Source organism: Lissotriton helveticus, chromosome 4_1, assembly GCF_964261635.1.
Source record: "Lissotriton helveticus chromosome 4_1, aLisHel1.1, whole genome shotgun sequence".
NCBI lineage: Eukaryota > Metazoa > Chordata > Amphibia > Caudata > Salamandridae > Lissotriton > Lissotriton helveticus.
Genome location: NC_136063.1, coordinates 1,405,932,891 through 1,406,004,979, shown reverse-complemented (window position 1 = coordinate 1,406,004,979; position 72,089 = coordinate 1,405,932,891).

Here is a 72,089-nt window from a genome sequence, read left to right as displayed (position 1 = left end):
CACAAAAGATTGGGCAGTGCTTGGAGCCCGGTGTCGGCGCTTGAGTGCTTCTCAAGTACACGAAATCAAGCAGGAGCCTCATACATTGGCGGTGTTCGTTCCGCCGAGGAGCACCACCCCGGGAACCTGGGGGCCACAGGAGCCTGTATCCAACATGCTCCTATTAGTGGTACATCGGCACTGATAGAGGACTGTGGGTTCGTCGGGGCTCATCTGCGAGCCTTTAATAAACCAGCAGTATTTTAATAACACTTCCAGGACTACAACTCCCATGATGCTAAGCGTAGTATCATAGAGATCAGCCAGAGAGGAGGCGCGCTATATTGCATAAATGGGGATACCACCTGGTTCGTGTTTCTTCTGCCATCATCAGCCCATGAAGAAGAATGTTAATTCGAAACGCGTCGGCAGAGTAATGATGCCAGAACTGTGAAAGGGATTGACTCACCCACCTTCCTGCACAAAAGATTGGGCAGTGCTTGGAGCCCGGTGTCGGCGCTTGAGTGCTTCTCAAGTACACGAAATCAAGCAGGAGCCTCATACATTGGCGGTGTTCGTTCCGCCGAGGAGCACCACCCCGGGAACCTGGGGGCCACAGGAGCCTGTATCCAACATGCTCCTATTAGTGGTACATCGGCACTGATAGAGGACTGTGGGTTCGTCGGGGCTCATCTGCGAGCCTTTAATAAACCAGCAGTATTTTAATAACACTTCCAGGACTACAACTCCCATGATGCTAAGCGTAGTATCATAGAGATCAGCCAGAGAGGAGGCGCGCTATATTGCATAAATGGGGATACCACCTGGTTCGTGTTTCTTCTGCCATCATCAGCCCATGAAGAAGAATGTTAATTCGAAACGCGTCGGCAGAGTAATGATGCCAGAACTGTGAAAGGGATTGACTCACCCACCTTCCTGCACAAAAGATTGGGCAGTGCTTGGAGCCCGGTGTCGGCGCTTGAGTGCTTCTCAAGTACACGAAATCAAGCAGGAGCCTCATACATTGGCGGTGTTCGTTCCGCCGAGGAGCACCACCCCGGGAACCTGGGGGCCACAGGAGCCTGTATCCAACATGCTCCTATTAGTGGTACATCGGCACTGATAGAGGACTGTGGGTTCGTCGGGGCTCATCTGCGAGCCTTTAATAAACCAGCAGTATTTTAATAACACTTCCAGGACTACAACTCCCATGATGCTAAGCGTAGTATCATAGAGATCAGCCAGAGAGGAGGCGCGCTATATTGCATAAATGGGGATACCACCTGGTTCGTGTTTCTTCTGCCATCATCAGCCCATGAAGAAGAATGTTAATTCGAAACGCGTCGGCAGAGTAATGATGCCAGAACTGTGAAAGGGATTGACTCACCCACCTTCCTGCACAAAAGATTGGGCAGTGCTTGGAGCCCGGTGTCGGCGCTTGAGTGCTTCTCAAGTACACGAAATCAAGCAGGAGCCTCATATATATATATATATATATATGTATATTACCTACTGGCAGTTGCCAGTAGATAGCTATAGTTAGGACCTACTTTCCATAGGGAAAGTGTTTTTTGATTTGCCAATATCTTTTGGGCCGTTTGACGAATCTTCGCAAAATTTTCCAAGAAGATGGTGCGCTTGGGTCAGCTCCTGTCTTGAAAGTTTCAGGTCGTGAAGCAGGGGCCGAGAAAAAAGGGGGTCCCAAAACGCATTTCCCCATGTTAATTCCATAGGAAGCTATAGAAAAAGCTACAACCCAAACTGCTGAATGGAATTACACCAAATTTGGCAAAAAGGTAGGTCTGGGTTCAGAAAGAGCCCTTTTTAAAAAAAAAAATGGTTTAAATCCGTTCAGTAGTTCCTGAGAAATTAGAAAAAAAAAAGAGTTTTGATATCTGTGCACCAAGGAGGAGTCACGACCCCTCCGGACCCCCAGGCCCAAAAAAAGCATTTTTTTAAACGCCCGATTTCACGCTGGGTGCGTGAATCCGGACCAAAACCCCCCCCAAAAACCGAAGCACGGGCTCCCCCGCTTTGTTTTTTATGAGCCCTGGGTGGGCCAGGTCCCGGGGGCAATCCCAAACATAAATAGCGGGACCCATGGGGCACCCAGAGCTTGATTGATGATTTGCGGGAGGCACGCAGCATCTCCACAGTCCCGGGGACCACCACCTCCCCAGGGCTGTCTTATTTAATATAAAATAATGTGTGTGCGGGGGCCCACGGGGTCTCCTGTAGCCCCGGGGACCGCCACCTCCCCAGGGCTTGAATGATAAGTTGCAGGGGGCACTCTGCCCCCTGCAGCCCCGGGGACCACCACCTCCCGGGGCTCTGTTTTTTTAAAAACAATATGTGTCTGGGGGGCTTGAGCCCCCCATATGCCCCAGGGACCACCCCTTCCCCAGGGCACTCTATATTTGAATTTGGGGGTCCGTCACGGACCCCGGGCCCGAGGTCCACCATCTCTCAGGGGCTATAAATAGTTGGGAGGGGGGCCACGCAGCCCCCTTCCAGGAGCCCTCAATGGCACGGGGGACTGCCACCCTCCAGGGCCGGCTACTGCAGTGTCCCTGGGTGCCCACCCCCGGGGTGCTGCTGTTTACTTCATTGAAGCGAGAGCAGGGAAACCTGCTCTCACTTCAATGAAGCAAAGCAGGATTGCTTTTCCACAAGGGGAGCTGCATGTCAACATTTAAAAAACCTGTGAAATTTACTGAAAAAGCCAGAGGTTGCAGAGATGTTTTAGTTTGAAATTAGCATTTAAAAAACCTATGCATTTTCAGAAAAAAACATAGGTTTCAGGCACGTTTTAGTAAGAAATTTGCATTTAAAAAAGCTTTGAAATTCACTGAAAAAAGCCATAGGTTTCAGGGACGCTACAGTTAGTTGGACATTTCACTCTTAGAAAACCAGAGAAATTCCACCATTATAGTTAGTACAGCTAAGTATTCCTTGCGCCCCCGCAATGCACTGCTGATGACGTCACATATTACATTGTTCATGACATGGTCAGTGATATCACTGATGACATCACTGATGACATCTCAAATGACATCACTGATTACATCATCCAGTGACTCTATAAAGTTAACGCTGTAAAATGGTTCATGGACACCCTTGATATTGACTGTCCCAGTGCATTTATAATAGACTGTGTAAAGTTGGTTCTTCAAGAAAATACTTTTGAGTTCAATGGGGCCCTATATAAAAAAAACAAAGGGAGTCAGTATGGGGGCCTCTTGTGCCCCCACAGTGACTAGTATCTATATGGCTCTTTTCAAATCTAAATACATTGCTAATGAGATTGCTCCCTTCAGTGAATCAGTTAATATGTGGTCTAGATATATAGACAATGTATTTTTTATCTGTACAGGAGATTCAGAAGAGATCTCAGAATTTGTGTAATGGATAAATCTGTGCGATAGTAATATCATCTTCACAGCAAACTCCCCAAAGTGGAGTTTCTAGACATAGTTATTAAGAACACCGAAGACCACCTAGAAGTGGATCTGTATACGAAGCCGACTGCTCGCAACACATTGTTGCATTTCCAAAGTTACTGTCCTCAGTCCCAAAAAAACAGTATTCCATTTGGGCAGTTCCTGCGACTCTGCAGGAACTGTAGCAATCTACAGGACTTTGACCAGAGAGCTGTTGAGATGAAAGCTAAATTCATGGATCGAGGCTACCCTTTACGTTCAGTGCGGGAGTCGTATAAACTGGCTCGTTTTTACGACAGAGAACATTTACTAACACATAATACCAAAGCAACTAATTCGAGACTGGTGTTTGTGACACACCACTCCACTATGAACAAAAAAATTCATCATATTATTAACAGTGACTGGAATATTTTAAATGCTATTAGAGAACATGAAAATTCTATAGCCAAACCTTTGTTTGCGCATAGAAAAAACAAGAATCTCTAAGAGCTGAAAGTGCGCTCAAGAATGAGAAAAGTTCAAAAAAATCTTACTCAGACATCCTTAACAGGCAATGATTTTCTGATTGGCAACTTCAAATGTATGTCCTGCGTGGCGTGCCAGTTTGCTATTGAAACCACCACATACATGATAAATGGAAATAATATTAAACAGAGATCTTTGACTAATTGCAAGACCACTAACAATATATATCTGATTTTATGTCCTTGCAACCTTGGATATGTTGGTGAAACTTCCCGTTCAATGGCCACTCGATTAACTGAACACAGATCAGCCATTAGAACAAAGAAAACTTCTGCCGCCTTGGTTAGACACTATATGGAAGCCCAGCACAATGCTCAGGACAGACAATGGCTCATTTTAGAAAAATACATATTCATTCTGGAAGTCAAAGTACAGAAATACGTAAACGGAGAGAAGTATTCTGGATCTATACCCTTGATACGTATAAACGTTGAATGAATAAAGAGATCCCTTGGGATCAGGTAATCCGCTATAACAATAGGAATTAACTGTCGAATGATACACCCCCCCATTTCCCATATATATTGCTCGTTTCAATTAATTGAAGGAAATTAGTGTAAGTGATTGGCCACATCCTTTCTAGATATGGGACATTTTTAGATGCCAATAGACACTCACAGGCATATGGAGCACCTCGAGAATGACATTCCTTCAAGTGGCCACATAATAACATGTAGAACATTTTAGATCGTTAGAACGAGGTAATTCCATGACATTTAAGTCTGTATACGCAAACAACTGTGTTGCTAAGTCATATCCTGACTGTTGTTTTAATACCCTTTTATTATCACACTAAAGGGTGGTTCTCATTCATGCTGTCACACAATCGTCTTAACTCGGAAAAATAATCAAGCACTTTGTGTGATTAGGTATTACTGTATTCATTTTTATGGTAAGTAGGTATATATGCCTTGAATCCATTCACATGGTGTGATTTTTTTAACTATGTACAGCATTTCCACTCCATCTCGTCATGGCGGATTTGTTGCACACAACGCTAGAGTCACATCACTGGAATTTTTGGACCCGCCCTTGAACATACCCAACCTATTCGATATGACTACCGTCATATCCGGTAACGGGTGATGGCGCAAATTCACCCATATCAATTTTAAATGCTGCGGGTCAGCGGGAACACTTCTGGTATGCCGTTCACGGCACACAAGTGCAGGAGACCTCGAGCGTGGACCGTGAGGACGCAGGATTGGTTGCAGGAACCCGGAATTCAAGGTAAAGGATATTTTCATAACCATATAGCTATCGCTGGCGCTATCTTCATCCGATTCACTTATATTGTTTATAGGCATAGAAAAGCATAGTCAGTGGGCTCTAGCAACATACGCTACACTTAGTTGCTCTATTAAATGGGACTAGCACTCGCGTTCACAATTTGTCTTCTACATCCCTTCATGTAGAATTCTCTAACTTGTTCGACCGGTATATCCTGAATAATGCATCTTTAATATCAGATCTGGTCCCCAGTGAAAATATTAGTTATTTCACAGGATCCTTGCATTGATGACCTATATCGTCTAAAGGTATAAATAACGTTTGACCTACTATACTACGAATTATCATCAAACAATACACGCTAGCTAATCTAGTTCAAATTTTAAATGGAGGCTACCATCTTTTCCTCTATAGAAATTTATTGTGTGTTTTTGGGGGTGACTCGTCATGTGGGGGCCGAGAAAAAAGGGGGATCCCAAAACGTGTTTTCCCCATGCATTTTTCCATAGGGACCTTTAGCCAGGGCTACAGCCCGAATGGCTGAACGGAATTACACCAAATTTGGCAGAGAGGTAGAGTTCGGTACACAGATTGTGCTTTTTGTTAAATGGTGTAAATCCATTCAGTAGTTCCTGAAAAATTCAAAAGTAAAATCATAGTGATATCTAGAGAAGAAGTACTGCACGCGTACGGAAATCTGTACAATTACGAGCACGAGCTGCATGTTGATTGGATGTCAACTGTCTGTCAATACTCCAAACCAGGGAGTGTTAGCAGCCATCTTGTGCCTTGGAAGAACCGAGTCACAAGAAAACAGTAAAACGAAGTTGAAAAATAAGGAAAGGGGGCAGGGTAGAAACATCCTGACCCTCTAGGCCTACTCCGGGGTCCTTAGGCCCTATTTTTTTTTTAAATTGCGTGGTATGCGTATGGTACGAGTTTTGGGGAAAAAAAGACCGCTTTATGGTTAATTAGCCCCCAGGGGGGGCAAATATCGGGTGCAATATTTTTTTTCAGAATGGGGGACCCAGAGGTGTCCCTCTGCCCCGGGGATCGCTGACCCCTGGGGCTTTAACTATATGTATACGGAGGGGCTCATGGCCCCCTCAGAGCCCCGGGGACCGCCAGTCCATGGGGCCTCTTTTTATTTTAAAAAACAGTGTGGGGGGTTTCAAGCCCCCCACACATGCCCCGGGGACCGCCACCTCCCCGGGGCTCTAATATAGAAAATAGGGGGGGGGACCACCCATCCCCGGGGACTACCACCCCTCGGGGCTTTTGAATGTTGAGAGGGGGGGGGTGCACTGTCCCTTTCCTGGAGCCTTTGATGGCCCTGGGGACCACCACCTTTCAGGGCCGGCTTCTGCAGTGTCCCGGGGTGCCTACAGTGCCGCCTTCTGCAGTGCCCAGGGTGACGAAAAGCAATGCTGGCTCCTGAAGGACGCGGGGAGCCGGCTGGGACCATGGGCGCTTTGGGGCTTATAAAAAACAGGTATTTTCAGAACTAACTTTACAGGTCAAAGAAAGAGCTATATTTCTATGATACTATGTAAAACTTTCCGGGATTTTTTCCGCACCAGTTGTACTCTACGCATGCGCAGCCTCATTTCGAAGCCCACGTTTCTTTGCTTTTCTTCAAGTTCGCCAAGCAAACCTATCCTCATTCCAGGTATTAATTTTTCCGCTTTCTTCTGCCGGGGCGTGTGCCTCATCCACTGCTATATGTTTGTAATATATTAATAATCATATTCTATCTATCTTTATTTGAAACGTATTGCCGAGGCGCCAAATGTTAATTACATACTCGGTCCTCCGCCATTTTAGTAGTTTTCCTCCGTTATTTTTATTATACCTGCTACTTTCAATTTACCCCCCGCCTATCTTCTCTGTGATCCATGAGATTTCCTGCCACAGACATCGCGGTGTTTGTCGTTGACCTCCGATCTTATCAGATTTGGTCACACGCATACCTAAAAACTAATTTGAAGCACGTAAGGCACAGCCATTACAATGCGTGACCGTCAACACAAAGCCATTACCGTGCTTATGCCTTTATCATGCGTGGTAAATGTATAGTAGTTGTAAAAGCATGCGTGGTAAAGGGATGATTGGTAAAGTCATATGCGTGCTAATGAATTTGTGGTGACGGTCACGCGTGATTATGACCGCGTTGTAATGGCTGTTTCCCCCAGGACACTGCAGGAACCGGGTCTGGGTGTGGCGGACTCCAGGGCATCAGGTGGTGGGCCACGCAGCCTCCCTCACACAAATTAGAAATCCCTGGGGGGTGGTCATTTTCGTGGTTTGAGGGGTGTCATTGAGGCCCACACAGTTAATTTTGTAGGGGGGTAGATTTGCACGCGAAAATGTCTTAAGAGGTTTGTAAATGTGGTACACATTGTTTTGTTTTACTTTGATTTTTTTTCTATTTTGTGGTCCATCCAGAGAAAATATAACTTATTGTACAGCCAGTACTTTTCAACCCTACTGTCAAACATCTTACTATACTACTTCAAATTATAAATATTATTTTTGTTGTGGACCGTCCCTGCCGCCCGCAAAAAAAACAAGTATATAGTTTTTTTATTAACTTTTATGAAAACAACAATAACTGTAAACGTAACTTAAAGATAATATAATAAACAACTAGAAAAATAACTTTAATAAAACAGTATGATAAACAAATTGTGATGTGGACTCCTAAATACGTTAATTAATTAATTAATTGTGGGTTTATATAGTGCTAGAATCAACTCCCGGAGGAGTATCTCCGCGCTTCGACCGCTGGGGAACCCGTCCTGGCTCACCCTGAGAGATGGTCCCTAATGGGTATCTCTAAGGTGCGACCAAGCATCCCCGGCGGTCTGGGGGGCCGTTGTGAAGATGAGGCAAGCTAATGCCCAGAGTTGCCGAGTGTGGTCCCTGACTGGAGTAGGCACCAAGGCGAGAATTATCGAGCCCGCTGACCCTGGTCCACGACCCTGCCGCGTCGGGAATCGAACCCTGGTCCCGGGCCGTCCTCTGCTTACGGGTCTGCCGCCTCTAACCAGTGAGCCACACCACTCCACTATGGGTAGGTAATCTACAAAACAAAAAAGAAAAAAAGTTTAAAGTTATGTAGATGTGACTAAATAAGGTGAAGCATTACAAGTGAAGGTAACACTACGATTTTACGTGTGCAGTGTGCCTAGTACATTTCACTTCTGTTATAGTCCCGCATTCAAGTGGTGTCTATATGGAAGTGCCTACTGCGTTACTGACACAAAAGTGGTACAACGGGATTGTAAATACGCCAACTTATTTCTAATGCATTGCAATGGAGGCATTGTATATCTAGGCCGCTGTGCTTACCTTGTATAAACACTGCGGCCACCAGAGTTCACAACTTCAATTCAACTCTGCTTCTACACGTCAAAGTAGACAGCAGTGTCTATAACTTTAAAAGAGAAAGAGAAAGAGAAATGATGTCACAGAGAGTGAGAGAGAGAAAGAGAGAGAAAACAACATTAATACTGTCTCGCAGAGTCTGGAGTCTAGATTTTTTTCTTGAAAAATCAGACGCAGATTTACGAGCTTCTTGCGCCACTTTTCCCATGTTAAAAATGACACAAAATGTTGTTATGTTATGTTATGTTATTTGGATTTTTTAAGCGCACAGCTGCCCCAGCCAAGGGGCGTCCCGGCGCTATATCTAGAACAGGTAACATAACTGATAACACAGAAAAAGTAGGGAGTGATTAATAGGACAAAGGAAAAAGATGAGTTTTAACAGCTTTTCTAAAAGCAAAAAGGTCATCCAGAGAGCGAATGTAGGCAGAGTGTGCGTTCCATAGTTTAGAGGCTAAGACCGTAAATGATCTGCCACCCAATCTACATTTTTGGAAACGGGGAACAAGTGCCAAATTTTGGCCGGCAGAACGAAGGCTGCGCAAAGGAGTATACAAGGACAGAAGGTGCTGAAGTATGATGGGGGTGTCAAATTTAAGAATTTTGAATGCAAAGCAGAGGGCCTTGAACTCTATGCGTCTGGTTACTGGCAGCCAGTGCAAGTTGAAGATTGTGCCACGGGCTGAGCAGAAGCGCGGCAGGCCCACCAGGGCCCTAGCTGCCGCATTCTGCACCTGTTGAAGTCGTAAGACTTCCGCCTGATTGGCGCCCAAGAATAGTGAGCTTGCATAGTCGAGCCTCGATAGTACGCTAGCTTGGATCACCATCTGGCGAGTAGGGGCATCAAAAAATTTGAGGATAGGCCTCAAACCTCGTAAAATGCCGAAGCACATGGATGCCACCTTCTTAGTGTGGAACGAGAAGGTTAGTTTGGAATCCAACCAGACGCCAAGATTTTTGAGTTCGGAGACAGGTTTAGGGGGGGGTCCCAGCTCCTTAGGCCACCAGCTAGCACCCCACAGATCAGGATGTTTCCCCAGCACCATCACCTCAGTTTTGAGGGCGTTGAGTTGTAAGCAGTTGGCCGTAAGCCAACTAGCAACCGCCCTCAGACCATCCGCAAAGTTCGATGCCAGTTGGTCAGAGTCCCCATTAAGAGCCACCGCCAACTGGGTATCATCGGCGTATGATACCATAGTGAGACCCCAACTCTTCGCAACCTCCGCCAAAGGTTGGACGTAAAGGTTGAAGAGAGTGGGGCTCAACGCCAAGCCTTGCGGGACTCCTTGAGTGATAGCATGGGGCTTAGATCTAAACGGTGTCACCACAACCTGAAAGGATCGTTCCGAAAGGAACGATTGAAACCAATCCCACGCCCTGCCTGGGATACCTGCCTCACTAAGCCTTCGAATAAGAATGGTGTGAGATACAGTGTCAAACGCGGCACTGAGGTCCAAAAGGACCAGTGCCGCCGTTTGACCTGCATCTAGTACAGAGCGGAGGTGTTCGACCATGAATAAAAGTGCCGTCTCTGTACTATGTCCAGGTCTAAAACCATTCTGTGTCGGATCTAATAGATGTGCAGATGCCAGATGGTTTGTTAAGATGTTATTCACATGGGCCTCTGTAATCTTTGCCACCCAAGGAAAAAGTGGCGCAATAAGCTTGTAGATCTGTTTCTCAGACTGTTGTAACCTATCTGTTGTCACTGCTCGGAGGTAATTATACATTTCTACACAGACAATCTGCTGCAGACTACCCACTCTCTCCTTTCACAAATAAATTGTTGTTGTTTCGGAAACAAAATTCTTTGCTCACCTAGTGCCATTGGCGTGAATGAAAGAGGGTGCTCTACGTGTGGAAGAAGCCTTCACTGTAACCATGAGAGTTCACCACTTCAACCCAGATAAGGTTCTATACAGCAGACTGAAGATAGCAGCGTCTAAAACTTTAAAAAAGAAAGAGAAACGATGTGAGAGAGTAAGAAAGAGAAAGAGAGAAAAAAGGACATTAAAATGTGGGAGAGAAACACACGACACGGGGGGGGGTTGCCTGAAGCCAGAGGCGCAACCACATTCAAAAATATCGGGGGGGGGCTAGAAAAAAAATTTGGCGGGGCTTAACTTCAAGCAAAAAGAAGAGTGGAGCTGCAGGGGCTGTAAGCGGGTGGGACATCAAAGCCTCATTAATAGGAAAAATGTCGTTAAAAGACCTGTGAAGTACTCGGGTGCGACTGTGTGTGGGCCCAGGAAGCTATCTCATCCTAGCTGAAGCCCCGTGAGCCCAATGTGTGTTTTGCGCGCCTGCTGCATACTACACATTCTCTCCTTTCACAGATAACTTGTCGTTCTTTCAGAAACAAGCTTTTTTGCTCACCTTGTGCCATTGCTGTCGTCCTTGTTACATAATCCATCCTGAAGCTCTACGTCTAAAAGATATTAAAAGAAAGATTTTATGATTGGTAATGGTTACTATATTAATTTGGAGTTAGATAACATTGAGCTTTTATACACGTTCCTTCTCACATTTCTACGAACTCTTTGTATTGGTAATATTCCAGACATTACAGCGGTTATAAAAGCGTTCCTGCTATTGGGAAAAAAATGTATATATGTAAATTAATACACTATATAGGAGTGCGTTCGTCTAAAATACTAAGTCACATTTTTGTATCTAGTCTGCTACAACGCTGACTCCCTCCGATGCGTACTCAAGCCTCACTGCTCACCTTTTCGTGGATAAGACACCTTCTGCATGAAGTAGTCCCGATCTCCAACAAAGAAGTCTCATATATGGTGCCGAGTCTTGATATCTGTATGGCTAACGACATACTCCTGCTCCCATCATCATCATCGCAGGTTCTTCAACTGCTCAGTTCTTCGGGCACCACTAACTCAGTGACCATAGAGGCCACGCATGTAGTAGTGGGCCTCTTGTTCGGTACTTTGGGAACAACTCTAAAATGGCGTACAACACGTGCGCTCCGTCTTCTTTATACATAGGGTCACGTGTGTAGTGACGAATGTGCTGGATGGGTGTGGTGTGGGTGTATACCAGCCATGAGGGAGTCTGTGTGTCGATCTGACAACTAGACCTGCAACTAAGAAATCACTACAATGGAAATCTGGGCCTTGTACTGTTGTTGTGTTTTCCTGGTAGCGTAAGCACAGTAGGCTGTACTAACGTATTCAGTCTCGATTAATTTACCACCTCCCCCAGGGGCTTTTAAATGTTGGGAGAGGGGTCAATAATTGTGCTGACTTTTCTCCTTTAGCGTGCAGTACTATATTGTTTTATAAAATGTATAACTCTTCAAACCATCTTTGCTCTTACGACGTACGGCCGCGATTTCCGTAATTGCTTTTAAAAGTGATATACGCTTATTTAAAGTTTAAAAAAACAGTTTTCATGATTATCTCAGATAATGTCTTCCCTTAATATGTACATTAAATACATAAATATATGTTTTTGAAAAATTAGGAACTTTTGCGCCGTACGCGTATGGTGCGCCGTGCATAATGTCACGCAGATTTTTTTTTAACAAGAAAAATCGCGGGTACGCGTTTTGGGCGAAAAAGAAAAAAAACGCAAAGCCTGCTTTATTGTTAATTAGCCTCCGGGTGCAATTTTTTTTCATAATGGGGGGCCCAGAGGGTCCCACCTGCGCGGGGATCACTACCCCCGGGTCTTTAACTATATGTATGCGGGGGTGCTCATGGTCCCCCGGATTTCCGGGGACCGACTCCCCCACAGGCTTCTTTTTATTAAAAAAAACTGTGCAAGGGGGTTGTAAATGTGGTATTTTGCTTTCCTTTCTGTCTTGTAAAGGAGCCAGGGGTAAATATAATGTTTTTTTGTACAGCCAGTACCTTTCTGCCTGTTACCATAGTAGCAGTTCATGGATCACTTGCGTGAGTACAGAGGTTAGAAGTTCACCACAATATGTTGCTAATTGAAATAGTTACTGTGCTGGAGATTTATATTTATTTTTTTCATAGGAGCTGATTAGTCGTAGAAGAAGTCAGTGGAAACGTTTTGTAAGCGATTCCTTCCTGTTCGGGGAGTAATAATAATATTAATAGGGAATTTTGTAAAGCGCCTGGTTACGCACACCGGTGTGTCCCCACGCTATGGAAAGTAGAACAGGCATACCCCCCACTCTGCTCAATGCGCCAAGTTATTGCACAAAAAGATACGTTTTAAGCTTTCCTCTAAATCTGGTCTCCGATGGTTCCATATGGAGCTCTAGGGGCAGCTTATTCCAGCTCTTCGCTGCAAGGAGGCGGAAGGACCTTCCCCCCATCCGGGCCTTTTTGATTTTAGTGACCGTCAACAGACCAGTGCCCGCAGATCTAAGAGGTTGAGCCGGTCTGTACGGTGTAATAAGGCTCAGTAGAGGCCTAGGTGCTTTGCCCCCAATAATACGATGACAGGTTCACAGGGCCTTAAATTCGATTCTTCTCCTGACCGGGAGCCAATGCAGTGCCTCCAGTGCGGCCTTCGAGGCAGATCTTTTAGAAAGCCTCAAGACCAGCCGAGCAGCCACATTTTGCAGCACCTGTAGATGGTCTAGGCTCCTAGCCGTGGCACCCACATACAGGAGGTTACCATAATCCAGTCGTGAGGTAACGAGGGCATGCACCAGTGTCCGTCTAGCATCAGTTGGAAGGAGATCTAGGGTTTTCCGTAGCCCCTTAAGGACACCAAAGCACCCCCCCCACCACCCGAGTAATCTGAGGAGCGAAGGTCAAGTCCGAGTCAATCAGCACGCCCAGATTCTTAGCCTGCTGGCCACCATGCTGAGGACCATACAGACGGGCCCCCTCCCACCACGAGCACCTCCGTCTTGCTACCATTCAGCCTAAGGCAGTTGTTGGACATCCAGCAGGCAAGCTCCTGCATGCATGCTCTGAAGCTGGATGCCGCAAGATCCGGTGCCCGAGGCAGGGAGATGACCAGCTGTGTGTCGTCGGCATACGACACAATTCGCATGCCGTGACCCTCAACTATAGTTGCCACAGGGGGGACCTACAGATTAAATAGAGTCGGACTCAGGCCTGAGCCCTGGGGCACGCCCTGATCCAGATTGATCACTCTAGAATAGTAGTCGCCCTGCCTAACCTGGAATCCCCGGTTAGTTAGAAAGGACTGAATGCACTTTAACGCCGCGCCTGAGACCCCACCCTTGTTCAGACACTGCAGCAAGGTGAAATGTGCTACAGTGTCAAATGCTGCGCTCAGGTCAAGGAGGATGAGGGCCATGGTCTGTCCCTCATCCACCCCGTCTGATGGTCTCAACAGCCATAAGCAGAGCTGACTCTGTAGAGTGGCCTGGTCTAAACCCAAACTGAGTCGAGTGGAGCAGATTAGCTTCCTCCACGTAGGTCAAGAGTTGGGAATTGGCGGCCTTCTCTGCTACTTTGGCCAGGTAAGGTAGCAGCGATATGGGGCGGAGGTTCTCCAACTTCTCCCAGCTAATGTTTGGCTTTTTCTGAAGGGATAATACTACCGCCTGCTTCCACCCTACAGGCACTGTGTGCATACTGAAGGATGTGTCTAACACATGCCTAATAGAGGGCTCGAGGATGTCCAGACTTTCCGCGAGAAATTTCGGCGAGGCGGAGTCCCTAGGGGACCCCAATTTTATGGAGCGGCAGATCTGCCGTATTGCTTCGGGGGGAGGGGTTATAAAGTGCTCCAGCCTGTGTACTCTCCCATCTTCACACTTAGTCTCTACAAAATCTGACCCCAATTTTTTCCCTCCCGAAAAGGAAGAGTATATCATAGCCACTTTCTCAGAGAAGAATCCAGCAATACGATTGCAGGAGTCCTCTGAACTGTCAGTGGGTGTGCCAGATGGATTAAGCGAGGAGATTTCCCTATAAATCTTAAATAACTCCTTCATGGAATTTTCTGCTTCTCCAATTCTCTCTGGATAGTAAGTTGCCTTGGCCTTTCTAATTAGCCCATGGTAGGCCCTCCGCTTGGCTTTGTATTCCAGCTTAGCCTGGTGCAGTAAGCCTATCCTCCACTGCCTCTCAAGATGTTTACATTCTGCCTTTGCGCGATGCAGGTCATCATTATACCATGGAGCCGATTTCTGAGCCCTCCTCCAAGAGTTGTTCAAATATAGCGGGGCCGTACTATCCAAGGCATCTCTTATGCGTCTATCCAGATTACGGGATGCAGATTCAACATCCTTACCTCCCGGCCGCCCTCCTTTGGCCAAGGCAGTATTAAACTTGGACTGGGAGAAGTCAGCCCATTTGCGCCTCTGGTAATTAAGCGTCGGCTGTTCCTGATCTCTAGTTTCAGGGATGTTTACCACAAAGGGCACAAGGAAGTGGTCCGAGCATGGAATGGGGGTAGGTGACTTTACCTCAACTTCCCGCCAATTGGCAAATATAGGGTCCAATAAATGACCCTGCTGATGGGTAGGGTCCTTTACCTTAAGGTTGAATTGAAGTGCATGCAGTTCCTGACATAGATCAACCGCTCCCTTATCAGATAAGTTCTCTAAGTGCATATTGAGATCACCTAACAGAAGGAACCTGTCTCTGTGTAAAGCTGATTCCGTCATGCCTTCCAACAAACTATCGATAAATCTAAAGTATTAGGGTAACGTGCTCCAAGTGGGACTTTACGAAGCTTAACATTCATTCGCTGTGAAGTATTAAAAGTAGAAGGTTTGCCAGTCATTCCTTGCTCGTCTGTGGAACAACATGGTTAAAGTGTTCCGAGCACAAGTTTGCTCCTTATTGGGTGGGAACGGTTCTCTGTTGTCAGTGATATTGTGATGCATTTTCCAAAGGAGTATGGGGAAAGAAAGTAGTAGAGGGCAGGTTAGGATCCCTATTAACTCTGTACAGTGTCCATAAGGTGGTGGAGAGGGATTATGAGGGAAACAAGTTTTTTTAATAAGTTTCAAGGGTCATTTATATAATTGCCATGTGGTGTATAAATCACGTTGGAAAAATTACAGTGTCTTGCGCTGTTTTTTTATCAAGTTTGTAGGTGACATACTTCTTAGGAGTACTATTTACTTATAATATGGTGTTTACTTTCCTGATGGGGAGGTGTGTTTGTGCAGCAAACAAATCAGTCCAGGTTTGAAACAGTTTTTATTAAGCAAATACAAATACACTTTCTTCAGAAACTGTCACTGTATATATGAAAGCGGTGACAATTAAAAATGGAATTTCATAAAATATCAGTTAAGCGTGGCTATATACTTCTTTTTTGTGCTACAGTTTTTAAAAGTGTACTGTGTTCTGGTTTAAGAGGGAGTTACCATGGTTACTTGGTGAATGAGCACTGGGGGGATGGGTGAATGTTATGTGAGTTTCAAAGGCTTGAAATGTACAACCAATTAAAATTTGCAGTTTGGTTTTGCATTTGTGTGGGAACAATTTTTATTGGCTATGTACAAGAATATGGCTCTGAAATGAGAAATAATCTGTGCCAATATTGAAAGGCTCCAGTGAAGAAAGCATTGTTCAGAGATTCTGGTTAAGAATATCTGTTGACGGTGACTGACACTGTTTGACATCTTCCAAAGCATTTTTAAAGGTGAGTAATGATTCTTTTAAAAAAGATAGAGAGCTTAAAGATTTTTGTCAAGTATCATAGTGAGTGTCTGTGTGAATTAAGGAATGTTAGCTGTGTGTTTATAAGGTAGACTTCTTTTTTAAATTGTTTTTTATGCTTGGATTCAATGCTGGTTTAGAAATTGTGTAATGGTTTAATTGGACTTGTAAATAAGCTCCTTTTTTTGAAGCGCCTTCTGCAACCTTTAGTATGGGTGGAAGTAGTAAATGTATGGAGAGGGATAGGAATAGCAGATAGAAAACCATATGAAATGGTGTGGGAGATGCATAAAGTATTTCAGTAATGGTATCAATTGAGATGGAATATAAGATAAAGAGGGGTATATTTACAAGACTTTTGCGCAATTTTTGACATGGGTACAAGCGGAAAATGCAAGCAGAATAATAAAATATGCACCCAGACAAGAATATGAAATGCCGTGAGAGATGTTTAAAGCTTTTTTTAATGGCATAAATTGAGATAGAAAGTACAAAAAAAGAGAAGCATATTTACAAGCTGTGTGTGCAATCTTTGACATAGCTGTGTGTTTATAAGGTAGACTTCTTTATAAATTGTTTTTTATGCTTGGATTCAATGCTGGTTTAGAAGTTGTGTAATGGTTTCATTGGACTTGTAAATATGCTCCTTTTTTTGAAGCGCCTTGTGCAACCTTTAGCATGGGTGGAAGTAGTAAATTTATGGAGTGGGATAGGAATAGCAGATAGAAACCCCTATGAAATGGTGTGGGAGATGCATAAAGTATTTCAGTAATGGTATCAATTGAGATGGACTATAAGATAAAGAGGGACATATTTACAAGACTCTTGCGCAATTTTTGACATGGGTACAAGCAGAAAATGCATGCAGAATAATAAAATTGGCACGCAAACAAGAATATGAAATGCCGTGAGAGATGTTTAAAGCTTTTTTTTACTGGCATAAATTGAGATAGAATATACCTAGATGCGTCACTTTGTAAATATGACTTAACAAGGTGCATTTTTTACACCACTGGTGCGTCACAAAAAGTGACGCACTGGCGGCGTAAAAGTGACGCATGGCCTCATAAAAGAGGCCTTCAGTCTTCTACTCATGCGTCATATTTAATGTATGACGCATTATGTCGCAAGGAGTTACAGATACGTCAGTATTTCTGACGCATCTGTAAGCGCAAAAGTGATGCATTGCTGGAGTGTGTCACAAAAGTGATGCAACTCTAGCAATGCATCTTTTCACATGGGCTAGCCCCATGTGAAAGGGCCTGCGTCAGTCTTACGCCTGCTGTGAGGCAGGCGCAAGATTTTGACGCAATGGTATCCTAAAATGACGCAGTGAAATCTCATAGATTTCACTGCGTCACTTTTACGACCCTTCCTTGTGTCAATACGCCCCCTTTGCATACATTACACCTGGCGCAGATAAAGATAAAGAGGGGCATATTTACAAGACTTTTGCGCAATGTTTGACATTAAAGCTGATACAGAGATAGTGTATTGGTTGCATTGGCATATTTACAAGCCGCGTGCGCAATGTTTGACATTAAAGCTGATACAGAGATTGTGTATTGGTTTCATTGGCATATTTACAAGCCGCGTGCGCAATGTTTGACATTAAAGCTGATACAGAGATTGTGTATTGGTTTCATTGGCATATTTACAAGCCGCGTGCGCAATGTTTAACATTAAAGCTGATACAGAGATAGTGTATTGGTTTGATTGGCATATTAACAAGCTGCGTGCGCAATGTTTAATATTAAAGCTGATATAGAGATAGTGTATTGGTTTCATTGGCATATTAGAGTGCTAACATTCTGAATTTATGGCAAATGTGTGACACAAGTGAATGCCTTCTTGATGGACCCAAAGTAAACAAGCATTGAAAATGCAATAGATTTGGTGTGATGTTAGGCACATGTCCATGATATTACATGTAATCTACCATCTCTGTCTCTGCAAGCAGTGTGTGTGTCTCTGCACAAATTATTTCTGTGTATCTACAGGCCAAAAACAGGCCACCTATATATAAACAAGATATAACATTAATTAGTAAATTATATCTAACATTGCGCAAGCGGCTTGTAAATATGCCAATGAAACCTTTACACTATCTCTGGACCAGCATTAATGTCAAACAATCAGAATTTATGGCAAATGTAAAACACATCTGAATGCTTTCTTGATGGAACCAAAGTAAACAAGCATTGGAAATGTAATAGATTTGGTGTGATCTTAGGCACATGTCCACGATATTACATGTAATCTACCATGTCTGTTTGTGCAAGTAGTATGTGTGTCTGTGCACAAATTATTTCTCAGTATCTACAGGCCAAAAACAGGCCACCTATATATAAACAAGATATAACATTAATTAGTAAATTATATCTAACATTGCGGAAGCGGCTAGAAAGTATGCCAATGAAACTTTTATACTATCTCTGGACCAGCATTATTGTCAAACATTCAGAATTTATGGCAAATGTGTGACACATCTGAATGCCTTCTTGATGGAACCAAAGTAAACAAGCATTGAAAATGCAATAGATTTGGTGTGATCTTAGGCACATGTCCACGATATTACATGTAATCTACCATCTCTGTCTCTGCAAGCAGTATGTGTGTCTCTGCAGAAATTATTTCTATGTACCTACACTCCAAAAACAGGCCACCTATATATAAACAAGATATAACATTAATTAGTAAATTAGATCTAACATTGCACAAGCGGCTTGTAAATATGCCAATGAAACCTTTACACTATCTCTGGACCAGCATTAATGTCAAACATTGAGAATTTATGGCAAATGTGTGACACATCTGAATGCTTTCTTTATGGAACCAAAGTAAATAAGCATTGAAAATGCAATAGATCTCGCCCTTGGTGTCACACATACTGTTGGCAGTGACAGACATGGTACATTATATCTAAAATCCAATTAATGTGTCAAAGTTTACACTGTGAGTGAAGCTTGAAATAATGAGCAACTAGAGTGCTAACATTCTAGATTTATGGCAAATGTGAGACACATCTGACTGCTTTCTTGATGGTAGCAAGGTAAACAAGCATTGAAAATGCAATAGATTTGGTGTGATCTTAGGCACATGTGCACGATGTTACATGTAATCTACCATCTCTGTCTCTGCAAGCAGTATGTGTGTCTCTGCACAAATTATTTCTCTGTATTTACAGGCCAAAAACAGGCCACCTATATATAAACAAGCTATAACATTAATTAGTAAATCGTTTTTGACACAAAGCAAAGCACATGTAATGTAAATGAGCCTTTTGTTGTATACTAGTGTTTATATTGTTTACTTTTTGTAATTGCTATGTAATATGTTTGTAGTGGTCTATAATATGTTATTTTTTGTTTTCCACAGATTATAATCATCTATACAAACAAACAAAAAGATGCCTTCTAAAACAAGGAGAGCAAACAATTATAAGAGAAAATTAAGGTATAAGGAAAAAGAAAATCAAGAACCAACCAAAATAAAATCTTCAGAGAAAAAGAAAAATGCTCCTGGTAAGCAAAGTACAAATTTTCTCAGGAAGTTTTTGAAATGTCAAGCAAAAAAAAGTTTTTTAAGTAAGAAGAATGAAACATGTGTAATTTCAAAAAAGACAGGATGTCCTTCTACAATTGTTAGACGTGTACAAGGAGACAATATTTTGAAAAGCAATAGAAGAAGCAATAGAAGAAGCAAACAATTTTCTGACATTCGTATACGAATGTTTTACAACAGGATTATATCTAATTTATTAAAAAATATATAAAGGTATAAAAAAAGACAGCTTTTTACAAGAAAAAAAACATAGTTAAGATCGTTGATAAAGCATTTAAAGTGAAAAATAAATTGTTTTTGTTTAGTAATAATTCGTACACTTGATAAGATAATCAATGTGTTTAAATCAAAATGTAAGTGGAGGAGAGTAATTAATCGAACTAATTTCTGTGATGTTTTTTCTGGAGAATGGAAGCATAGTTCAAGTTCTGAGCCATTTTTTAATGAAGAAAGTTACTTTCAGGATAATGATTTGGTGCATGCAGTTGACACCAGTGGTCGAGCATATGAGGTGAAGGACGGTTGTCCGGTTGAAAAAGAAGATATTGGGCCTAGAAATACAGAAGAGGTGTTAGCTGATGAAGTTTTAGGGAAATGTCCTAAGGCTCCTGTATATACATGGAATTGTAGTAGTATTTGTAGTGTCCGACAGGAATCAATTGATTTGTTTCGCACTTTCTTACGGACATATACTAAGAAAACTGTGAAACAAAAAATGAAAATTTTACAAGAGTTAGATCCTTGTAGAGTGAGAGAAAAAACAGGTTTGCAAGGGCATTCACTGGCTTGTCTTTCAAGAAAAGTATGTCAGAGTGTTTTTCACCATTTTAGGATGTTAGCAGTGCATCATAATAAAGTGAGGAAATTAGTGAGAAGGTTGTACTATGCAAAAAGTCCAGCACTTAAACTAAAACAGTTAAACAGTGTTCTTTTGCATGGAACTGAATTAGATGTCAAAAATATTTGTGATGACATTGAGTTTTGTTACTTTGGTGAAAAAGAGGTTAGTGCAGAAATTGATACAGTAATGGAAGGTAATGTAGAAGAGAATGTAGAGATTTTAAGTACAGAAAAATTTGAAAATGAAATTATAAAGTTTAAGGTCAATTCAAGTGAAAGGCCTAATTTTTCTTGTGTTTGTTGTCGACGGACTCATTATAAGCATCAGACTAGATTAGTGGATTTATATGTAAAAAGCGAAAAGATAAATAATAATGAGTGGAAGGATTTTGCAACTTATTTGTTGGTTGAAAATTGTTTTGATTTGGGCTCTGATCAACGTATTTGTACATATTGCTATAATAAATTAAATGAAAACAAAATGCCTGCTAGAGCTGTTCATAATAATCTGGAGTTGGTAGACATTCCTTCTGAATTGATGGATTTAAATACCTATGAGTCTATTCTGATTCAATGTGTGCATCCTTTTCAGGCTATTGTTCGCATGGAGCCTAAGACAGGGAAATTGCCTCCTTCAGATTTACAGAGAGGATTAAAGGGAAGAGTTGTTTATTTGCCTCTAGATTTTAAGAAAAATATTGATACCATTGGTGTTGAAAAAGTAGAAGAGGAACCTCTGGTTATTCTAGTTAATGGTGTTCCGACAAAAAGTAAGAAAATCTGGCAAGAATTAGTGGATGTTAGGAAAGTCAAGAAGGCAACGTTGTATCTGGTAAAAAATAATCAGTACTATAAAAATGTGTATGTGGGAGATGAGGAAACAACTGTACAAGACGACACTGATGTCTCTGCTGCACAAATAGAAAAAGTTGATGTCTCTAGAAGTGAAGAAATTTACGAACATTATAGTGTTCATCCATTGCATTCCAAAGAAGTAATGGGGAATGCTATTTACTTGTTTCAGATGAAAAAAGCGGAAGGAAGTCCCATTAGTGTATGGGAAGAAAGTTTAGAAGCTCGTTGTTTTCCACAGTTATTTCCAACTGGTGAAGTATGACGACCGACCTGTTCACATTCCTGCATCTGAATACCGGACTTCAAGATTATATGCAGAAGATCCAAGGTTTCGTCAATGCATTCCATATTTGTTCCATCTACTGTTTGAGAGTGACTTGTCTGGACTTTCCTATGCAGTAAACCATATACTGAAAAGTGGAGCACATCTACAAAATGTTTCGGCAAGCCATTTTATGGATAAAGTGAAACTGCAAGACAGTGTTTTGGAATCTCAGCTAATTAATCTCATGGCATGTCAGCGTGGTACTAACGAGTATTGGTACCGTCGTCATGGGGGATTGAAATGTATGCTAAGAAACTTAGGAACTCCTACATGGTTCCTCACTCTTAGCTGTGCTGAGGATGCTTGGGAAGACTTACTTGAATTTCTACGAGAGGCAAATAAAAACATTGAAAATATTGAATTCAAGACACCTGGAGAACTGTGCTCTTTGGATCCAGTTAATGTATGCAGGTATTTCAATCATAGGTTTGAAGCTATGATGTCTTTTATTACAAACAAAAAAAATCCTCCGCTTGGAGAGGTGTTGGATTTCTTTTGGAGAAAGGAGTATCAAGCAAGAGGTGCTCCTCATATACATATGCTGCTATGGATTAAAGATGCACCTAAATTTGGAACAGATTCAGATGAGAAAGTGATGAGTTTCATTGAGCAGTATTCTACACGTGCTGTTCCGAAAAGTACAGAAGAAAACAATTTAAGACACCAAGTTTTACGCTTTCAAAGCCATCGTTGTGGGAAATACTGTCATCGAAAATACAAATCCAAGGACAAGTTCTACACGAAATGTCGTTTTGCATTTCCACGTCCAGTAATATCGAAAGGAAGAGTCAACAATTTTATGTCTTCTCTGCGACATACTGTGACAAGAAAATCACCCAAAAATACATACAACCTAAGAAGAAATGAGGAATCCAAATTTATAAATGACTACAACCCAGTCATTTTGTCCATGTGGAATGCTGACATGGATATTCAATATGTGGCTGACAACTCTATTGCTGTGGCTCGATATGTGACGTCTTACATCACAAAATCAGAAAAAACAGAACTGAAGGGAATGTGGGAGGAAATTTCACATGAAAAGAGTCTAAGCAAGAAATTATACAGTTACAGTCTTAAGATGTTGTCGCATCGAGAAATTGGAGCGTATCAATGTTCTGATCGGTTGTCATCAGCAAGTCTATATGCCAAATCTAGAACCATTATTTGGGTGAGTCTAGGTCTTGCTGCAACACGAAACCGAGTTTTGAAATCTGTACAAGAAATAGAGTATTTGGCGGAGGAAGAACCAGACGGTACAGATATTTTGAAGACAAACATGTTGGATACATACTATCCAAATAGAAGTACTCACCTTGAGAACGCTTGTCTCTATGAAGTTCTAAAAACCTAAATTTTTAAAAAGAACGTCACAGAAGACATCAATAAAGGAGTATATGCTGTAATTGGATGTGAAGGCTGTCTAGTGCAACAAAGAAAAGGCCATTTGATTAATCATCGAAAATTGAGTTGTGAATCTCCAGACAAAAGGGATTTTTATTACTTAGCTCTTTTGCAACTCTTTAAGCCTTGGCGTAGAGAAGAGGAACTACTTGGAGATTTTCTTACTTATGAAGATTCGTTCAATGTAACCAAGGATACCATAGAATGTCCTGTTTTTTCAAATTATCAGCAAATGTTGAACAAGGAAATACAGCAAGAAGCTACAATTGCAGCAGAGATTGCTAGAGACAGTTCTCAAGACAGTCAGAGTTCTGCTTCATTGAGTCAGGATCCACTAGGAGGACCAATTATACAAAATGAAGCTGCCACTGCCATGGATGAAGTTGAAAGAGCGATGGAACAAGCTCAGGAGGATGGAGTTGACTTAGAAGATTTGGAAAAAGAACTAAACGTTGAGCAGAGACAAATATATGATCAAGTCACACAACAAATTGAGCATGGTTTATCTCATGAGAAAAAAGAGTGCTCATGTACATCATTTGTACCTATCCAACTGTATGTGAGTGGAGAATCAGGAACTGGGAAAAGTTTCCTGATTAAAGTGATTGCAACATATTTGCAGAAAACAACGGAATCATCGCTCTCTTGTGTTGTTACTGCTCCAACTGGGTTGGCAGCACACATTAAAGGGATTACTTTACATCGCTTATTGATGCTGCCAGTGGAGCATGATAACAAATTACAATACCACAAGCTATCTGGAGAAGCTTGTTGTGAAGTTTCAAGACTCCTAAAGTAAATGAAACTTCTTATCATTGATGAAGTAAGCATGGTGTCAAATGTAATGCTTGCTTTTGTGCATTTAAGAGTGCAAGAAACTCTTAAAACAGACTATGATGTGTTATTTGGAGGCAAACACATCATTGTTTTTGGAGATCTACTGCAACTAACTCCAGTGAAAGGACAGCCAGTGTTTAAAATGCTTACGCATGAAGATACCAGGAAGTGCTTAGGAAGCATTGGAAATGTTAACATATGGCTACATTTTAAATATGCAGAACTACTTCAAAATATGCGACAGGCAAAGGATGAAGATTATAAAAATATTCTACAAGATGTAAGAATTGGGAAACTAACTGAACATGGGAAAGCAGCTTTACATGCACGATTAATTTCAAATTTGTTTCCAAAAGAAAACAATCTCCCAGAGAATATTTTAAAGAAAATTTCTGAAAACAAATCTGTCTTATGCTTGATGCCAACTCTGCAAGAATGTTCAATCTTCAACACCAAAATGTTAAAGTTGGAAAATCAAGAAATTGTGAAACTGGAAGCTATTGATAAAATAGAACATGAAGGAGCAACTATTATTTTGTCAGAAAAGTTGAAATCAAAATTGGATTCTTTAGAGAAGACAATATCTAAAACTGCTGGTATGGAAAAGACTCTGTATGCATCTTTAAATTGTCATATAATTTTACGGCGTAATTTAGATGTAGAAAGAGGTTTAGTAAATGGAGCAATGGGTCATGTTGTTGATTTTGTGAATTACCGAAATAGAGATGGAATTGAAATTATAAAAATTAAATTTGATGGTATTGAAGAAGTACAACAAATCTGTCGTTGTTCTGCTTGTTTTTTGCTAGTGAAAGATTTATATGTACGCAGAAAACAGTTTCCTGTTTCTTTGGCATATGCAGTAACTATTCATAAATCTCAAGGTTTAAGTGTTGATAGTGCTTTGGTGAATATTGGGAATTCTGTGTTCAAGGAGGCCATGGCATATGTTGCTTTATCTCGAGTCAGAACTTTATCTGGATTGTACTTGATTGATTTTGATGAGACAAAGATTAATGCAGATCTAAATTGTGTAAAAGAATATAATAGGTCAAGAAGAGAGTATGCTCCAAATTTACCTCAATATCCTCTGTTTGAAAAGCATGTGGTAGGCTGTGAAAGAAGAAATTAGAAAAATTGTTGTGAAGTTGTTGCAAAAAGAAAAAAGTAGATGAAACAGTAATTGTAAGAAGAAAGGAAATGGATTCAGTTAAAGATGTTGTTGGATTTCAGTTTGAAAATAGTTCTGGTGTCAACTGCTATGCTAATGTAGTGGTTAATGTTGTTTTTTTTTCTCCAAAATGTAAAAGAACAGATTGCTGAAAATCGTGATCAAACACTTTGTGGTTTATTAAATTCTGTATTAGAGAAATGTAGCAGTGATAGAACAAAAATACAAAGTGTTTCTAAAATTCGAAAGGTTTTAGACATATGTTCTGGTCTAAATCAATTTACACTGAATATTCAGCAAGATTGTCAGGAATTTCTAATGTATATGCTTGTTGTTTTGCAAGGTGAAGGTGTAGATGTAGAAAATCTTTTTGGCCTTTCTTATAAATGGCAACATGACTGTGACAATTGCTCCTTTTCAAGTAGTACTACAGTAGACACTGAAAGATTTATATATTGGACTTTACCAGACTGCAAATCAGTGTCTTTTAATAATGTAGTTAGAGCAGCAAATCAAAAATGGTCTGTAGTCAATGTAAATCTGCAATGCTATCAACGTTATTTTTAAGAAGATATGGACAGTATGTTATTTTAATGTTCAAACGATGTAGACCTGATGGAACTAAATTGACAACATTAATTAAAAATGTTGTGGCTTCTCAATTATTAGTTTCAGGAAGAACCTTTACAACTGCAGCAATTATTTACCATGATGGTCCTTCAACAACGTCAGGACATTACACATGCTACTTAAAATGTCAAAAAGGGTGGAAGCTGTGTAATGATACTCAATTGAGTTTCAAACAACGTTTGCCTTCTGACTTACTAAATTCTTACCTAGTGTTCTTACAACCGAAGTTTTAGGGAAGGTAATTGCCTATGAAGATTGCAGCAGTTAATATAACTTAGTTTGCTCTTCAAAATTACTTTCTGAATGAGAGTGATGAAGATAATACAAAACATGTCGTTTTCATAGAGATAGTATATTTTTATCATATAGTGTGTGCTGTGAGTATTATACAAATTATTTATAAAAAGTAAGGTAGAGGTGGAAGTACAATTCTTGTTTCATAATGTAAAAGGTGTTGGAGCTTTTCTTTCAGAAAGCCGGGTAAATGAGACTTTAAGAAAACAGTGGACTAATTTACATAGAAAAGGACTTTCCATATACTATTTGGCCTCGTGGAAAAGTGGATGGATCAAAAGTGAGTTTAGATGTGGTTTTTAAAATTTTACATTATTTAAGAAATCATTCAATGGGTTTTTTAAACACAATTATTTTGATTGTGTTTTTTTTTGCCCGCTGTTATATGATGAGTACTATTGAAGTCACTGTTTTAAGTGAAATTCAATATATTCTGAGAACAGCAACAATAAACCATTTAACATGTTGTTGAAATTATTTTGTATTTTATTTTAATAAATATATATTATTATCCTATTCTCTTATGCTCACTTATCTATTTCCACACTCTATCACTCTTCTTAAGTCACCCTCACTGGCCTTTTTTGATTCTCCTTCACCTCCCTTCCCTTATTCCATTTTTGTCACTTATTCTCATTAACCACTCCTTCACGGCCCTTTACCTCTCTCCCATCCACCACTTTCCAGCTGTCAGTCACTCTACTTCACTCCCCTTCCCATTGTTTCCTTTCTTTGTTCCCTCAATAATTCCCCTTCTCTCACTCACCTTATTACACTTCACTCACTGCTTTTCTCACTTCCTCTGTCTTCTCACATCCTCACGCCCTTTCCCTCATAGCCTGTCTCTTAGCTTCAGTCTCTGGATCCTCTCACTGTCTCACTCCTCTTCCGTCATGCTTACTCCCTAAAACTGACCCACACTCCCTTCCTTACCTTTCTTTGCTCTCTTACTCAGTTCCTTTCTGTCACTCTTTCCTTCACTACCTCTATTTTCTCACTCCTTCACTTCCTTTGTCTCAAGCTCACTTGATTTTATCCTCTCTTTATTTTCCCTTTTTCATCAACCTCCCTGCCCTTCACTCACCCTCCCTTACCCTTGTTAATCTCCTACTGTGTCTCTTGTATTGTAAAATATATATTATAAATATTGTAACTTATTTTGTTTTGTCTTTCACAGATATAAATTTAAATGAAAATATAAAACTAAGTTGATATTACTTATAAGGTAAGTTTGATGTACAATATTTATTTTCTCTATACTGTTTTCCATAACCTCACTACTCTTCTTTGATATCCCCACACCTCTGTTCCCTTATTGCGCTTGCCTCACTTATTCTGAATCCCCACATTTACTCTCTTTTTTCATACTCTTCTCTTACTCTCACCTTCTTTCAGGCCTTCTCTTTTACTATCTTTCCTCTCTCTTCTCTTACTTCTTTGTTTTATTTTTTCCCTTCCTTTACTCTCCTTACTGCACTTCATTAACTCCTTCTCTTATTCCCTCTATCCTCTTCCTTCTACACTCCTCTTACCTCATTCTCTCTCTGTTAGGGTCATTCTCTCCGTCTCTTTAGTCTCTCACTCCTCTTCTGTCAAGCTCACTCCCTATAACTGACTTATACTCACACACTCACCTTTTTTGATACCTTCTCCTTTACTTACCTTCCTCTCTCTTCCCATCCTTTGCTCTTTCATTGTTTTGCTTTTTCTTACTCTTCTTACTCCACTTCAATAACTCCTTCTCTCAAACCCTCTGTCTTCTAATTTATTCACTCCACTTTTCTCACTCTTTCTCTATTACCCTCAAATAATTTCCAGCGATGTATCCTTTCACATGGGTCAAGTCCCATGTGAAAGTGTCTGCGTCAGTCTTACGCCTGCTGTGAGGCAGACGAAAGATTTAGACGCAACGGTGTCCTAAAAGTGACAAAGTGAAATCTCATAGATTTCACTGCGTCACTTCTACGACCTTTCCTTGCGTCAATACGCACCTTTGCATACATTATACGTGGCGCAGGTATAATGTGGCGCAGGGGTTTACAAAGTGACGCATCTACGTAGATGTGTCACTTTGTAAATGACTCAACAAGGTGCAATTTTTACACCACTGGTGCGTCACAAAAAGTGATGCACCAGCGGCGTAAAAGTGACACATGGCCTCATAAATGAGGCCCTGAAGCGCACCACAGAGAAAAACAGGCCTTCTCCTTTATTTTCTTTCCTCTCTCTTCTTTTACTACATTGTTTTATATATTTCCCTTATTTTATTCTCCTGACTCCACTTCACTTACTACTTCTCTTTCTTTCTCTGTCTTCTTACTTCTACACTCCCCTTCCCTTAATCTCTTTCTGTTAGCCTCATTCTCTCCATCCCATTAGTCTCTCACTTTTCTTCTGTCACGCTCACTGCCTATAACTCAGCTATACTCCCACACTCACCTTCTGTCAGACCTTCTCCTTTAGTTTGCTTTCTCTCTCTTTCCTTCCTTTTCTCCTTCACTCTTTTCTCTTCCCTTACTTTCTTATTCCACTGTACTAACTCCTTCTCTTACTCCTTCTGTCCTCTAATTTGTACACTCCCCTTCCCTCATTCTCTCTCTGTTAGCCCTATTCTCTCTGTCCTCTTAGTCTCTCACTCCTTTTCTATCACGCTCACTCCCTATAACTCGGCCATACTCCTACACTCACCTTCTTTCAGACCTTCTCCTTTACTTTTCTTCCTCTCTTTTACCATCCTTCACTCCTTCACTCTTTTCCCTTCCCTTACTCCTCTTTCTGCAGTTCAGTAACTGCTTCTGTCAATCCCTCTGTTCTCTAAGTTACTCACTCCCCTGTTCTCACTCTCTCTGTGTTACTCCCATCATCTACGTCCTCTTAGTATTTCACTCCTCTTCTATCATGCTCACTCCCTATTACTGAGCCATATTCCCACACTCATCTTCTTTCAGACCTTCTCCTTTACATTCTTTCCTCTCTCTTCCCATCCTTCGCTCTTTCACTGTTTTCCCTTCCCATACTCTCCATAATACACTTCACTAATTCCTTGTCTTACTCCCTCTTTCTTCTTAGTTCTACACTCCCCTTACCTCATTCTCTCTCTGTTAGTCTTATTCTCTCCGTCTCTTTAGTCTCTCACTCCTCTTCTGTCGAGCTCACTCCCTATAACTTAGTTGTAATCACACACTCACCTTCTTTCAATCCCCCTACTTCACTTCCCTTCCCCTCTGGTCCCTTTTTTTGCTCCCTCACTCATTTTCCTTTCCTCTCTCACTGAAATTAGGACTGGGGACAGCAGCGGTGGTTCTCTAATGCTTGAACAATGATCATAATACTTTGTTCCCCGTAACAAAGTAGGGCATCACAATTTTTGCATTTGATGGAGGCCTCATTAAAAACAGGCTGAATATTAGAGATCAGCTGCTCTGGTCGCCCCCTCACTGATGCAGTTGTTCCTCCAGTTGAAGTATAAGCACCATCTCTTGGAGCCTCTCGTGCCAGAGCCCTGACACTCTTCCGGGCATAGTTCTGGGGGTACCTCTTCCGCACGTGCCGAATCATAGTTGGATTACCAAAATTGTATTTCATTCTGGGGTCTCCTCTGCAAAATATAGTATGGCAGATATTGCACTCCACCTTTGGAGCATTACATTTCACTGTCTTCTGAAAATACAAAAAATGGCGGCGATAGTGTACATTAGAGAGAGACAGTGAGAGAAAGAAGGCATGAGATGAAGAAGAGATGTGAAGTGCACATTGGAGAAAATATAGTGGGAGAAGGGAAGTAACTGTGAGTAAACTTACTATGTAACACAGAAATGTTGCACTCTATACTCTAAGTTTCAATTTATACCACAATCATTTCACTACTATCTCATAAATTTCAAGTAGAATAATAGAAAAATGTCTCAAACAATTTATAATTTATAAATATAAATGTATTCTTCAAAATTTTCATAATTTAGAAGAACTTCTAACATTAACTGATCAGTAATCTCCTCATCAGAACTCTTCATACATGACTCCTGGAACTCAATGTAGTCCAAACATTCCATTAAATCAGCATCCAAAGTCTTATCATTAAAATCCTCCATTCCATCTCCTCTCAAAAGAAGGTCTTCTTTATGGATAGTGTTATCAACAGGATCATTTAAGACCTCAATCAAACTCTCCTCAACAAAGGTCACAGAAATTTCAAAATTAATATTAACGGTGTCCTCATTGAGATCCATATTCTTTTCAAATTTCTTGCTGTTAAATTGCAGGAAAAAAAATCACTTTAATTTTTCATTTTTAGTAATAGATAATATTAAACTAGCTTTATCAAGTATTAAATTCCCCTTACAAATTAACAACTCACCTTTTAGAAAGGAGTAGAAGAGTTAATACTGTGTAAATTTCACACCAGAAATAGAACACCAAAAATTCCTCACAAATGTACCTCAAAGAGTACCATCACACAATGGCTGTGTTTCCCTCTCATTAGAAAACCATTTCATTAGTGGAAAACCAATGAAACTTCATCACACCTAAATTCAAAACCAAAGAATCCTTTTAATTGGTTGGAAATTTCAAAAGCTAATTGGCTCTTGGGTGTCTGTAAACATTCTAAATGGTCTGCATAGTCCGCCATCTTGTGAATCTGAAGAACAGAGACACAAGAGGTGAAAAATAAATGGGGAAATAATTAAAAGGGGGCAGAATTGACACCCCCTGACCCTCTAGGTTTTCTGAGGGGGGCCTAGAAGGACCCTGAAGGGCAAAAAAACTTTTTATTTTTTTAAATTTTCGCGGGGTAAGCGCTGGGTGCGCTCCCGGGTGCGCTCTCCGGTACGCGCACCCTGAGCGCACCACGGGGAAAAACAGTGTAAAAATTTAGAGTAAAAAAAATAATGTTGAGTGTTTAGAGGAAAGTGATGATTGCTGGAATGTGTCACAAAAATGATGCAACTCCAGCAATGCATCCTTTCACATGGGGCTAGTCCCATGTGAAAGGGCCTGCGTTAGTGTTACGCCTGCTGTGAGGCAGGCGCAAGATTTGGACGCAACAGCGTCATAAAAGTGACGCAGTGATATCTCTTAGATGTCACTGCATCACTTCTACGACCCTTCCTTATGTCAATACGCCCCCTTTGCATACATTACAGCTGGCGCAGGTATAATGTGGCGCAGGGGTTTACAAAGTGACGCATCTACCTAGACGCGTCACTTTGTAAATATGACTCAACAAGGTGCATTTTTTACAGCACTGATGCGTCACAAAAAGTGACGCATCGGCGGCGTAAAAGTGACGCATGGCCTCATAAAAGAGGCCTTCAGTCTTCTACTCATGCGTCATATTTAATGTATGACGCATTATGTCGCAAGTAGTTACAGATACGTCAGTATTTCTGACGTATCTGTAAGCGCAAAAGTGATGCATTGCTGGAGTGTGCCACAAAACTAACACAACTCCAGCAATGCATCCTTTCACATGGGGCCAGCCCCATGTGAAAGGTCCTGCATCAGTCTTATGCCTGCTGTGAGGCAGGCGCAAGATTTTGACACAATGGCGTCCTAAAAGTGACGCAGTGAAATCTCATAGATTTCACTGCGTCACCTTTACGACCCTTTCTTGCGTCAATACGCCCCTTTTGCATACATTACACCTGACGTAGGTATAATGTGGCACAGGGGTTTACAAAGTGACGCATCTACCTAGATGCGTCACTTTGTAAATATGACTCAACAAGGTGCATTTTTTACAGCACTGGTGCGTCACAAAAAGTGACGCACCGGTGGCGTAAAAGTGACGCATGGCCTCATAAATGAGGCCTTTAGTCTTGTACTCATGCGTCATATTTATTTTATGACGCATTATGTCGCAAGGAGTTACAGATACGTCAGTATTTCTGACGTATCTATAAGCGCAAAAGTGATGCATTGCTGGAGTGTGTTATAAAAGGAACGCAACTCCAGCAATGCTTCTTTTCACATGGGGCCAGCCCCATGTGAAAGGGCCTGCGCCAGTCTTACGCCTGCTGTAAGGCAGGTGCAAAATTTTGACGCAACGGCGTCCTGAAAGTGACGCATTGAAATCTCATAGAATACACTGCGTCACCTCTACGACCCTTTCTTGCGTCAATACGCCCCCTTTGCATATATTACACCTGACGCAGGTATAATGTGGCGCAAAGGTTTACAAAGTGACGCATCTACGTAGATGTACCACTTTGTAAATATGACTTAACAAGGTGCAATTTTTAAACCACTGGTGCGTCACAAAAAGTGACGCACCGGTGGCGTAAAAGTGACGCATGGCCTCATAAATGAGGCCTTCAGTCTTCTACTCATGCGTCATATTTAATGTATGACGCAATATGTCGCAAGGAGTTACAGATACGTCAGTATTTCTGACGTATCTGTAAGCACAAAAGTGATGCATTGCTTGAGTGTGTTACAAAAGTGACGCAACCCCAGCAATGCATCCTTTCACATGCAACCAATGAAAAGTGTTATTTTAAGGTCACATGACTTGACGCGCTTACGCTGCGCGCACCGGAGCGCTTCCGAGGGTGCTTACGCCGCGCGAACGTAGGCGCATCCGGGGGCGCTTACGCAGTGCGCCTGAGTGACGTTTTGATAGCTTTACGGAAATGCTAAATCATTTTCATTTCGGAAATCAAAAATACTGCTTTTATAAGTATGGTACTAAATGTCTTCCATTATTATTTACTTTTCATGCATATTATTTTTTACGAACGCAGAAATAGCGCTCTCGGTGCGCTCTCGGGAGAGCTTACCGGTGCGCGCACCCTGAGCGCACCAGGAAAAAATAAAAAAATATATATATACATTTAACAAATTATTTTTTTATAAAAAAAATATAATTAATTGTTGTAAAAATCAGCTAACAAAAAATAATAATCGTAGGTTACAAAATCGATATACAAATGAATCAGCTTTTAAAAAAACTGTGAAATTCACTGAAAAAAACATAGGTTCCACACTCGTTATAGTTAGGAATTAGCTTTTATAAAACCTTTGAAATTCACTAAAAAAAACGTAGGTTTCACAATCGTTATAGTTAGGAATTTGCATTTAAAAAACCTTTGAAATTCACTGAAAAAACCATAGGTTTCACACTCGTTATAGTTAGGAATTAGCATTTAAAAAACCTTTCAAATTCACTGAAAAACCATAGGTTTCACACCAGTTATAGTTAGCTGAACATTTTACCTTTACAAAACCATTGAAATTCCCACGTTATAGTTAGTTGGACTCACTATAACTCGCGCGCCCGCAATCCACTGCTGAGGATGTCACATATTACATCATTCATGACATGGTCAGTGACATCACTGATGACATCACTGATGACATCTCAAATGACATCACTGATGACATCACTGATGACATCATCCATGTGATAATACGATGCACCTCCTCACACTCTAATCTAACCTTTGAAACACCCAGTGTTAAATACAAACTACCATTCCTGAAATTATTGACACACCAATACCAGTAACTACATACGCACTCACTGATTTCTAGGTCTACACACACATCCACTCATTCACCCATACAATCACTCATACATACAGTCACTCATCAATAGAACACTATCATATCCACTCATACACCTATACAGACACTCACACGCTGACACTCATCCACAGAGTTACTCACACACCTAGTCAGTTATACAAAGAATCAATCACACTCCCATTTCCTCAACTACACAGTTTTACACACTAAACGTTACTTATTCAAACATATACTAACACATACTTACTCTCTTTTACAAGTACACATTGATCCATACAGTCACTTATGCAATCACAGGCTCTCATGTATAGTCATTTATATATATATATTGCCAACTCTCACATGCACTGTTTTTTACATATGTACTTACTTGGACATGGAACACTGAGATAGCCATTCACTCACCAACACACCCATGCACACAGTCAACCACCCATACAGCTCTTTCCAAATACACTCTTGAACCCATATACCAAGTGAATCAACTGCTCACACATATATGCACAGAGTCACACACCTCCTAGCCACCCACACACACACTCACCCTCACATACAAATATTTGGGCAACCAATCAATAACCCATATAACCACTCATATAGCTACTGATCAACACATGCAGCAGCTTACACAACAACAGACATACTGATGCACACATTCAGACAGTTTAGTTACTAACCAATGCATTCAGTAAGACATATTTAATCACTCACTCATACAGTCAGTCACGCACCTACTAAATCCTTCATCCAGAAACTCATACATCCCCTCATTCTTCAATATATAAAACATATTTTTACTTTTCAGAAACACAGATTCACTGGATGATGTCATCAGTGATGTCATTTGAGATGTCATCAGTGATGTCATCGGTGATGTCATTTGAGATGTCATCAGTGATGGCATCAGTGATGTCACTGACCATGCAATGAATGATGTAATATGTGACATCATCAGCAGTGGATTGCGGGCGCGCGAGTTATAGTGAGTCCAACTAACTATAACGTGGGAATTTCAATGGTTTTGTATCAGTAAAATGTTCAGCTAACTATACCTGGTGTGAAACCTATGGTTTTTTCAGTGAATTTGAAAGGTTTTTTAAATGCTAATTCCTAACTATAACGAGTGTGAAACCTATGTGAATTTAAACGGTTTTTTAAATGCAAATTCCTAACTATAACTATAACGATTGTGAAACCTATGTTTTTTTTAGTGAATATATATATATATATATATATATCCTGTGCTTCTCTATGACAGTCCATACAACTATTCCTTTCATATTTATATATATAATCTGTGATTTTCTCCTACTTTTTGCCTCTATAGGTATTCCCTCTACAAATAGCGTTCTCACCAGTTGTATTTGAAATTTTGTTGCCACATGATATATTACATACATCAAGGTAACTGTTTACATTATATAGAATCTTCTTGAATTTATGTGAATGTCAGTCACTATATGAATACTGACACCCTTAGCTCTACTTCACGATGAAGGGACTTTCTTGCATACACATGGTTTTTCAGTTCCAAGGGTCTGTTCTCTTCTTTCATCTTTTCACAAATTTCATGATGAATGGTTTGCTAAATTATTCATTCTGAGTCAAAACTTGGAAGTGGTTCTAATCTCCTTTTTTGTCTCTTTTTTGTTGTATTCAATTTTCTTCTATAATCTTACTAAAATATAGAATTGCTATTTTCTGCGACATTTTAAAACTTTTTTATATGAATAACTTTAAACTTACATCATAGTAGAAAACTTCAGTAGGACCCTCCACTATCTGATCAGAACTATTTCTCATATTTATGTTTTTCCTTTTAGATCTTACTACCGCATCATGGCTACCTGATGAAGGCGTACCGCCGTAACGCACGTAGACATGAATTATGTTAGCCATGACTACATTTCTTAATGTTCTAAAATATTATATGTGTTTATAAAAAAGTTTCTTCATTGTTTTTGGTCAATTTTACTATACAAATCCATGTCTATAATCAACAACATCATGTTTGATATGCACTGATATGCTGAATAAGGCCATGTATGATGGGATAGTATGTGTGAATAGCATTAGTAACAATTATATAATAATTTTGCACTTATTACATAGGCCAAAACTGGAATTGTATATTTACCAAAATTGTCATTAACATCGCATGTGTTATTATTTAAAAAGATCTAATATCTACAAAAATATTTCTTACTAATACTTGGTTTATAAATATAAAAATAATACAAATTATATTTTTCGATACTTTCTCTTTTCTGGTCACACATTGTCTTTGATTATCGTAGGTCCACTTTTTACTCATTTCCTAAAGGGTTTATTCTCACACAGTAATTCAACCAACCCTGATTTAGGAAATGTATTCAGGGGTACCCCTATTCTGACACATATCTGCAATCCTGCTTTTGAATTGTCATTATTCTTTTTTTAAGTGTTTGCAGCGGTTGCCTCTCTTGATATTCCATTGGCTTGGATGAAGATGTTACCATTCAGTTTTAGAACCCCTAGACGGTTAGGTAGAAAATATCTAAAGTTATTATGGCAACCATTTTGGAAGTTTGGGCTGGACTGTTCCCATGAGGAACAGGGTCAAGACTGGTTTGCATATGGCTGGGTCCGAATTGGGGTGGCATAGTGACCAAAAGAACAATGGATTTAACCCAGATCTCTTGACTGGGGATGGATATATGATTTACTCAGCAGTCTGTCCATCATTTGTTGCTGCAGCACTCATCGCCCTAAGTGTGATGGGTATGCCCAAACGTGGGTCCCTTGCCCACTGTGCCACTCGATTCAAGCTAGCCTGGCTGATGAGGGGTAATACCCTGAAACCGGTCCCAGCATGCTTGTTCCCGGTCCATGGAGTAACTGGCTTGGCAGTTCAGGTTGGACTGTTTTCATGAGGAACATGGTCAAGACTCATTTGCATATAGCTTGGTCCAAACTGGGTTGGCGTTGTGAGCAAAAGAACAATGAATCTAAGCCATATCTCTTGACTTGGGGGGTGAATGTATGATTTACTCAGCATTCTGTCTATCATTCAATCAATCAATCAATCAGGAAATTTCTAGAGCGCACTACACACCCGCGAGGGTCTCAAGGCGCTGGGGGAGGGTGGCCGCAGCTAGTGGTCGAAGAGCCAGGTCTTGAGTAGACTCCTGAACGTCTGTGGGTCTTCTGTTCGTCGTAGGTGGAGAGGGAGGGCGTTCCATGTCTTGGCGGCTAGGTGGGAGAAGGATCTTCCCCCGGAGGTGATTCTGTGGATGCGAGGGAGTGTGGCCAGTGAGAGGTCGGCGGAGCGGAGTTCTCTGTTGGGTACTTAGAATGACAGTCGGCTGTTGAGGTATTCTGGGCGAGTGTTGTGGAGTGCTTTGTGTGCGTGGGTCAGGAGTTTGAAGGTGATTCTTTTGTCAACGGGGAGCCAGTGCAGGTCTCTCGGGTGGGGCGTGATGTGATCTCGGCGGGGAACGTCGAGGACCAGGCGTACCGAGGCGTTCTGGATTCTTTGAAGTCTGCTGATGAGCATGGATGAGGCTCCGGCGTAGAGGGCGTTTCCGTAGTCGAGTCTGCTGCTGATGAGGGCGTGGATGACGGTTTTCCGTGTGTCTGTAGGGATCCATCTGTAGATCTTGCGGAGCATGCGGAGGGTGTAAAAGCAGGTTCAGGAGACTGCGTTGATTTGGTTGGATATGATGAGTTTTGAGTCTAAGATGACTCCCAGGTTGCGTGTGTGGTTGGTTGGCGTCGGGGCGGTGCCCAGGGCGGAGGGCCACCAGGAGTCTTCCCAGGCGGAAGGGTTGGGTCCGAGGAGGAGGACCTCTGTCTTGTCGGTGTTCAGTTGGAGGCGGCTGTCTTCCATCCATTTGGCGACAGCCTTCATGCCACGGTGGAGTTTGGTTTGGCGGTGAGGGGGTCCTTGGTGAGGGAGAGGATCAGCTGGGTGTCATCGGCATACGAGATTATGTTGAGGTCGTGGAGTCTGGCGATGCGTGCGAGTGGAGCCATGTAGATGTTGAAGAAAGTCGGGCTGAGTGATGATCCTTGCCGTACGCCGCAGATGGTCTTGGTGACTCCTGATTGGTACGGGGGGAGGCGGACTCTTTGGGTTGTGTCGGAGAGGAAGGAGGTGATCCAGTCCAGGGCCTTGTCGCAGATCCCTGCGACGTAGAGGCACGTGCGTAGCGTGTGATGGAAGACGGTGTCGAAGGCGGCAGAGAGGTCCAGGAGGATGAAGGCTGCTGTCTCGCCGCAGTCGAGTAGGATTCTGATGTCGTCTGTGGCGGCGATGAGAGCGGTCTCGTTGCTGTGGTTCTTGCGGAAACCTGACTGGGAGGGGTCGAGGATCTTGTTCTCTTCCATCATTTATTTGTGCAGCATTTATGAGAACCTTCAGCAGCCCATAAGGCTGAAGCATAACTTATTTTGTCATCTGAGGTCTGATTGCGTAGAGAAGGTTGTATTATAAGGACAACACTCCGGGAGCAGGGTTAGTGAGAAGATTTCCGGGGTTTAAGTCAAAATTCAAGAAATAATTATTTTCATTCAGATGTGCTATCGCGTCAGACACAGTGATTATGATCTATATTTTTCCTGTTTTAACTTTATATTGTTCGGCCTTCCAAGTATGCAATAGGACAACACCCACAGTGATGTGGCTATACCAACATTTTCTTCCAACCAATATCCAATTTGAAGCAGATGTGAAATGGAACTCCCAGTGTGTCAAACCACCCGGTCACTGGTGTCTAAAAATAGCTGGCTTGACGCTCTTTAAATTTTTGTCCAAGTTTCAGCTAACCAAATGTCTTTATATCCATGACATTGATCAAGATACTGGTGTGTTTCAAAGCAGTAGCTCCTACTCCCAAAATATGTAATTTACACTTCAATGACTTTGCTAGATTCTGAGGTGATTATTCCACCAACCAATCAATCAATTAATCAATCAGCCAATCAGGGTTGGTAAAGCGCAACTACTCATTTGTGAGTGTCTCAAGGTGCCGGGAGGGAGGGGGTGGCCCTGTTGAGTGCTGGGGCCATCCGAATAGCCAGGTGTTTTGAAGTCCTTCCTGGTTGGGGGTAATGTGGGAGATTGCTGAAGGTGAAGGAGGAGCATTTTCTAGGCTTTGGCTGGGAGGTAGGAGAAGGACTTTCCTCCTGTTCTGGTTTTGTTGATATGTGGGACTATAGCCAGAGAGTGCTGGGCTGATTGGAGGTGTCTTTTGGGTGTGTGGAAGGAGAGGCGGCTGTTCAGGTATGCTGGTCCGGTGTTGTGAAGGGCCTTGTACGCGTGGGTGAGGAGTTTAAAGGTTAATCTTCTTTCGACATGAAGCCAGTGGAGATTGCAGAGGTGTTAGGTGATGTGACTGTGAATGGGGGATGTCGAGGATCAGTCTGGCTGCTTCGTTCTGGACAGACTTTAGTTTGCAAAGGAGTTTCTTGATTCCGGCATAGAGAGAATTGCTGTAGTCCAGTCTTCTGCTGATGAGTGCGTGTGCGACAGTTTTTCTGGATTTGGTTGGGATCCATCTAAAAGTCTTTTGAAGCATGTGGGGAGTGTTGAAGCAGGTCGATGATAGAGCGTTAATCTGGCGGTTCACTGTGAGCGATGAGTCAAGTATGATGCAGAGGTTTCGTGCTTGGTCCGTCGGGGTTGAGGGTATTTCAGAGGGCAGAGTGCCACCAGGAGTCGTCCCATGCAGAAGAGGTGGATGAGGACTGTCTTTTCTGAGTTGAGTTTCAGGCAGCTGTTCTTCATCCAGGTGGCGACGGATTTCATCCGTTCTGTGACGTTGTGTTTGGTGATGTTGGGTTTATTGGTGAGGGAGAGGATCAACTCGGTGTCATCAGAGTAAGGGACGATGTTGAGCCCATGGTTCCTGATGATTGTTGCAAGGGGGTCCATGTGGACGTTGAAAAGAGTGAGCCTGAGGGAGGAGCCCTGGGGCACTCCACAGTTGGCCTCTATCGGTTCCGAGAGGTAGGGAGGGAGTCTGACTCGCTGAGTTCTGCCATTGAGCAAGGAGCGTATCAAGTCGAGGGCCTTGCCGCGAATGCTGGCATCCTGGAGTCCGGTGGTTAGGGTGCAGTAGGAGACAGTGTTGAATGCAGCTGAGAGGTCCAGGAGGATAAGGGCTGCTGTTTCACCATGCATGACCGATTCCACACAAAAGAAAAGACGAACACCAGTTTCAGTTGGTCCTTATCAGTGTTGGTTGCATGAGATTTATGGGGCCTGGAGTGGGTGCAGAACTTTTATTGGGCTCTGATTGGAATCTGGTATTTGGCTCCACCTATGTTGAGGTGATTACTGCAACAGGAAAGAAAAAGTGAAGCCTGCATTTTGATAGGTCAAGTTATGTTATAAAATGAGCACGGGGCTCCTACTAAGTGAGTACCTGGGGCAAAGCCATGACTGCCTCTTTTAGTCATACCATCAGTTGATTGCAGCAAAACCTTTTGGCATGTGCAACGTGATTAAGCTTTTTGCCTTGCAGGCAGGTGCAGCATTGTGCATCAAGTGGTAGTCATGATACCCACATTCAGCTTTCGGTTTAGAAAAACACCAATCCTTTCTCAGCAGGCCTTGTTGATTTACTCTCTGAACGAGCTTGTGCTTCAACTCAATATTAGTTGCCTCCATGTGAGTTGATATAATGTCCGCTAGCTCAAGCACTCCCCTGAGCTGGTAAGACAGCTTAGTGAGTTAAGTATTTTCTTGTGACGTGTGCGAGGGAGTAGACAGCAAACAGGTACTCCCTTATTTGAACCAAATTTTCAATGACAGAATGAGCAAAGAAAGTAACCCCAACTCCTCCTAGAAAGTTCCCTTTACATCTACTCAACTATCTTTTCATTCTCCCACCCCTTAACCTTTCAGCTCCTCCATCTTCTCCACCATCCATCATTTTATCTTTTCTGCATTCCATCCATCTAATGAATATTCGTTCCTATTTCGATTATCTATCCTTTAACTCTTTTATCCAGTCATCCTTCCGTCTTTCCTTACATCTACTTATCCATCCATCATTTCACCATTACGTCCATCCTTTCACCAACTGATCCTTTCATCTTCTAGTCATCCTTCCGGCCCTGCACTCTTACTTCTTTCCTTCTTTTCACCCTACTTACTTTCCACTTTTCCTTTTACCTCTCCTTCGTTTCATATTATTCCTTCTTTTCGCTTTTCCTTACTTTCACCATTTCTTGCATGTCCTTTGCAGTTTCTAGCTGTCATTTTTTTTCTTTTCTCACAATATTATTCTTTCTTACCTTCCTCTTTCCATAGTCTCTATTTGCTGCTCTCTATCCTTTTTTTAAATATGTTTTCATAATATATTTATGTCTCCTTCACTGGCTCACTTAGCAACTCTTGCCCCCCACCGCTCTGCCCTGCTATCTCTTCCCTTAGAGCCCTTTTCATTACCTTTTGCCCACAGACATAAGAAGCCAATATAAAACGAATCTTCTGTTAGTGGGACTCAGATTACCACGCCATCAGGTATCGTGGAAATCCCCACTTTAGCTGCTCTCACATGGAGTTTTCGATGTGCTAGTGCGGATCTAATCTAAAGGTCCTATTTTGAATTCTTGCATGGTCATCTCGTCTTCAACCTTCTTAGATGAATAACCTGAGTACCGCTGAAACCTGAAGCACAAGTGGCCTGGAATCGAGGGTCTGATAATTCTGGGGGCGGGAAATGAATTGGAATGACACGTTTTGGGGGAATATTATGCACCAATTTCTCATTTTTTCAGTCTGCGTTTCACATGGAGATTTTTGCTTCATTGAGTAGCTGAATCTGTGTTTGAAAAACAAAAGTCCTTATGAGTCCAGTACTGGGCTCATATGTATGTATGGGTCGCCTGGATGCCTGTTACGTAAAAATAGGTGTTCTTTGATCCAAAATCTGGATAGCAGGATTCCTAGTTTCACAAGAAACTCCCGTCTCATTCAATGCAGTAGATATTGCGTGGCTCATGCAAATAGCTGTGTGCAGTAGGCTGATGACCCTCACGTGCCTTGACCCGGAAGGACGACCACAGAAGCAACTTGTGCCAGGACACCAGACCTTTACCACTACAACGAAGAAAGCTGCAATGCATTACATTTAAAAAGCATTGGGGGTTTAAGGGTTTATGGGTGGGTGCGTGGGTGGTGGTTGGTGGTGTTTAAGGGTAGCAATGGGCATAGGGATAGGTTTCGTTTTTGGGAGTAGGGGGCTTTAGGATTTAGGGATGGGTAATGTAGAGGGGTAGCAAGTTTTTTTTTAAGGTTCAAGTTTGGGTAGTGTATAGAGGGTTGGAAGGAGTTTTTAGGGTTGAGAGATAAGTAGTGTACAGGAGCAGTAAGGTGTTTTTAGGGTTCTGGAGTAGGCAGTGGTAATGGGTAGTGAGTTGTTTTTTAAGGTTAAGGGGTAGCACGTTTATTAGAGTTCAGTGACAGGTAGTATATGGGGTAGTAAAAGTTTTTAAAGTTCAGGGATGGGTAGAGTTGAGTGTAGTAAGACATTTTTAACATTCGGGGATGATCAGCGGTAATGCGTAGTCAGGGTTTTTTAAGGTTCAGGGATGGGTGGTGATTAGGGATAGTCAGATGTTTTGAGGTTCAGGGATGGATAGTAGTAAAGGGTAGCAATGGGCATAGGGATAGGTTTCGTTTTTGGGAGTAGGGGGCTTTAGGATTTAGGGATGGGTAATGTAGAGGGGTATCAAGGTTTTTTTTAAAGTTCAAGTTTGGGTAGTGTATAGAGGGTTGGAAGGAGTTTTTAAGGTTGAGAGATAAATAGTGTACAGGAGCAGTAAGGTGTTTTTAGGGTTCAGGAGTAGGCAGTGGTAATGGGTAGTGTTTTTTTTTTAGGGTTAAGGGGTAGTACGTTTATTAGAGTTCAGTGACGGGTAGTATATGGGGCAGTAAAAGTTTTTAAAGTTCAGGGATGGGTAGAGTTGAGGGTAGTAAGGCATTTTTAACATTCAGGGATGATCAGCGGTAATGCGTAGTCAGGGTTTTTTAAGGTTCAGGGATGGGTGGTGATTAGGGATAGTTAGATGTTTTGAGGTTCAGGGATGGATAGTAGTAAAGGGTAGCAAGAATTATTTAGGGTCAGAAATTTGGAGTGTGTAGGAGTAGAATGTTTTTTTTGGTTCAGGGAGGTTAATTTAAATGGGTGCTTAGCGGGTTTAGGGTTCAGGGAGGTGTAGTATATGGAGCAGTAAGAGTTTTTTGAGGTTTCCTATATGAATTACAATTGAAATATTCTGTAAAAAATTCCAATACAGAGTGAAAAAAAGAGGTTTTTAAGGTTGATAGATGGATAGTGGTAGTAGTGTGTTTTAGAGTTCAGGGATGGGTGTTGAATAGGAGAAGAAATCGTTTTTTAAGGTTCAGGGATGGGTACGGCAAGAAGTAGTTCGTTTTTTAGGGTTCAGAAATGAGTGGTATGTAGGGGTAGATATGAGCTATTAAGGTTCAGGGATAGGTAGTGATAAAGGGTATCAGGGAGTGTTAGGGTTCAGGTAGTTTTAGTTTATTGAAATAATGGGGGATCTTTATGGTTCAGGGAAGGACAGTGATTGGGGTTGGTAATAAATGTTTTTCTTACATATTTATGTATTTATATGTATGTTAATTATTGTGTTGTAATGGTGTTGCAATGCATGATTGTGGGTATGTGTGATAATATTCTGCGTGGTATGGTTTTGCTGTGTAGTGACCTATGTACACAGCAGCTTCTCAGAGCATATTTACAGGTCCCTAGGGCCACCGGAGCGGCACTTTTTATTTACCCTTCGGTGGCGCTGTGTGCCGGTTCAAATATACAAGGCCACGCAAAGCCACCCTGCATGTCGTTTCATGGCCTTGCAAATTTGGCCCCTTTTCACGCATCACTTTGTGTGAAAGGGGCGTGCAATGGGTGGCACTATGGGCGTTTCACGTAACACCCTTTGTTTTTTGACGCTGCCCCACATTTACAAGGATCTGTAAATCTGAGGCAGCGCCAAAAACTAATGCAGTTAAAAAACAGGCGTTAGAGTGGCGCAACAAGGAGAGATACTTTTATTTATCCTTGTTTTGTGCTCTTTCTTTGCGTGCTTCATTCTGAAGAACACATAGAAGGAGTAAATCACCTTAAATGATTGTTTATGTGCAGGAAAATGTCCCTTTCTGCACATAAACAATCATCCCTGCAAGGCAGGCACCCTTGCACCATGGCGCACGAGTGTTTGGATTGGCGCTAGGCAGCTTTTTTGAAATGATAGGGCACTGCTAAATTGTTTGTAGCAGCACGCTACGCCATTTGTTTGTAAATATGCCTCTCTATGGGCCTGATCACGAGTTGCTTGTAATATCCCGACCCATGTGTTAATAACCTCTGTTTACCCATGGGTCGGATACGAGTTTGAAGGTTTTAACACATCTTATATTTATTGGATGCTTTAATTAACTCAACCTTTGTTAAATTTCGGCATGTCAAACGTTCCGAAATTTAACAGCAGAAATCATACAGTATTTTCTGTAGAATGTGGATTTTGGTACGTTAAACACAGCAATCTGCATGTTATTCCCCATAAACTCTTAATAGATGTTATTTATCACACCAATAAATCCGTACCCCATGTTATCGTTATTTAGGCTGTCTGGTAAATACCACATATACCAGTAATCAGGCCCTTGATGTTTTTGACCTTACCTTTATTTTCTTGGATGGATGCAAGCGCTCAACCAAAGTGAATGCATGTGTGTGTTTGTTTGTGCGTCAACAGCGCCCATCTAAAGTGGCTGCAATGCTGGAGGGAAGAACAAAACCGTATTAAATTAACCAGTGGTACTCGAGACGTGCGTTAATTCAAAACCAAAGGATAAAATGTAGCTGTAATTCCATTATTTGGGGATATTGACTTTTGACCGTGACAATAATCAGAAAATTGCATTTCACCAATCAAAGCCAGGAGTTTGCTGTTCCCAAATAAAACATGATCTGGTATTAAATTAGAGTTGACATTCACATGCACGGTTTTTTATTTGCATTAATTACCAGATAAAGTGCAGAATTGACTCACAGAGACTAACAGCTAAGGTATACATTTAAACTCAGTTCTATTTTTTACTGTCTAATTAATCTGCAGTCACACAACCTGATGATAATTTGAAAATAGATGAATGAATGTGAAATTTTTCATTACTTAAGGAATTCGTGACGGCTGACAGCCCAGGAGTTATATGTCAAACAGTATACCTATTATTTTAGTGGTCTCTGTATCAGAAACCTGAGTACGATTGGGTAGTCTTAGGGTCCCTGTGCATACATCCTGCTGTGGTAAATTAAGAATGAACTGGAGTAGGTGATGTCATCTGCCTCCATGCTTGAAAAATGTATGGATTGACTAGAGGTTTGCAAGACCCCTGGTTTGTTGGAATGGTTAGATATGGCTAACCTATCTCAATGCTATATGCCTACTATATTGAGTGCTCTACATTGGGAGTCTCTACATTGCAGGCATTACAATGGGAATACGTACACTATATCTCATGGGCTATTATATTGCAGGTAAGCATAGGTAATATATATTTTTTTTAATTTGTTTTATTAAACCATCACTCAGTTCACATTGATAATACACAGCTATTTTCAATGTCACATTTCAAGACAATAGGGTATATCATTGCTGTCATTACTGTAGCACAATGTTGATGTCACGCCCCTGGATGGGCCTGTCTGCTGACAGTGGGGCATTGTGGGAACTGCAGTCCAGGTTAATTCCGTATCATATGGTGACACTAATGTCCGTCACATTTCAAGCCCTCAGATGGGCCACTGCCAGCAGTGATCAGTTTAAATCCCTCCTTTGTGTTCCGCATTGCAGCTCGATGAATATCAGCCATGCGGCCCCGGATTATGGGCTGGTGCGCGTTCGGCGGCTGGACGGCTGCCCAAATGTCTTTGCTCCAACTTGCCCATGCTTGAACAGCACTCAAACACAGAGGTAGGTGGCAAGCCTTTATATATATATATATATATATATATACATACTTTTGAATCTTCAGACAACTGACCCCCCCCCAAAAAAATGTACCCATGTCATCTCCTTCCTGCAAAGTTTTGCGGTGATGTGTCCAGCGGGGACCCAGGGAAACGGGGGACCAAAAACATTTATTTCTCATGTTAATTCCCATGGGGAACTTTGGCAATGGAGTAATAATACCAAATTTGACAGAGACTTTGAACTTTATTCAGAAAGTGCACTTTTTGTATTTGGTGTAAATCTGTTCAGCTGTTATCAAGAATTTCATGTTTAAATAGGTACTTGGGGTGATCATGCAGGGTTAAAGAACAGGTTCATCTGTTGGTGTCCAGATATACTCAGATTGGCCATTCTAAAGGAGACTAGTCAATTCTGATTGGCTGGTCACAACCTAAACAACATATTGTCGCAGCCATTACAGGACTCAGGGACATGGTCTCTGAATCTCGAAAATCAACTAAAAAATATATAAAAGGGCAGGGAGAGCGCACTCTGATCCAAAGGCGCATATTTATTTTGAGAGTTTTATAGAGCGCGAACAAGACCCTTGCGGGTATCAGAGCGCTTTACAATAGGTGAGGAACTTATAACAGCAGTTAAATGCAAGTTGAACACGTATACATGATATCTTGTAAAAGTGAAGCAGTAAGGTAGAGGGTAGATATAATGTCTAGGATGTCTAGAGGGTCCCTTGTCATGGTAGGATTAGTAACGCGGGTACGTTTGTTGTCGAAATTTCTTTAGACTCTGCTTAGGTGAATTTTGCCATGAGAATCGATTTTACTTCGTTTTTGAAAGATGCAATAGAAGAGTTCAGTCTGGTTTCTGGAGGTAAGGCATTCCATATCCTGGGCGCCATTCCTGAGAAGGTTTGTTTACATTTTTTTTTTCTTCTTGAATCTTTGTGGTTTTAGTAATAGGTTTCCCGCACTTCTTGAAGATCTTATCCCACCAGAGATCGTCAGTTTCTGTGTCAGATAGCTGGCTTCATTGTGATGCAAGGCTTTATGCGTCATACACGCTATTTTCAGGTGGATTCTGGCTTCTAGAGGTAGCCAATTCAAGGATTTTAAGTTTGAGGAGATGTGGGAACTTCTTTTAGAACCAGTGATAAGTCTCGCTGCAGCATTTATTGAAGCTCTTAGTGGTGCCGTTGTAGCTTTAGGGAGGCCACACAGAGAGACAATGCCATAATCCACTCTAGGGATAACTAAAGCTTGTACTGCATGTTTGAAGTCATTGACTGGAAAGAAAGGTTTCAGCTTCCTCAGTGCATTTATCTGGAAGTTTGCTCCCTTTGTTGCATTGCTAATGTGTTTTTGCATATTTAGGTTACTGTCAAGAGTTATTCCCAATGATTTAGCAGAATCCACAATGGTTGGTTGAATGTTGAACGTTGAGTGCTGTGAGATGTTTGATCCAGTCTTGCATGATGGGGGCCTTGGCGGGAGGAGCAATTAGGAGGAAGTCAGTTTTTAGGGCATTCAATTTGAGGTGGTTTTCTGCCAGCCACGTCTGGGTGTTCCCAAGCATTGTATTTAGAAGTTTGATATCTTCTAGGGTGTGGATCTTAAGGTATAGTTGTGTATCGTCAGCATACATATGATATTGCACTTTGGACGCATGTAGCCTTTCGGTGAGTGGTTCCATTAAAAGATTAAACAATGTCGGGGATAGTGAAGACCCTTGCGGGACTCCCAACGTTACAGGAACGGGTTTGGACAGAGAGTTGTTAACCTTGAATTTTTGTGTCCGGTTTTGGAGAAATTAGGTAAACCAATTTAGCACTGACCCTGATAGCCCCATTCTATGTTTCAGCAGATCGATCAGGTTCTCGTGTTTGACCGTATTAAAGGCTGATGAGAGGTCTAGCAGAATGAGTAGGCATGATCCATTCTGATCAAGGATTTGTAACGCGTCGTCAATTATGTGTGTCATGGCTGATTCGGTGCAGTGACCTGCTCGGAAGCCTGATTGGTGTTTGTTAAGGAGGTCAAAGTGATCAATATGTCTTGTCAGTTGGTAGTGTACACATTTTTTCAATTGTTTGGCCAAGGTAGGAATATTGGAAATAGGGCGATAGTTGTTTAGATCTGTAGGGTAAGCCGTGGATTTCTTTAGAATGGGTGATAACTGTCCAACTTTGAGAGAGTCTGGGATGCAGCATTGTTGCAGTGAACTCTTAATGATCTTGGTCCAGAGAGGCAGAAGCAGTGGCGTTAAGTCTTTAACAGCGTTTGCGGGGAGAGGATCGTTGAAGTGATTGGAAGGCTTTAGGGCATTAAGAATCTTGCATATAGCTTCTTCAGTGTAAGTAGCAAAGGAAGACCAAGCTGCATCATTTTTTAGGTCAAACTTTGATGGGAATTGGTGTGGCTCAAGTGGAAGTGCTGGGGTGGTATTTGTATCCGTATGAGGACCAGAATGTAAGATTAGGTCCTTCTTGATGTTGTCGGTCTTCTGAGTAAAGAAGGCAGAAAATTCTTCACAGTTGGGTTGCGGGCGAGCTATGTCTTGTAGACGTTGAGGTGCATCTTTAGATTGGGTTTTGATTAATTCAAACAGATTTTCTGGACGATTTCTTGCTTGGTCAAGTTGGTGGCTGAAGAAATCTCCTTTAGTGCGCTTGATCTTTCTGTGATAAGCATTTCTCTTTTTCCTTAGTATCTTGAGGTGATTGGCGGATGGGACTGATCTCCAATTACGTTTATAAGTTCTGAGAGACAGTCTATCCTCATTGTGTAAACCATTGTACCAGGGCTTAGAGTCTTTTGAGGAGACTCTCTGTAGTTGCAGGGGGGCTACCTCGTTTATTATGGAGGTCGTGGAATTGAGGCAGTGGTTGGTGAGATTCTGGACTTCGGAAGAACCTGCAGGGGGCAAGAGTAGGTTGTTTTTGGAAGATGGTAATATGTTAGGATTGAGATTCCTCAAATCTCTTTTCCATACTTTAGGTCTTGTGGATTGAACCGAATTCAATTTCACTGTTTCCTTGATAAGGAAGGTGATACTATGATGGTCTGACCAGTCACAGGGTTGGATAGATTCAAGCTGAATGGAGTCACTTTTGGAGATTATTATATTCAGGATTGAACCTTTATTGTGTGTAGGGCTATTGCAAATTTGGGTGAGGTTTAGATCAACGAGGACATTTTTGAGGCTATTGACCACTGCATCGTTGTGGTTCATCCAATGGAGAATGAAATTACCCAGGAATATTTGAGTATTTTGACGCCCGAGTTTGTTGAGACCATATCCATGAAATGTTCGGTGAAGATGAGGTTGTCACCTGGAGGATGATAAATGGTGTGTAGAGAGCATACTGGTTTGCCATTGCTGGTGATGTCAAGGCACATGTATTCGCAAGAAGGGAATACCGGAGATATGGCTCTGTTTACAGAGATGTTGCTACGATGTATACAGGCGATACCACCTCCTGTCTTATCTATTCTGTCTAGTCTGATGATGTCGTAGTTAGGGGGAACTAGAATGTCGAAGATTGGTGTGGAGGATTCCGTTAGCCAGGTTTCGGTTAACACATTCAAGTCTATTTCTTTTGTGAGAATGAGGTCAGCTATATCTGCTGCGTGTCTGGAGACCGATCTACAATTTAGGAGTATGCATTTAAGACGGGGTGTGATGAGGGATGAAGTAGGATCCTGGATGAGTGGGCCTCTTCTTAGGTTGTTGTCGATGATTCCTCTAATGTTGAGTTTGGTGGTCCTGTGAGGGTTGGCGGGGATAGTTTGGATAGACATTTCAATGGGAGTGAGGGAGTTCACGTGAGAGGGTTCATAAGAGTGTAGTAGAGAAAGTAGATCAGTTTCCGACAACAGATTTGTCCTTCATATTGGGCGGGTTGATTTATTACGGGAGGGAACTGATTTCCAACTGAGGAGAATGAGTTTCGAGGTGGGTTTTAGGTGGTTAGGGAGCTCACTCGATTTAGACAATCTTGTAGATCTAATGTAACCTGGTTGTCTAGATATCATCTCTTTAAAAGCTTGGAGTTCTTCTCTGATTTGGTGAAGTGTGATCATGATCTCATCCAGTCTGGGGTCTGGAGCGGTTGTGGATGGGGTTGGTGGCTGTATTAAGGATGTGGAAGGCTGCGTTGTGGTATGGTCAGGTCTGTGGTCATGTGCAGGTATGCTTAGAGTTGGAGGTAGTGTTATGGATGTGAATCGATGGATTGTGTATGAGTGGTGGGTGAGGCTGGCTGGGGTGTGAGTGTGGGAAGTGTATTAGGATTAGCAGTGTGATCAGAGGAAGGCGTGTATTCTAGTAGTGAATGGGGGTGAATGTGCTAGGCATATTTTTGTGCAGCGAGGATGAGGTAATGGGAGTGTTGGTTATGGCAGGGATGACGTTAATGGGGGGGAACTATGATTGTGCAGGGAGGGGAATTAGTGGATATTGGGGGTGCGTAGACTGTCTCAGTCGTTCTGGGAGGAAGTGAAGTGTGTGTATCAGACAGTGTGGAAGTGGCTTGTGTCTCCAATGTGAGAAGCAGTCGGTATAATAGCAGAACGTAGGTGGAGGAAGGGCTTGGTGAGGTGATGTGAAGTGTGTTAGTGGGTGGGGTAGTCTGGGTGGGAGTAGCATATGATACCGCTGGATGTAATGGTGGTGGCAGTAGTAGTTGGGCGTGACTGTCCGGAGGGCTTGGCGATGTGATATCTTTTGTACTGGTGGTGGGAGTAGCGTGGGTGGTAGTTTGTGGCTTAAACTCTTGTTCTTTAATAATGGGGAAGATGATATCCAGGAGATTTAAGCTGCGGTCAGTGGATTGCATGAGAATGGTTCCGTTATTGTAGATGGTGATGGTTGCTGTAGCTTGGAAGAGCTGGGCGGGAGAAATATAAATAACTAGACCATGCACGGTTTTTCTAGAGGAGGAGATCTTAAATAAGGCTAGGAAAGCTTTCCTCCGTTGTGCTCTTCGTTTCATGTGGAAAATGATATAGTTGGTTAAGTTCCCGTTGTGTATTGAAAAATAGGGATCAGCGATGAGTGTTTCAGGGTGAAGTTTTATAAAATTGTGCTTGAATCATTTGGCTGATTTTCTAGAAAGTTTGGGAGGGTAAATGATGTTGTAGGTATGTGTGCCTGAGAGCTCCATGATATGATCAGCACAATTGGTGGGACGTTATGGTGCACAAAGTGTGTATGGGGCACATGAGGCATAAGGGGCTTGGGGAGGTGGGTGAGTATGGGAGGAGGAAATAGCAACTGAGAAAAAGGGGGTTGTATCAAGTATCCTAATGGATGTGCTATGGGCGCTAGGTGCGGAGTAGGAGGGCGGGTGGGCTAGGTAAAAGAGGAGACCAGGAGGATAGAGTAAATTAAAAAGAAAAATGAAAAGTGAAAATGATGGAGGAATATAATGAAATTCTGACCTGAGATGAGTATGAAGAGGGGTCTGTAGCCGTAGAACTGTGGGCTGTACCCCTGTGATGGGGTCAGTCTAAGATGGCGGACTCCTTAGGAAAGATCCTCACATACGCTTATGCAGTCCTCTGTCTATTTCCATTGGCAGTGAGAGAACATGTGTAGTCCTGTTTCGATGTCCATCAAATTGTTGTAGATGATAGTCCTATTTCAGTTGTCAAGAATTGTAACAAAGAAAGTTGCTGTTTATCACTCTGAGGAGTGACCAATGACTGCCTGTGGCCACCTTGTCCTTGTTATTTTATGAGATCAGCCATTTTGAGGATGTATTATTCAGATCCACTGCCCTCCTAATCAGCGCGACGTCTTACCGGAACAATAAAGGACCAGATAATAATACAAATAAAAATAGAAATAAAACGCAGATACTGTTAAAACAGCCACTATGTTGTTGCTGCAGTCATTTCTGTCACCGTCTGATCGAATTACAGTCTAGCTCATGGCCATCCTTTGGTGAATGAGGGTTATGTGGAGCCGTCGCCACTGCGTGCATATTCCTTGTATCTACAAACTTCCGCCATAGGAATCCGATCAAACGCTCTATCCGCGTTGTTGTGAGATGTTCCGGAGGGGGGCGGGGCTGAGAACGGCTTCTATCGCAAAGCCCGCAAGGACTTGCTCTGCCCAACCTGGACCTTGAAAACCTCGCTCCGTAGGGGCGTGTGGGGAAGTCCCAAACGGACCCAATCTTGATTGACCACTCACAACATGAACAACATGTGGCAACCATTACAGGACTCTGTGTCATGGTCCCATTGAATTGCATTGTAGTGAATGGCATGTTTCGAGGGTTACACAAAGGGGCACATAGACAGGGTGATAAAAGGTTTTAGTCACACTATAAATCATTTGATGGTGATACCATTCTAATTTTAGAAATTGTGATATGTTCTAAGTTGATTTTACTCAATGATCCCCTGCTGGGATTTGATGAACCATGTCTGGGAGAAAACTGTTTTCTCTCAGGATTTTCTCATTGAACTTATGGAAGGTGATCCAGAAGTTAGAATGAGAGCATATTTTCTCTAAATTCACACTATCTTCCTCAGCCATCTGACAATACATTATGATATTCTGAATGAATATGTACTACTAACAAAAGTAGCAGCCTGTTAGATGATGTCCTAGTGCAGCTTTTCATAATGTTCTAATAATTAAGTAGAGAGCTAATATTCTGTATTTATGACAAATATATGGCACACCTGATGCAATCTTCATATATTCAAGGTTGTAAACTTAAAGTATTCCTTTAGCAATTAATGAATTTAGTGGTTCATCTTGTTTTGTCATACCTTTATGGTTACTGCTCTAGAAAGATCAAATTAGAACACATTTTCTATGAGTTCTTAAATGTATTTGGCATCCATGTTTGTAAAATATTGCTCCCCAGTGTGCTAGTGCAGCTTCCCTCAGTAGAGCGCTACTATTTGTATTTATGACAGTGGTGTGGCACACCTGAAATAATCTTGATGCATACTTGCCAACATTATAGAACAAAGGAGATTTTGAAAAACAAATTGGGGAAGTGGATTTTCCCCATTGATTTCACTTGAAGCATGAATAAGTGCCCTGGGTCGCAGCACGCAAGGAGCCCCTGCTGCCTGACCCCGTAATGGCCGCCAACTGCAGATGCCCGACTGGAAGCTGACAACTCTAGGCCACCAGAAGAACCCCGGTCACCCGGAGCCTCCTGAAAGGGGGCTTTTGAGACCCCCGACCATATTCAGGCCTTACTGAAACGGAAGCGGAGCCCCCGGGATGCAGCACTTTAGGAGCCCCTGCTGCCTGACCCCGTATTGGCTGCCAATTACTGATACATCACTGGAATTCAGACAGCTGTAAAGACACTGAAGACCCCCGGAAGCCTGGATCCCCTATCATCGGAAGAAGTGTCCTTTGCGTCTCTCAATGACAACTAGGTTGCCCCAAGGAGGGAGAGGAACCTTGGGACCTGACGCCCTCTAAGCCTTCGCTGCCTGACTCAATTAATGACCACCAGGATTATCACCCTCGTCTAAATCCATCAATCTCTCACGACTAACTCTGGGGAGCCTCAAAGATCTAGCCTAAGACCGAACGCAAGAGGGCTACAAGCCAATGCCCCTCCAATGCGCCAGACACTGCAACAAAGACTCTCAGGTTAGTGTAGACAGCCTCCAAGTACCTGTCCCCGAAATGGCTACCAAAGACTATACTTGGACTAGCTTCTAGAGAGTCCTGATCCATTACCTCCCAACGCTCCCAGGTCCACCAGAGTAGTGCAGATATCCTCTAGACGCCCTTCCCTGAAATGCCCACCCTGGACCAAATCCCTGAACCACCATCACATCGCGGCAGAGGCCATCCCGCCACCTTTAGAAGAGACCTTCAACAACACAGGCCCCCTCCCCTAGTTACCTGACAATCACCTTCGCTTTAACTGGGTCCTTGAAGAAGCCCTACTCCACCGACCCCCCCGCTGATCTTTCCCCACCGGGAGGTAACTCTTTGAGCTCCCCAACCCCCCCCCACCTGGTGTCTTCCCACCAGGAGGTAACCCCTTGAGCTCCTCAACCCCTCTGCCTAGTTAGCACTCTCCCCTTCACACGACAGTCTCTCCTTCACACCCCTCAAAGTTCCATCCCCCCTCTTAACCCAGACATAATGACACCGGCCTCGCGTATGGCTATCACTCCTCGAACACTGAAGTATCTGACACACCACGGACCAAACTCATTCGCGATTTCCTTCCCCCAACCTCACTGGCAAAGCGAAGAGACACTTCAAACATGGACTGATCAGACAGCACCCCGAAACACTATTCGTAGACACCTTTCACTGCTCATCTAAAGGGCCGATCAAATCGGACCTTATCTTTCACACTGAAAGACCTGACACCTGGATCACCATCCTCAACACACATCTTCACATCTCCAAACCACCATCACATCCCATAGCCGCAAATTGTTGTCCTCTCTCCCGAATCACCAGACGCTGAATGGTAATATCTCCATAACCATCTACTCGAATAGCACAGTCCTGATACAAGTTAAAAAAGGCTCCCTTGCACATCACGCGATCTGGCCTGACCCCCTCTTCCTACCAGTGAGTCTTCCACAGCAGATGAGACACCAGAACCTTCTCACCCCCCTGAGATCCCCATCCCCATCCCTGCCCTCCCGTGACCCACCCACCTCCGATCATAAATCCCCTACCCATTGGCAGACGACCCTCCCACTCATGCCAACCTGCCATCCAGGAGTGAGCCGCACCCCCAAGCCCAGTCTTCCTCCAGCTCCACTATACCCCCAGGCCATTCGAGGCCTAACCCTCAGCAGGAGCCAGTACTACCCCTGCTCATGACTCCTTCCAGAGTCATACCAGACAACTACCCCCCCAATAGCCAGCATGTTTGTGACCCTCCCCCCTCCAGCAATGCTGCCACAGACTCTCTACCTCCCACCATGGATATCACGACACAGCGCCTAAATCTCCTGGAAACTCAGTTCAAAACCCTGATCCGAGGCCTGAACGAAACCTTAGCCAACCTGGTCGCGATCCGAAATCACGGAGACCTGGCTCAACAATCTCTCCTACCCCAGCATGGACATGCTTTTGCCGCCGGGATTCACAATGATCAACAAAGACCGACAGGAACAAAGGGGAGGGGGCATAGCTATCATTCACAAGAACATCATCTCCATCACGGAAATTACATTCTGCCGGTATAGCACCTTTGAGTGTCTCTCAGTCGACATCAAGACATTTGATAACAGGCCATCAATCTGCCATCTCCTTTACCACCCCCCTGGCAATTCCTCCGAATTCGGGGAACACCTTTCAGACTTAATTGCACATTGTGCATTTGGTAACTCAAATAATATAATTCTAGGCGACCTCAATCTAAGATGGAATGAAACAAAAAACCCGCTCATTCAATCCCTAAGCAACCTCCTAGTAGAGAACAATCTGACTCAACACTGCTCAGAAGAAACTCACCACAGAGGAGCAACACTAGACGCAATTATTGCCTAAAGCAACGCAATCACCATTGACCATATCCTTCCTGTAGACTGGTCCGACCATCACCTCACCCTTTTCTGCATTAACCAAACGGTCCTAACTCAGCAACCCAAACAGGACCCCCCCCCCAAAATGGGTTAGGAACACAGCTCAGATCCCTCGAGCGGAACTAGAAGAAAAAATAAGCTCGCTCCTCCCCAACTGCACTGATCACCTCTCAACTATTGAACTCACCTCTCTTTACCACTCCAATATGACACTCACCCTAGACAGCCTTGCCCCTCTGAAACTAAAAAAATCCAGGAGCATTCCATACAGATCATGGTTCTCCACTGACATCAATGAAGAAAGAAGACATCTAAGAGCCTCAGAAAGAATATGGAGGAACAATGACACCGCCCTCCATCGCGATCAACTCCAAGCAGCCCGCAGAAACTACAAAAAGCATATTAAGAACAAAAAGACTTCTTTCTTTTGCTCCGCACTAGACACCGCAAAAAACCTACCAAAGAACTCTTCAATATCATCAGGAATCAAACCTCTAAGCCAATGACATCCTCAACTCAATGAACATTGTGAAAACTTCGCCATCTTTTTCATGGACAAAATTGCTAAGATCAACCTCCCATTTGGCTCATATCTCATCCCCTCCGCCGCGATCCAGGCATCTCAATCAAACAACTGCGCCTCCTTAAACCCCCCAAAACAATGGTCCTCATTCACTCCCATTCAGGAAGCAGAGATAATCAACCTAATCTAAAATGCTAACCCTCATACCACACCCTGGATCAGCTACCCCCCTCAAGGCACCAAGGACCTGAAGCTCATCCTAGCTCCGCTATGGTGCAAGATCATTAACAGCTCACTGAGCTCAGTAGTCATTCCAGATTGCCTCAAAGTTGGCCAAGTCTCTCCACTCCTGAAAAAGCCAGGTCTAGACACTGAAGATCTAAACAACTTTAGACCAGTATCGAACTTACCCCTGATGTCCTAAATCCTGGAAAGATGTGTACTTCCTCAGTTAACCCAACACCTGGACAACATCAATCTCCTAGATCCCACCAATCTGGCTTCAGAAAGGGCTGCAGCCCTGAAACCACAATCCTTAATGTCATAGATGATCTACACAAGTCACTGGACTCGGACCAATGCTGCCTTCTCATTCTCCTAGACCGATCGGCTGTATTCGATACAGGCGATCACAAACTGCTCATCAAAACTGTACAAGAAAGGACGGGTCTTGAAAAGACAGTCCTCCATTGGTTCTCTTCCTTTCTCCACAACTGCTCACAAAGAATAAAAATTAAAAACTTCGAGTCCGACCTCCACCCCGTCAACAGGGGTGTTCCACAAGGATCAGTGCTCTCCCCTCAGCTTTTCAACATCTACATCGAACCCCTTACCACTCTACTCAGTAAATCCAACAACCATTTCCACCTATATGCGGATGACACACAACTCTATCTGGAAACTTCCTCCATTACTGACATCCAGAGACTCCACGCTATGCTCAGAGAGGTACAATACTGGCTCTCAAATAATCACCTGAAACTTCAATCAAGAGAAAAAGGAAATACTCTTCAGCTCCAACAAAAACAAAAACCCACAAATCGCAGAATGGCTCAAAGCTATTGATGCCCTCAATGGCAACCTCACCCTGGCAGATTCGGTAAAATCTGTAGGTATCACCTTAGACCCGTTTACGTTTACGTTTTATTTCTTTTATTCGGTTACCACTTAATTGCAACCATAAAAAGTACAGATAAAAGCAGTAGAAATAAAATTGTTTTACATAACAAGAAAAAATAAAAATAGGTGTAGTTACACAAAAGCACATAATATCAAACAAGAGCTTCTCGTATTTTGATAGTAGTTTTTAGGAATGTGGCTATGCATTTTGCAGAATGAATTGAGTTCAAAAGTTGTAAAGAAAGATAAGCTAGATGACAGGACCTGTGGCCAGATGATCGGAGAAGTGGAAGAATCCAAGTTTTTCGCGGTGCCTTGTAATATGAACAGAAAAAAATAATGTGTAGGGTTGATTGGGTCGATACTCCGTCACATGGACAGTTCATAATGTCTTTCGACCAATACTGTGTTCGAGGAAAGGAAACCAGTCGAAAAAAGGTATTAAAACGAAATCTTGTCAAAAGATATTTTTCAAACTTAGACAAATAATATGATAGATAGGGTTGTATGAATTTGACAGGTTGAATTGCTTGGATTTGGAGATTAGAAGGCTTTTGTATCTCAGTTGAGCTACGAAGTTCTCTCAAGTGGTCCATGCTTATTTTCTTTAGATCTTTTCTGGATATATCCTCCACACTCGGTGGGTCGTCAAAGTATGAGCTACGACCTAAATCTTTAAAAAAGTTCTCCACGTATGCTAGCCAGGAAATCCTACGCCAATTTGTTAGGGCCATACAGTCCTCGATCAGCGAGCGTGTCAGGTGACATTCTGGTTTTGACCATATACGATGCCATAAGAGAATTGGTTGGACACGTATATAGTCTGTGATATAATCCATTCCAAGCTCGTTGTGGGTAGCAAAGTTCGGAGCGCTTTGTGGAAGGGCCAACAGGTATTTAGCGAACCCATTCTCTACTACTTGGATGGGATCAATTGGACCGTGGCCCCAGACTCCTGCGCCGTAGGTGGCCACGCTATGGCATTTTGCATAGAAGATTTTTAGGAGTTCTTGGGGAGCAGGTTTACCAAGTTTTCTAGAGAAAGAGACCAAGGCCGTTGTTGCTCGCTGGAAAAGAAGTTTTCTGCTGGCCGTGGCCTGCCGCCAGCTTAAAGAATCATCCACCAATATCCCTAAGTATGGATAGGCCGATGTTTTTTCCAATCTTGACTTTTCCACGACAATTACTCTGGGTTTCTTGACCTTGGGGCCGATATGCATAGTGAACGTCTTTTTTATATTAATTTTGAGACCAAGGGAGCCCATAAAAGAAGAGTACTTATCAAGCTGCTTTTGTAGTTGATTGAGTGTCCTTGCGAAAATGACCGAGTCATCTGCATAAAGCAGCGTTGGTATAGGGCGATGGTTGATCTGGGGTAAGTCCTGGCTCCCTTCTAGCATGGCCAGCTCAAGACCGTTGGTGTAAAGGTTGAACAGGAAGGGAGCCAGTACACATCCCTGTCTTACCCCTTTTTTGATGGAAAAAGATGGGGACAACTCGCCATTGACTCCAAATCTGACGGACGCCGCTGCGTCCCCGTGGAGTTCCCGTAGAAAAGCTATAAGGGCTGGTTCCACTTTGAGGTCGCTTAAAATAGCCCAGAGTTTGGAGTGCTGGACGCAGTCAAAGGCTGCACTAAGGTCGACATACACTAGGAAGATGTTACCCCCTTTCGCTACAGCGTACTTCCCTATCAAAAGGGCAAGGTTCAGAGCCTGCTCCACAGTTCCAAGACCCCTCTGGAAGCCATATTGCAGGTCGGTCATGATGTTATTTGTCTGGGCCCAAGATTGTAGTCGGCCCAGTATCACCCGGCCTGCAACTTTACCTATGGAGTCCAGAAGGGAAATAGGCCTGTAGCAGACAGGATCGTTGCGATCACCCTTTTTGAAAATGGGCAGCAGGATTGACGTCGACCATGATTTTAGCAGCCCTGTAGATGTTGCAGCACAAAGGACCTGGGTAAGGAGGGGTAACCAGAGTTCAAGGTTGTGTAGAAAAAAGTCTAAGGGCACACTATCAGGCCCTGGAGCCTTGCCCGGTTTAGACGCCTTTAGAGCTTTAACAACCTCTCCATGGGTGAAGGTTATATTAATCGGATAGGTAATCCTCCCTGACATGTTGCCATTTCTTTGTTCATCTTCAGAGAGGACTGCTTGAAGGGTTCCAAAGATTTTCGAGAAATGGGAGACCCATTCATCAGCGGTGACAGCCACGTCCAGATGTTGGGCCTTCGAGGAATCGGCCAGAAAAGGAGATCTGATGACTTGCCAGAAGAGAGCGCTGTCTTTGTTAAGGCAACTAAGATGTAACTGTGCCCATAGATTATTCTTGATTTCTTTCCTGCGATCCGCTCTGGCTATATTGTAGAGTTTTCGTAATTTGGAAATTTCCGCAGTATCCCTCAGAGGACTACAAAGGGCGGCCTTTAGATTTGAAAGAGCCTTGCGACAATTTGCATTGAACCATCTTTCAGAGTTGGATTTTTTATTCCTGGATTTACGGGTAAACTCCTCCCCAATAACCTTTAGAACTTTCTGGAAACTTGTCACAGTTGTTTTGGGCGAGGCATCAGCAGATAAACAGTCAAGAACCCAGGGACCGGCTCTATCAAGGACCCGTTCCGTGATTTTAAATGGATCGACCTTGGCCCATTTAACTGAATAGCCGTTCACCTTGTTCATGGTTAGGGAACTTTGCGTTAGTTGGCTGGTAAAGGTAGAATGGATCTTAACATTTTTTGGGGGAAAGTATTACACTAATCGGATAATGATCGCTGCTCACATCTGTCCCTGTATAGAAGTTGGTCAATTGGCCCTTCAGGGTCTGTGAGGTCAAAATATAATCTATTATAGTTGAGGCTCCTCTGCCATGGAACGTTGGGGAAAAATCTATGGGGGGTTCTACTAGGTTATTTGCGAACTCAAGTTCTAGGGAGAAAAGGCACTCATTTAGTTTGTTCCCACAGGTGGAATGTACAAAATGTGGCAATGGACAGCCATGGTCATTCAACAGGCCACAATTCCCATTATTGTGATTTGTGCATAATGCAGTATTAAAATCACCACCCCAAATTGTATATACGGTGGTTGAATGTAAGTCATTTTGTAAAGATTCTAAAAAAGTGGTAACTTCGCCTAACAATTTTATACAGTCCTTTACTTCGGAATTATTATAGTAGTTAATCAGAATAAAGGTACTGTTTTTGTTAAAATTTATTTGTAGTATTTGGTAGCTTGGATCTTCTTTAATCATACATATAGTTAGGGAGGGCAGAGTATTAGCAACGTAAACCGCCAAACCACCCTTTGGTCTACCCATGACTCCTTGGATAGCTGGATTATGGAACGTTTTATAACCAAGTAGATGTTGTGGAGTTATTGACCAGGTTTCCTGAAGGCAGACTATCTGATGAATGGAGACTGTATCCAGCCATGGTTGGAGCGCCATCTTGGCCCGCAGGTCTGCAACATCCCAATACACGATTGGAATGCTCAGATACTCTGCCGAAATTACACCTGGTATATCTTTGTCAATATTTTGGGTCTGACGATGGTTTGGGATATTTGCTCCAATGGGGGCCTCCGGGGAGACACATGACATTATATTTATATCAATATGAGAAGAGTCAGCCGGATATCCATCCTCACTAATGATTGGAATGGGCAATTTCGATAGTATCAGAGGTTGGTGTTTAGTCGGGCTTAATTTTTGTCCGGGACTGGTAGAGACAACAGGAATGGATGGGGCCTGGATCTTATGTACTATATTGGCTAACGGTCAATCTACCATATCCAGACAATCGTAACGATTTCTGGTTGGAAAGCCCTGCCACCCCTCCATAGGGAACTGGGATCTTCTAGGAAGCCAGGGCTGCGAACGCCAGTCCTGTGTCTGCCAGTCTCTGTTACTATTTCTTTTAGTGTAAGCCACCTGATTCCAGTGCTCTTCAGGGGGTTGTTGCCAGTTTCCCGTGGGAAAATAGTTATGGGTGTTCTCTGGAGGGTAGAAAAAGGAAAGGCGGTAGGCATCGATACCCCCCTTTTTTTCCAAAGATGGCCATGAGCAAATGTGGTTGACTGTGTTAGGGTCAACACAGTTCACTATGATGCAATCACCCTGAATTGATTTTTGTTCCTCCCCTATCCAAGTTACTCTACGTACTGTAGTTATTTTGCTAATGTGGTGCCCCTGTAGTGGTCTATTTAAACTTAGCCACTGTAAAACTTTATTTTTAAGGGACCAAAAGGATTCGTTTGTGCCTTCAGTGAGTTCGGGAACTCCGGTGAGAATAACCGTATAAGGGGATGCCTCGGGTGGAAGATGCACTGGACGCCTTGAGCGCATTCCCCTTTTTGGTATCTCTGAGGATTTAATTTCCAATGTTTTGGGATGTAGGGATACCTGTTTTTTGTCAACGGGTTGGTTCATTTTATTCCCCGAGCCTTGTGCAACCGGGGTCCGGTCAGTACTTGGTACAGCCAGAGGCACACCCGCGAGGGAGTTGGTCAGATGGGGTGCTGAGGAGGCTGGGTGTTTAGGTGAAATGTTAGATGGGTTAGACATTGCTGTCATCTTACTAACGGGGCCTGGTTGGAACACTTGTGAAATTTTTACTGGAGGTTTGGGTTTCCCTGTCCCCTGGTTTGTCTGCTCTGTGCTGGGCTGGGTGGGTGTTTTGGAGAATAGTAATGCCATCTGTTTTTCTAGATTCCTCAAGCTCGATTGCACAGGTTTTAATTGCTCGATGAGGAGTTCCCTAAAGGTGGATAATAGAAAAGGGGTGGCATTACAAACTAAACAAAGGTTTTCGTGTTGAGAGGTCCTAGGGGGATTAACAGTCATGTTCTCAGTATTGGTACTAGTTATTAGTGGATTAGTAACATTTGGTGTAATAGTGCTTGGTTGAACAAGCAGAGAAAACTGATCCCCCCCGGACTCATGTGGGACTTCAGATCTATTGGAGTTACAATGTTGTTTACCATTTCCCCTTTTTGGAACTGCGCCCTCTCTGATCCCACGAAGGTGGTTATCTAGTGGTGTTTCCAGAGTTTGGCAAAGCTCTAAATTAGGAGTAGTCTCTAAATCTTCCGAAGAAAGAAAGTCAGATATGGATTGAGTTGCAGAGAGGTCCACTGTGCAAGGAAGTGTGTGGATATCTGCTGCGGTGGTAGTTGGAATAGTCAAGATAGGTAGAATAGGGCCTTGCTGGTTGGGAGAGACCGCAGTAGCCAAATGGCCCATGGAAGAACGCTTGGCATTTGCGAGATCTAAAGATACTCTGCGTTCCAGGATGGAAATGCTCTGGTCGATGACATCGTTGGTACGTGAAATAAATTGGTCTATCGGCCCAGTCAGGTGGGTTACGGTTTGGGCAGACTTAGCATTTTTCCGGGTTCCTCGGGTAATTTTGGACAGATAGATAATTCACACAAAATGTTTGAGACAAAGTACTTACTCTAGTCGTGGGAAGACAAGGGGGGTGGCCCGGTCCGGTCCCTTACGGTCACCAATGGGCAACAACGGGCCCGCCCTTAGCCCGGGCTTGGCCCGGGCGCTCCCGCGCGCTCCCGCGACGCGGGCAATGACGCTGATTTAAAGCGCCTCCTGGCGCGTGCCTAGCGTGCCCGGCGCTATGCCTGGTGGGAAAGGTAGTCCCCTCTCAGCGGCCGCTCGATGGTAGTGGTGGCGGCGGGGGGACTACAGGCAGGGCCAGCGGCAGCTAAGCAGAGTTTGGAAAGTTTGGGTCTCTGGGAAAACAGAGGATTACAGCGGAGCTCCTGCTCCAACTCTGTCAGGGAATTAGAAGCAGAACACCCGCTCTGCCGGCGATGACGCTGATTTAAAGCGCCTCCTGGCGCATGCCTAGCGTGCCCGTCGCTATGCCTGATGGGAAAGGTAGTCCCCTCTCAGCGGCCGCTCGATGGTAGTGGTGGCGGTGGGGGGACTACAGGCAGGGCCAGCGGCAGCTAGGCAGAGTTTGGAAAGTTTGGGTCTCTGGGAAAACAGAGGATTACATCGGAGCTCCTGCTCCAATGCTGTCAAGGAATTAGAAACAGAACCTTAGACCCAAAACTGAAAATGAAAAAAACATATCTCAAGATCCGCAAAAAGTGCCTTCCTCAATCTGAAATTACCGAACAAAATAAAACCCTTCCTCCCACCCAAGGACCTTCAACAAGCCACCCAAGCACTTGTGCTCTCCAAAATCGATTAAGGGATTGCAGCCCTGACAGGGACATCAAAATCCCACCTCGTCCCTAAAAACAACCTTGAATGCAGAAGCTAAAATGGTCACCGGTTTTAAGAAATTTGATCACATCTCCCCTGCACTCAATGAGATCAAATGGCTCCCAATTGAGTTGAGAGCCAGCTTCAGAACAGCCTGCCTCACCCACAAAGCCCTGAACGCTGCCAAACTCAAAAAGGCTGGCCAGTCCAGAAACCTCAGGAGCTCAAATATTCTGCTACTCATCCCGCTGAAATCTCGCAAGCAAAAAACCACAACAAAAATGTTTGCGGGAGACGCTCCCAAAATCTGGAACTCCATCCCCCCCACATCAGAACGATCCCCTCATTTCCCAAATTCAAAAATCTGCTCAAAATCCTCTTCCTCGACCGCTCTCGAACAAACCGATAGAAGCCAGGGATGCACCTTAGCCTGCACTCTTTCTAACTTTAAATTTTGAGCAGTAACACTGACTCGGATCAAGAAAACTTTCTGGACACTCGTCCTGTGTGAACTAAGAAACTTTTTGGAGGTCTGCCTTATTTGAACTTCACTCTCCATGCCTGTCTGTGCGACTGTGCCTTTGTTCGCCCTATACCCTGCTTGATCCCTATGTTTGACTAAACTCTGTACTGCCTATTTGCACACAATTTACTTGTTGTAAAGCGCTCCGATACCCTCAGGTTCAGCTAGCACTATATAAAACTCCTAAAATAAAATAAAATGAATCAATTATACTCTCAAAAGCCCTTACTCCTATCGTATTTTCTGCTTTCTCCCCGTACTGAATTTGTAGGCAATTTAGATTTTTCACAGCCTGCTGGGCAGAAAATCTGGATTTTATTAAAGACACGGAGGCTAAGATTATGCAATCTCCTTTATTGCTTAGCTCACAGCAGCAACAATGAAGGGTTCTAGAACTATAACAAACATTCCAGGTAGGTATATAGTCCATGTGCACGTAGTGGTCTTCCTTCTTTGTGCAGCGAACAAGATAACTTATATAAATAACTTCAAGAACATTGAAGGAATAAACTTGAAGCCATAGAACTTGAAGGCATCGCGGGGATCTTGTGGAGAAATTAATCTGCAAATTAGAAGTAACAAAGATAAGAGAAAAAATCACATCCCAGGGTGGGAGCAAAAGAGGCGGGATAATCTTAGCCTCCGTGTCTTTAATAAAATCCAGATTTTCTGCCCAGCAGGCTGTGAAAAATCTAAATTTTATGGCATGACACGGAGGCCAATATTATGCAAGTTCAAAGTGTGTTCAAAACACTATCAATTACATTTGATACAGGTTTAAAATAACATCTTTTGAAAATACATTCGTTTGACCAATCCGCAGCCCTAAGTATATCTTGCAGGCCACCACCTAAAATAAAAGCCTTTGAAGCTGAAGCGCCTCTAAGAGAGTGGGCGCCAAAAATTGAAATATCGATCCCAGCTTCTTTCATGACATCCTTAACCCATCTAGCTAAGGTGGGAGAAGAAACTGCTCTATGAGGATATCTATGGGAAATGATCAGTTGATCTACAGAACCTCTTAGACCTAAAGTCCTTCTCTCATACTCCAACAGACAACGTACCACACACAAGATTTCATTCTGAGGAAAAAAGGGATAAAAAACAGAAGTTGACATAGTTTTAGTCCGTCTTTTAATGAAAAAACAAACACCTTCAGGTTGAAAAGCCCTACTAGAGAGATCTAAGGCCTTTACGTCTGAAGTACGCCTGAAGGAAACAAGGCACAGTAGAACTGTCAATTTGTAGGACAGTTTTTTTAATGAAAGAGAAGAGTTCTCGCCCCAAGAGGAGATAAGTCTGAGAACATCCCTCACGCCCCAGAGAGCGGAGTACTTAGGTTGAGGAGGATTTAAAACACGCATACTCCTCATGAGTTTTTTGGTCAAAAGGTTTTGGCCTACAGAGGTACCATCTTGCTAGCAGTGACCCGCTGCAATTGCCGATCTATAAACGTTAACGGTACGATAAGCTAGACCCGAAGCGAAAATTTCCGTCAAGAAGTTAAGAACTTGAACTACATCAGCTGAAACGGGATCGTAACCCCGTCGAAGGCACCAGCAAACCCATTTACGCCAAGCCAGTCTATAGGCTTTTCTGGTACCAGGGGCCCATGATTCTGACATGAGTCTGAAAGCACCCTACGAAAGTCCTGGGATCTGCCACTGTCTCCTGAAATCTTCCAGGCCATCAGGCTCAGGATGCCCTGAAGAACTAGTGGGTGGCACTCCCCGTGAGGTCCTGTCAGTAATTCTTCGAAAGTGGGGATGAGAATTGGAAAGTCCACACTCATTTCTAGAAGGATGGGGAACCAAGCCTGAGATTTCCAGAGGGGAGTTATTACTACTACAGATTCTCTGTTCCTCCGTATCTGAACGAGGAGGCGTGGGAGCATTGCAAAAGGTGGGAATGCATAGGGTCTCAGACCAAGCCAGTTCTGAAAAAATGCGTCTATTCCCAGGGCCAGTGGGTCTGGTCTCCAGCTGAAAAACTTGGGTAGCTGAGAATCGAGACGGTTCGCAAAAAGGTCTATTCCGAAAGGACCCCAGCGAGATTGAATCGCAAGAAAAACTTTCCTGTCTAGTCTCCAGTTGCTTGAATCTACAAAGTTCCTGGAGAACCAGTCTGCTACCCCATTGTTCAGTCCTGGAATATGTTCGGCAAGAACCGAGATGCCCTTGTTGAGGCAGTAGGTCCAAAAACTCTTGGCCAAATCCGAGAGGCCTTTCGAATGAGGGCCTCCCATTTTGTTCAAGTACCTCACTGCGGATACGTTGTCCCTGCGAAGCATGACTGAACATTTCATCAGGTCTTTGGTGAAGCTCTAGATAGCAAAGGACCCCGCGAGAAGTTCCAGGCAGTTGATGTGCAGGTTCTTCTCCTGTGAGGTCCAAAGTCCCCCTGTTGAGGAATCGCCGCACGTTGCGCCCCAACCCTCTAGGCTCGCGTCCGAGTGAATAATCAGGTCCGGTTCTTCTCCGAAGATTGCACTGCCATTCCAGGCTTCTGCATTCTTCAACCACCAAATTATCTCTTTCCTGGAGTCTGTGTCCAGGCAAACAATTTGGGAATAGGATGAATTTACCCTGAGGGCTTTGGCCTTGAGTCTCTGTAGTGCCCGATAATGTAGGGGACCCGGATAAATCGCTTGGATAGTTGAGGACAGTAGGCCCAGAATTCTTCCTAAGGTCTTTAGAGGAAAGGTGCTGCGGAGGGTCCCTGCAAGAGCGCCACTTCCGGTTCGCGGCACTTCCGCCCTGCCTCCAGACCGCGCAGGTGAGCGGTCTAGTGTCTCACGTCGGACGGCATAAATGGGCATCTGGAGGAAGCGCAGCGGACGAGCGCAGCAGGAGCGCCGACTTCGCGCCGAAGTCGCGCACAAGTCAAGCCCGTCTGCGCCCGTCCGCGGCCGACCGAGGCCAGGGGCCAGGCATGCTGCTCTACGTCTGGTGTACTCTTCTCAGGCTCTTCGTGCCCTATCCCATCATGTCCTCCTTGCTTCCCATGTTATAGTTACCATTCGAGGAAATAATATTCTATCCTCTCCCCCGCCTATAATTCCTTCGTGCCCTTCCCTTCCCATTTCCTCTCCATCCCCTGTTGCACGCTGACTCAGTCCAGTCCTAGCGGTAGTGATCCCCTCACATTACTTTATCTCAACACTCGTTCCCTTCCTAAACATCAATTAGATATATTCCAACTGTTAGAAGGAGGTCTCATTGACATCTTACTCCTTACGGAAACCTGGTTAAATGCCGACTCTTACCCTGATATCTTGGCCGCCATTCCTGCGGGTTACTATATCCTCCACTCTAATAGAAACTCTGGCAGACCTGGCGGCGGAGTCGCCGCCATTATTCGTTCCCATCTACAGTTCACTACCCTCTCCACCCCACCCATAGCCAATACGGACATTCTTACATTGAAATTTACCTCTCCCAACTCTTCATTTATCTGTATATTAGTTTACCGCCCCCCTGGTAACATGCCCCTCTTCCCATCCCTATTTAGTAGCATGATCTCGCAAATAGCCATCAATTCCGCTAGGGTCTTAGTGGTGGGCGACTTTAATTATTGGCCATCAGACCCCCAGGAATCCTCCCTCTCTCGTGAGTTTACTGACTCACTGCTTGGCTTAAACTTCTCCAAACATATCTTTGTGGCCACACACAATAAAGGCCATACATTAGACCAGATCTGGTCCACCAACCTTGACATTCCCTCTCCCTTGGTTTATCCCTGCCCCTGGTCCGATCACTTTTTTATTTCTTTGTCCTTGCACCTACTTTTGTCTACCCGCCCTCCGATCCCCCATAACCTTCAGGTTCGAAATTGGAAACATGCCGACATTCCTCATTTTCATTCAATCCTTGCTTCAACATCTCTCCCTGACTATTCTGATTTGAATTCCCAAGCAACCTCTCTTGATCAATGGCTGTCCTCTGCCTGTGACGTCGTCGCCCCCATCAAAACTGTTAAGTCTAAACGCCCCCACGACGCTCAGCGCTGGTTTACTTCCACTCTTAAGGCGGACAAACTTCGCCTTAGACAGGCTGAGCGCCGCTGGCGGCGGAATTATGACCCTTTACTTAAAATCACATACACTGATCTATTAAAAACTTATAAACAATCGATCATCTCGGCCAAACTTTCCTATTTTTCTCAGAAGGTCTTGACCTCGGCATCCAAGACCAAAGAAAAGTTTTCTATCGTAGCTGAGCTCTCCCTTCCTGACCGGGTCACTCCCCAGCCCCTACCTTCACAAGCCCTGTGCAATTCTCTCAACTCTTTTTTTTCTGACAAAATTTCCGCGATCAAAAACAATATTCCCTCCACTACTCTGTCTCACGATTCTGTCCTCCCTTTCTCGAATCCCCACTCTTTCTCTAAATTTCCCCCTATCTCCCTGGATATCTTTCTTTCACTACTTCAGACTGTGAGCTCCGGCTCGCCCAACGATTGCTGTCCCACGTCCATCTTAAGAGCTGCCTTCGTGGCCTGCCCCGGCCCCCCTCTTGATCTCTTAAACCAATCTCTTCTGTCAGGCTCTGTCCCTAATGCTTTCAAAAGCGCTGTGGTGGTCCCCATTTTAAAAAAACCGGGTCTTGACCCTACCACACTGGCTAACTATCGCCCCATCTCCCTCCTCCCTTATCTGGGAAAGGTCTTGGAGACTTATGTCACCCGCTGCCTCAGTGCCTTTATCGAGGAAACACATTTCCTCGACGATCGACAGGCTGGGTTCAGACCTGCTCATTCCACTGAGGCAGTTGTGGTGGCAGTTATGGACACGCTGAAACAGGGAGCTGACAGGAATCTGGCCCAGGCCCTTGTACTCTTAGACCTTTCAGCCGCTTTCGACACGGTCGACCATGGTATCTTGGTCGACCGTGTCAGAAATGCTGGCATCTCTGGCTTGGCCCTGTCATGGGTGGTATCTTTTCTCCATTCCCATTCTCAATCCGTCCGTCTTTCCTCTTTTTCTGCCCCTCTATCCTCTCTTTCTTGTGGTGTTCCCCAGGGTTCTGCTTTGTCCCCGCTTTTGTTTAATCTTTATATGCAGCCCCTTCTTGTCTCTCTTCGTCAGTTTTCACTTACTGCTTTCAACTACGCAGATGATCTGCAGCTTATTTTTCCTCTCAATTCTTCTCCTTCCTCTTGTTCTAATTTCCAAAATGCCATGCTCTTTATCTATGAGTGGATGAACCTTAGCCAACTCAAGCTCAATCCAAGCAAAACGGAGCTGGTGGTGACCGGCGGCTCTCTTACTCCCTGGTCTCCCAACTTTTGGCCTACAGCTTTGGGTTCCCCTCCTTGTCCAGTGAATACTGTGAAGAGCCTGGGGGTCACCATTTCTAGTGACCTCTCAATGCGGCCACACATTAACACCGTCACTTCGGCTTGTTTCTTTCCTCTTCGCCGAATCGGGAAGATTCACAGGTTTCTATCCCAAGAGGCCCTTATTCTTGTTATCCTTGCCCTCATCACCTCACGTCTAGATTATGCCAACTGTCTATACGTGGGGGTCCCTGCCTGCCATCTTTCCCGACTCCAACTGGTCCAGAACCAGGCAGCCAGACTAATTTTTCAGCAACCTAAACATCAGCATGTCACCCCTTTGCTGAAAACTTTACACTGGCTCCCAGTTGCACAGCGGTGTGTTTTTAAAATGGCCTGCACCATTTTTAAATCCTTGTTTACCTGTGCCCCTGCCTTTATCTCTTCCTGCTTGCACGCCTATGTCCCCTCCCGTCACCTCAGATCTTCGGCTCATAATCTCCTGATCACCCCCAGGTTCAATCGCAAGAAACATGGGGGAGCCTGTTTCTCTTTTCTTGCTCCTGCTACCTGGAACTCCCTTCCTCTTGTCATTCGTTTGTCCACCGACTATTGTTGCTTTCGCAATTTCTTGAAAACCTACCTGTTCCGTCTGGCGCACGGTTAGCGGCCCTGTTCCTGAATGTTCTTCTCCCACCTGGTCTCGAGCGCCAAGAAACCAATTGGTGTATGTGCGCGGTACCAAATCTTTTTTAATAATAATAATAATAATAATAAAGGTGCGAATTTTTAGTGCTTTCCTTAGTTCTTTTCTGAGTTTCCTGAGTTTGTCTCCGGGCAGTTTCAACTCCGCTTGGAGAGTATCCACCGAAAAACCCAAGAACTGAGTGACCTGGGTTGGAGACGTAGAGGACTTCTTTGTGTTTATCACAAAGCCTAGGTGTTCCAGAAGATTTATTGCGAGGGTAGTGTGTTGTGAAGCAACTTCCCTGGATTCGGCCATTATTAAGATGTCATCCAAGTATAGGATTAGACTGACCCCTTTGTTCCTTAGCCATCCTGCTATCGGGCGGAGTACCTTGGTGAAGCACCAAGGGGCCGATGAGAGACCGAAAGGGAGGCTGCAAAACTGCCAAAGTTTGCCCTTCCAGAAGAATTTGAGGAATTTCTGGTGAGGGGGCCAGATCGGGATTGTCAGATACGCGTCCTTGAGGTCCAGGCGAGTAAGCCAGTCGCCCTTTCTCAATACATCTCTGAGAAGATGAATTCCCTCCATTTTGAAATGGCGGTAGATCACCCACTGGTTTAGTTCTTTGAGATTTATGACGGGTCTCATTTTTTTGTCTTTCTTTTCTACTAGAAACATGTTGCTGACAAAGCCAATCTCTTCTCCCTCCCGAATTGCACCCTTTAGGAAAAGGTCTTTGACTTCCTGGGATACTAGAGCGGAGTCTTTCTGTGAGAAACGTATTTCTTGTGGGGGAGTTGTTTGGAAAGGAGAGTCGGTAAACTCTATTTTGTATCCCCTCACGGTGTCTAGTACCCAAGGGTCCTGACTCACCATAGTCCAGTTCCCAGAGAAAAGGGCTAGTCTCCCGCCCACCTTTATAGGGATATCTGAAAGGACTTTGGAGGTTCTTACCGGTAGAGAAGCTTCTTCCTCTCCTTTCGCCTCTGAAGCCTCTTCCTCTGAATCTTTGTCTCTGGGGAAAGAAGGATGACTGGTACCCATATCCTGACTGAAAGGATCTTCCACCACGTCCTCCAAAGGGTCTTGATGAAGAATTTCCACGGCCGGGGAATCGACCCCGCATCCTCCCGGCCCGTGAAAAAACTCTATTGTTAAAAACTCTCTTGATATCTTTTTGGGACTTCTGGATGGAGTTAAAGGCTCCCACATACTTCGCCATCTCCTTAATAAAGTCATCTCCGAAGAGAAGGCCTTGAGATGATGCACCCCCTTCGTTTGTGGCAAGCTCAATCAATTTTGGGTCGATCTTTAAGAGGATGCTCTTGCGTCTTTCATTAGAAAGTGCAGTATTGGCGTTGCCTAGGAGGCAGATTGCTCTTTGTGCCCATTGGCGTAGTTCTTTTGGGTCAATGGGATTATCAGATACATACGCCCCTTCCGCCAGCTCGAACATTTTAGTGAGTGGACCAGTGATGTCTAGGAGCCTGTCTTGACAGGATTTTAGGCCCTTATCAAGTCCCCTTCTGGGGTCCTTGCCCGTCTTGGCAATGAAAGCCACCACTTTGTTATCTAGGTCAGGGGTGAAAGTGATTTTGTCGGGAAGGGAGGGTCGGGGACATTCGGATCTCAGGCGAACCCTGACTTCTTTTGGCATTTCTTTACGGAGCCAAAAGGAAAGATATTCCCCGATATGTTGTGAGGGGGTCCATTCTGGCGAGAGGGGGTGCTTAATAAGTAGAGGGTCGAACATGTGTTCCCCAAAGGGGTCAAGTATTCCCATTTCGGACCCAGAGGCCTCAGATGCCTCACCCAAACTCTCTCTGATTTCGCCTTCCTCTCCGTCTGAGTTAAAGTCTGAGGAACAAGAGAGGTTTATGTCGTCTTGTGATCCGTCGTCACTATCAATGGGGATAGGAAAATTTGGGCCTTTAGACTGCCCATCTTGTGTGCCCGAGGCATCAATATTGTCACCGCCAGAGCGTGAGTTCTGTAAATTAGAGATAGAGCTCTTAGCCTTTTTGGCACCATCAGGGGGTTATTGTAGATTTGCCTTTTTCTTTGGATAGAAGTAGTATTTGAAGAGTCCCCTTGGGCTCTTTTTTGTTGCCAATCTGGTTTTGCAAGTAATTCTAATTTTTTGTTTATGGTCTCGTCCAGAGACCCCATCACTTTGTCTAGTGCTTTGTTAATAAGTCCCTCTAATTTGTCTTCCATAGTGGAAGTTGAAGGATCTGAAGCCATAGTAAAGGGTAGATGTGATAGCTGTGGTAGGTAAAGGCTAACTGTCAGAAGCGAGAATGTTGATGACAAAATGGAGGTGAGTAGTCATGGAAACAAACTCGGGTGCCAAGGGGCTTTCCTTTAATGTAAGATAGTCCTTACTCTGTTTCCTAGTTGTTAGTTATCATTTATAATGTACTTTCCTCTAAAGGAAGAGGTAGTCCTATCTTTATTTCCATGTACTGTAAGGGTGGTCCTAAGCGATCGCCTTTTCTACCTTTTTTTTTTTTTTTTATTGGGGAGAAGGACGTCAGCGTCGTGAGTGTGTGTCATTTCTCTGTTTATGCCGGTAAAAGCCATGTATTTATGCCGGAA